Genomic DNA, 72,089 nt, shown 5'->3' on the forward strand with positions numbered 1-72,089 from the left:
AGTCTGCCAGTTACTAACACATTACACCTAAGTCTTCCCAGTTTTCAGTTTTTCCCCTCTATAAACTGAGATAAAATCACGTCCACTTCAGAATGAACAATATGCTGTATTATAATATATATCATATGCAATATTTTCTTTTACTTCTTTCTAGAAACAAAGTTCATGTTTACTTTCACTTACTGCCTAACAAAGCAAATATTCAAATATAAACGTGATTCTCCAAATTACTATTGGCAACAATTACCAACACTAGTTCACTAATGAAAAACTAGTGTCTCAAGTGTGTGATGTGTGTATGCGCTGGTGTTTAAATCCTAGTACTTTCACATTCTAGGCCACATTCTCAGCCCTTCAGGGTTTCCCTGATGATGATCTTGGATAACTTACAAAGCTTCTGGGATGTCACTTTCCTTGTCTGGGTTTATTATTCTGACACCTTGGTTCACAAAGACCAAGAAGTTTGCTTCCTGAGACATCATGAGGAACCTTTGATTTCTAAATTGGATGTAGAGGATACCAGCAGTAACTCCCCGTATTTCCATCAAGATATATGATCAGTGCCTGCATTTATATAGTTGAATCCAGGAAATTAACTCATATAGTTTTCTTAACAAGTAAATGAATTGGCATAAAGAGAATGCTTAGCTAAGTGTCTGGCACTCTGGAATCACTATGTAAACGTGGTGAGCAGTAATATCAAGTTAGAAAAATTCAAGATCGAATACAAATTCATCTGCATGTCTGTGAGCCAGACAAGAGAGATTACCACAGTCTCACTGTCTAGGGAGGTTGTAGCGTGGAAGTATCTCCTGGAGGTGATGGAGCCTGGCCTTTTATTGTACAGCATGTGAGATCAATATGATGATATGAGGAACAGATCCTCCAACCACCTCAAGCCAACTTCATGGTCACAGTACCCTCCAAAAAACCCAGAAGCCTCAACCAGCTTCCCCCTCCAGCTTCCTGATTTCATCCAGGAGTGGAGACAGTCTCATCTTACTTCTCTGTGGCATTAGAATTACATCTGTCACCAAGCATCCCACAAGGCAAGAGTCTGGAAACAAGCTTCCTGTCTCTCTCCATTTTCCACAACTAGTAAGGGCCTGCTGTTGGATAAATTTGAAAACATCAAGTGTCCTCTCTTTCCTTTGTCCAAATAAAATTGTAACTAAACTCATCTCTTAGAATGATAGTAAGGGAAATAGAATTTTACATAATGAACTGGGTTATCCCCATCATATGGAACAGCCCATGATGCTTTTCTGGAACTATCTGGGTTAAAAATTTGAGAAAAAAAAATCTCATCTGCCAAACTGTGCTAAGTAAAAGCACTGTGATACTCACCCACCTGTGTTGAGTCAGTCAACCTTTTTCCTTGATTGCATCTTTCTGCTTGTCCCGCCTATACTATACTTCCTGCCTGGCTACCGGCCAATCAGCATTTTTATTTATCAATCCATCAGAGCAACACATTCACAGCATACAGAGTGACATCCCCAGCAGCAGTACTCACCCGCCTGTGTTGAGTCAGTCAACCCTTTTGCTTGATTGCGTCTCTGCTTCCTCTCCATTTAGTGTGAGGACCATTGCTGAGAGCCCCCTACAAGACATTTCTCTCCAGAAGCCCAAATGATCACATCTCAAATCTGACCACATTGGCAGCCGGCCTGATCTACTTCAGAGGCTTCTTACTGAATTTATCATAGAAGTCCATTATTTAGCCTGGCAGTGGTGGCACACACCTTTAGTCCCAGTACTTGGGCAGAAGCAGGTGGATCTCTGTGAGTACGAGGCCAGCCTGGTCTACAGAGCAAGTTCCAGGACAGGCTCCAAAGCTTCACAGAGAAACCCTGTCTCAAAAAAACAACAACAACAAAATCCATTATTCTTGACCTTCTATACAAGACCTTCAAGCATGTTAGTACTAGAAAAAGTAGGGAAGAAAATGAATTTTGGTTGGATGAGTTCAACAATCATTTGAAAATGTACAGACTTGTCTGTATTAACATAGGAGAGTTAAACATAAAAAAGTGTATCTTCTAGAGTCTTAATATGTTCACTGGTCTCATTGTCATTATTATGCTCATCATTGTTACTGTTGTCAAAATGAAAAATTGCTGTGGGATGGTCTGTATGTCAAATTGCTCTGATTGGTCAATAAATAAAACACTGATTGGCCAGTGGCCAGGCAGGAAGTAGGTGGGACAAGGAGAGAGGAGAATTCTGGGAAGCAGAAGGCGGAGGCAGAGAGACACTGCAGTCACCACCAGGACAAGCAGCATGTAAAGACGCCGGTAAGCCACCAGCCACGTGGCAAGGTATAGATTTATAAAAATGGGTTAATTTAAGATAAAAGAACAGTTAGCAAGAAGCCTGCCATGGCCATACAGTTTGTATGCAATATAAGTCTCTGTGTTTACTTGGTTGGGTCTGAGCAGCTGTGGGACTGGCGGGTGACAAAGATTTGTCCTGACTGTGGGCAAGACAGGAAAACTCTAGCTACAAAAATAATGTTTAAAATTTTCATAATTTCTGCAATGTAAATGGGTCCAATTTCCATTGTGGAGACATTGTTATATGCATTGACAAAAAATGAATGTTACCCTTACACTTCTTTGTATGAGAAATTTAGTCAGAAGAAAGGCTTCTACCTATTCCACAAAACCTGGGGCCTCTGAAGTTTCACTAGTAGCTGAACATGAATGAGGGATTGTTCCTCAATAATCCTGACTCTTGGCCACACCCACAGCTGCTGGAGCTCTTTACTCACACCACTCCATAGGGTCTTACTACATAGATAGTCTGCATCTCTTTGCATAAAAGTGATGATATTGCCAGGCGCTGGTGGCACACTCCTTTAATCCCAGCACTCTGGAGGCAGAGGCAGGCAGATCTTTGTGAGTTTGAGGCCAGTCTGTTCTCCAAAGCGAGTTCCAGGAAAGGTGCAAAGCTACACAGAGAAACCCTGTCTTGGAAAAGAAAAAAAAAGTGATGATATTCTGTCTAAAAGAACGGAAGTAGATTCCAAGTTTGGGTGATGGAATGCCAAATGTACATACAGGAGATGGGGGAAGAAATGTGATGAAAAGGTGGAGTGGAGGGGGTGGTAATGGAAGGAATTGGGAGCAAATATATTCAAAGTATGTTATATGGAATTCTCAAAAAATTAATAAAAATATTGCTTTAAAAAGAACAAGTAGCCCAGGCAGTGGTGGTTCACACCTTTAATCCCAGCATTTAGAAGGCATGCAGGAGTTCAGGCCAGCCTTGTCTACAGAATGAGTTCCAGGACAGCCAGCGCTACATAGAGAAACCCTGTCTCAAAACACCAAAACAAACAAACAAAAAGCAGATTATGTTGACACTCTCTTCAGAAATCAGAATATGCATTTTTAATCTTTATGATTATCTTTTTTAAAAGAAAAAACACTAACCCGGAGAGTAGCATTGTTAGAAGCAAGAATATTATTTTACAGTATAGTAGCTCTGAATATGATAGTATTAGGGGATTTGTCTTTGCCTTTCAAGAGGCATTATACTAGCTTGAATGCTACAAAAACTTTTGACAGGGTTGGGGATTTCGCTCAGTGGTAGAGCGCTTGCCTAGCAAGCACAAGGCCCTGGGTTCGGTCCTCAGCTCCAAAAAAATAACAAACAAAACAAAACAAAACAAAAAACCTTTTGACTATAGTAATACAAAATACATTTGTACGGCAAGCCAAGCCAGAGATCACTTAGGAAGTTGCCTCTTTTAAATGAGTGTGAACCTCTAGCAGAGAGCTCATCTGTGCCAGCTGTTCGGGTACCACCATTTGGTTGTTCCATGGGACTTCTGTCTCAGAGTTACTGTGTGTTGTGCTCTTGCTGCAGGGTGCTGCTCGTCTCAGTACCCACCAGCTCACCCTCTTACCTTTTACAAGTCTTCACATAGACATCACTGTCTCACAAAGGTCGTCTTGACTGACCTTCTACACTCTACATCTCTGCTCCCGCGACTTAGACAGTTATTCTCCATCGCTCTTAACCCCTTCAAGTGTACTGTTTCATTATTTGTTCCAGTAAGTATTCAGGAGACATGTACTGCATTAACTGACAAATTAAAAGTGGGGGTGCTGGTGACATTTGTTTCACTGGAGTGGATGACATTTATTTTACTGCATCATGGTGACAGCTTCTCACTCCAGTGCATAGCTACTGCAGTGTGAGGCTGGAACCAAGAATATGAAACAGTGCCTTCCTGACTTCAGCTTTCCAAAGGCTGCAGAGGGAGCCTCACCCTTTCTTTGGTGGATAGGTTCTCAGTTGCTATACTAAGAATTTACCCAGGAAACCCAACCTACCTGTGCTGTGGGATGTTCTGTATGTCCTGTGGGAGCCCTTCTTGGGTTCTTTGTGGCATTACCCAGCAGGTCCGCATAGAGGATGATTAGGACCATGGGCCTGAGTGCAGGTGTCTGAGATGGTCTGCACTTGGCTGTGCTGGGGGATGGTCTGTATGTCAAGTTGTTCTGATTGATCAATAAATAAAACCTGATCGGCTGTGGCTAGGCAGGAAGGATAGGCGGGACTAACAGAGAGGAGAAATAAAAGGACAGGAAGGCAGAAGGACTGACTGCCAGATGCCGCCATGACCAGCAGCATGTGAAGATGCCGGTGGGCCACCAGCCACGTGGCAAGGTATAGATTTATGGAAATGGACTAATTTAAGCTATAAGCACAGTTAGCAAGAAGCCTGCCACGGCCATACAGTTTGTAAGCAATATAAGTCTCTGTGTTTACTTGGTTGGGTCTGAGCGGCTGTGGGACTGGCGGGTGACAAAGATTTGTCCTGACTGTGGGCAAGGCGGAAAACTCTAGCAACATGCCTGTTCCATTTCTTCTCATGAACAACCATCATCCTCTTAGGGCATCCAAATGCTTCCGATCATCTCTACAACTGGGCCTTGACAAAAACAGCACTGTATACTCACCTTACAAGAAAATTGGGCATCAGTAATGTTCAATGATAATGGCATATCAAACTCAACTTTCTATGATCCCAAAAGCAAAATTCTAACATATTACAGAAGAGGTGGGGGAATAACCACATGAAAAAGATGCTCAGAAGCAAGGTGAGTGGGTAGCATCTCAGGGTTTCTGGGTCAACATCCTTCACATGTTCAGCCATCCTTTTGATTCCTGTGAATTTTGAGTTTTTATGGAGGTTTCATTACAAAAGCAGGTTGACTGTATTATCGGTCCTCGTGTTCAATATAACCTGCAGTCTCTCTTTTCTTTCTATGGGTTAAGAGACAGAACTGAAAGCTCTGATCATTCTTTAATCTTTTGAAACCTGTCCTCACCTTAAGGCTACCTAGTAGCTTCTAGCTTCAAGTCATTTCATTAGCATGCATCCAAATGCTCCTTACTCTGAAGATGGCAAGGATGTTAGGAGCCGTGTGTCAGAAAAGGAGAACAAAATTCAAGTCTGGATTTCACAGTCTCACAGAACATTTCTGAAATCCTTCTCTGCCACCTTACTATCATTGTTTGTTTTTAATTTCCTCAACCCAAGAAATCTCTCTTTTTAAGCCCTCAGAAGCATGGAGTTTGGGAACTGATGTGTGTTACAGGCAGCCTTCTTTCTGGAATACTTTGCACCTGTGGCTGATGCTGTTATATGTTGTTTGTAATCTAGGAAATAAAGTTTGCCTGAAGATCAGAGGACAGAGCTTTCCATAGAATTAGCCATAGAGTTCAGGCAGTGGTGGCATACACCTTTAATACTAGCACTTGGGAGGCAGAGACAGAGATCCGTCTAGATTTCTGTGAGTTCAAGCCCACCCTGGGCTATATGAGATTAATCTAGTTTAAAAGAGAAACAGAGCCAGGCAGTGGTGGCACCTTTAATTCCAGCACATGGGATCACACACGTTTAATCCCAGCACTAGGAAGGTTGAGGCAGGAAGTGATATGGCTGCTAAAGTGTGCTGTAGGGTATTTCTGTATGCTGTGAATATGTGTTGCTCTGATTGGTTGACAAATAAAGCTGTTTGGCCAATGGTGAAACAGAATAAGGTTAGGCGGTACATTCCAACTGGAGAGAGAGGAGGAGGAAAGGGGAGGCAGAAGAGACGCTGCAAGTTGCTGCCAGGAAAAGCAAGACATGAAAGTAAGACATGAAGCCACAAAGCCATGTGGCAACCTATAGATAAATAGAAATGGGTTAAGTTATAAGAGCTAGCTAGCAAGAAGCTTGAGCCATAGGCCATCCAGTTTGTAAATAATATAAGCCTCTGTGTGTTTACTTGGGACTAAGCAGCTTCAGGATGCAAGTGAAAGAGATTTGTCCCAACCGCAGGCAGGGCAGGACACAGGAAACCTTCTGACTGCAAAGGTGCCTCCCACAATGAAGGAAAATGGTGTTCCTCAACAGTCGAGTGTTCTACATACCAGATCGTATATAATGTTTAGGGAATTTTTGAGAAATGTCGCATTGAGAAATTCAAATTAAGTCACAAGAACTAGGATGCTTCGTTCTAAAATACCTGCTGTCGGTTGTGCTCATCTTTTAGCCGAGCTTGTTCTCCTTTTCAGAGTACTCAGCTGCTAACCTGTGTGACTTGGGACAATCAGAGGCTGTGAATCAGTCTGTTGGCTTCCCACCTTTTGCACAATCTGTTAAAGCAGCTCAACTCCTTCTGTGTTTAGTGGGGTTTTGTGGATTTGTTTTCGGCTTTTTAAATTTAAATTTTTTTTTTTGAGAAAATACCATCTCAGAAAAAACGTCATAGGCAAAAAAAAAAAAAATTTCCATTATTTAAAAAAAATTATATATATACAACTGGCAGGCAATTTCCTTCTCTGAAGAAAGCAAAGAAAATTCTACTTTATAAACCTAGAAATATCAGAGGAGTCAGAAGATGAATGGAGCAATTATACTGGCTAGTAATGTTCTAAAGTTAGCAATACAAAATTATCAAATAATGCTAGGTTCGTTCAATTTCACTTTCATCACACCAAAGTTTTCTGCCTAAGGAATTTTTCCATTCTCAAATATTGATCCAAAACAACACAGAAGGCATGACCAGCCCCAGTAAAGTTATAAATTGGATAATGAGAAATTGTCTAAACATTACTAAGAGTTTCTTCCTTTGCCCTCAATCAACATTAAACTGCTCTCCGGTCAAATGGAAAGCAGACTAACAACACAGAGAATGTCTCCTTTTAAAAGGCAGCTTCATATCACTTGAGGTTCTTTTGGACTAAGGGGACAAGCTGAAAAAGAAAGAATAAAATCTTCACTAATAGTAATAGGGGTTATATTTTAAAGGTATTTTTACAGCACAAAACACTGTTACATAAAATGTTACCCACAAATACATTAGATAGTAAGTATAAATAAACAGCATCATTCCCAGAAAGTACCAGGCAGGTTGGGGAAAAAGAATTTTGGTGTGTGAAGGTTGAAAACCAGCCCTTCTCTGTATGTACAAAGTCAGGCATACATGAGGGAGAAATGGAGTCTCAAGAGCGCTCACAGAAGAGTTCAGATTATATATTTTTAGACTAATCATTGAATTTCATAACCTGACACATTTCTGTACGTTTGATGGTTCAAAAACCACTTGTCAAATAGCTTGACACCTGATATCCACTGAATGCAGATATAGAGTGCAGTTATTTTTTTCTTTTTCTTGTCTAAATGGTAAAATGCTGTCTCAAATTAGGAGTCCTTTCTGCCAGCCATGAAGCAAAAAGCCAATACTCTAAGGATGATAGATCTGAAAGATGCGAGGGCATACGAGACTTTCAAGTTATTAATGAGCCTCCTCCAGATAGCTTGTTGCATGAGATTATTAAATACCTTGATCCTTATTTCTGAAACTATTTGTGTCATTTATTCTTTAAAAAAAAAAACTAACTCGTATATACCTAAATGGAAGAGTTTATATTTTTCAAGGTCCTCCCAAATAGCCAAGCGTGGTATGAAAGATCCTTCACTACATTACCCGCAGGGAAAACACCCTGGCTTGCTGACAGCTGCAATCCTTGACTTCACAGAACATTCGTCTTGCACAGGCAGTGTCAGCTCATACTTGCCTGTATAACACCTGCTTTGTTTATTGTTTGTAGACAGTTCTCCGGGAGACAGCTTCCTACCTGGGGGAATATTTTGGTGCGCCCCTTCCGATAAACTCACCATACCTTTTATTTAATGATTACTAATTACCTGGGTCAGACATTGTTAAACTCATGTACCCAACCCACTCCCCCACCCCCTGCAAAAAAAAAATAATAATAACACTGCTATCCTGGGTTGCACAAATAACCATTTCTGGGGTTGGGGATTTAGCTCAGTGGTAGAGCGCTTGCCTAGCAAGCGCAAGGCCCTGGGTTCGGTCCTCAGCTCTGCAAAAAAAAAAGAAAAACCCAAAAAAACAAATAGTCAATTCCAAATTTTCCCCTAATGAGCCATCTTGTTTCTTGATTCTTCCTTCAGGTATTGTGACCATCTGTGCCAGGTACCTGTTTATTACCCTTGAGCTGCCTGTCCACCTTGATCTTGCTCAGTGACAGAAGAGTCTGAAATAACAATGTTTTTTTTTTTTTTTCCCTCAGCAGCGGGTGGGATGGAAGAGAGATGGATGTGCCAAAGAGGAAGAGACCAAGTTCTCTGTATGGTTTTGCTGAGGCAACTCTTGACAAGCAGCCAGCAGAACGTCCAGGGGTATTCATGCTCTTGGGAGTTTTGCTAGCCTCACCACAGTCTCCTGGACACCACAGAAGGGAACTTTGAGTTCTACCCACCTCTCACAGGGATTCCCAGCGAGTGCACTAGTACCCCGGCATCTTACACCAGTCTCCACTTTCTTTTATCTGCAGCACCTGCTGACAGTGTGTAAACCATGCTCTACGCTGTTGCTGGGCTGCAAATCTCATGGTTGGCCTCCTTCTCGATTTTCCTTCCCCCATGACTAAGTAGGCTCAGCTGTTGTAAACAGGCATTCACCACATCTACTATTCTTGTACTCTGCAGTATTGTCTTTACTTAATAATTAATCCCTTCTTATTATCAAATCATTACTTACTATTCAGTAGTGGGCTGACTAGATTTATGTCAACTTGTCACAAACTACAGTCATCTGAGAGGAGGAAACTTCAATTGAGAAAATGCCTTCAAAAGGCAGGGTTGTGAGCCAGCCTGTAGAACATTTTCTAAGTTAGTGATTGATGTGGGAGGGCCCAGCCCATTGTAAGCAGTGCCATCCCTGGGCGACTGGTCCTGGGTTCTATAAGAAAGCAGGCTGAGCAAGCCATAGGGAGCAAGCCAGTAAGCAGCACCCCTCCATGGCCTCTGCATCAGCTCCTGTCTCCAGTTCCTTCCCTGTTTGAGTTCCCTGTTCTGAAGTCCTTCAGTGATGAACAGCAATGTGGAAGTGTAAGTCAAATAAACCTTTCCCTCCTCAACTTGCTTTTAAGGTCATGGTGTTTGGTTGTAGGAATAGAAACCCTAACTACACTGCTGCTAGGCTTTGAATCTGAAGGTCAGCCTCCTCCTAAGACAAGAGTTATCTTTGTTCAGTTAATTATTTGTTCCTTGTAATTCCTGTATTGAAAATAGGTTCTTTTCTCATGCAATACATCCTGATTACAGTTTCTCCTCCCTCTCCTCCTCCCAATTCCTCCGTCTCCCCTCCCATCCTGATCCACTCCCTCTCCTGTCTCTCATTAGAAAAGAGCATAAGATAAGATAAAAAGAAAACCCATCCCATTGAAGTAGAACAAAGCAAACCAACAGAAGGAAAAGAGCCTAAAGAAGGTACGAGAATCAAGCCCTCTTGTTCACGCACCTAGGAATCCCATAAAAACACTGAACGGGAAGCCATAATATAAATACCGAGGACCTTGTGCCGACCCACTCAGGCCCTGTTCTTACTGCTTCAGTCTCCCGGAATTCATACGAGATTTCATTTAAGACAGTGTGGTAGTGTGCCTGTAATCCTGGCTACACAGCAAGACCCTGCCTGAAACGAGATTCCATTCTGATTGCCTCCTAACTACACCCAGAGTGGCCCATCATCTTTAGGTAGTTCATAGGAATATTGCATATGGTATCTATATGTTGCATGCATGCCAGGAGCTGATTAAGTTCTGAAATGAGTTAGCCTATCAGTTATAATGTCAAACATTAAAAGGTCAAACTGCTAAGCCTGGTAACTCGTGTGTTTAATTTAACCAAAATGTATTATTTTGAAAGGGTCCAAGAATCATGGGACTTGGTAACATTGAATTTCCATTGTACTAACCTTCTTTAAGTCAATTAACATTTTGTAACCATGATTCTATGGTAAAATTTTGAACATTATCCCAGGGAATAAATTACACATTTAAAACTCTGATTGTTTGTAAGGTTTCCTGAGGCTATCCCTCAGTGTCAGAGTGCAGCCAATCTACACCGTGAGATCAAGGCCAGTCTGGCTACCTAGTAAAACTTGTCAAAAAAACAAAAAACAAAACAAAAAAAAAATGCTAAAACTTCAATGTTTAATACTTAGAAAATGCTTGAGTAATAAACTAAATGATTTCCTACAACTTAAACGTTTGAATTATTTTTCTCTTAGTTCTATGAGCAGCAAACCCAAATGTAGTCAAACTACATTTTAACATGCTTTTGACTTACACAACTGAGCGCTGGAATATTTTGGATTGTTAAGCTTTGTGTTATTGTTTCTCAAGGATATAAAAATATATCTGATAAGAAGTTAGGTTCCAGAATATATTAAAAACTAATGCAAGGCAACAGTTCTAAAAATCCCAATTTAAAATGGGCACAGCAGGCTAGAATAATGTTAGGAGACTGCTCTCCCGGGGAATTCGAGTTCCATTCCCAGAACTCCAGAGAATCCAATGCCCTCTTCTAGCCTCTTCAGGCACCCACATACAGAGACACATCCACATAAAATAAAATGTAAATAAACAGTATCTTTAAAATGGACAAGGGACTTGAAGAGGCAGCACTTTCTTAAAAGATACACAATGAACAACATACGCAGAAAAAGACCAAAGTCATTTAGTAACTACAGAAATAAATATTAAAATCACAATGAGATAATTTCCTATCTACTTACATGAATATACTAAAAAGTGGAAAAATAACAAATGTTGGTGGAGATGTAAAAAAAAAAAAAAAAAACCTAGACTGCTGCTACCCTGCTGGTGGATGTCAAACGTTCAGCTGCTGTGGAAGAGAGTTTGGCTGTTTCACAGTAAATTAGGCATAGAATTATCGTGACTCAACAGTTGTACTCCTAGGCGGACATCCCCTCAAAACTGAAAACAAGTACTCCAACCAAAACTTGTGCATCTGGACAGGGTGGGAGAGCTGGCCTGGTGGTGTGGGTGCAGGAGGGCTAGAGGATTGACCAACTCAGCTACCACCCAGGCCCAGATCTAGGGCTTTGTGCTGGCCCACCCCAACACCTAACCCATTTATGAGCTGCTGGAGCCCACCAAGGGGCTGGTCCTGTAGAATCAAAGCTGCAGGATCTCCATGACTCAGGGCAACAGCAGGCTATCTAAAAGTCCTGGGGAGGGTCCAGTATAGATGGTGTAGCAGAAGCCAGAGGCCTCGAAGCAGACCCATGACTCATCTCAACGAACATTAACAAATAAAGTCAGTTGGACAAAAGGCTATATGACACACCATGACACATTGAAGCTTCCATGGCAAGAATTTTATTTTATTTGTTCTGTTTTCTTTGTGGTGGGGGAGGTGACAAGGGTGGAGGGCAAACATGGAAGGGCTGGGAAATGAATGGGATTGGGGTGCATGATGTGACATTCACAAAGGATCAATAAAAAAGTTCACCACATAAACACCAGAAAGTGAAAACACCTGAATGGCCAGCATAACATAAACAAAATGTGGTAGACCTATACAGTGAAGTACTATTTTGCCATGAAAAGAAATTAAATGCAGATGCATGCTTTAATGGGGATGAAACTGGAAAACACAGTGCTAATTGGAAGAGCCAGGTGCAAAAACCAACATGCTGTGTGGTTATTTTTATACGACCTGTTAGCTTCTATGACAAAATGCTTGAGAAACCAACTTAAAGAAGGAAAGTTGGGGGTCTTGGGCAGGAGAGGGGCTCATTCTTTCAGAGAGCTTAGTCCATGCTCACCTATGCTGACTGGTTGTAGGCCTGTAGCATCATAGGAGTAAGCAGAAGGGGAAAACTGCCTCACAGAGGCTAGGAAGGAAAGAGAGAAAGGAAGAGGGAAAAGGACATGGATGGAGAGAGACAGAGAGAGAGAGACTTGCATGTATAACAATGGCCCTCTTCCCTGGTCTTTTAAGCTATGAATACATTAATGTATTATTCATTAACAAGGTCAGCGCTCATGACCCAATCATCTTCCCAAAGCCTTAGTGACTAGCACAGCTCTGGGGACCAACCTTTAACACATAAGCTTCTGAGCCGCTGTTGACGTCAGCGTCTGGAATGATCCCACAAACTCCGGTTTTAGACACTTGCTCTCAAGCTGGTGGGGCCATGCTGAGAACCCCTGAAACCTTGCGATGGCAGAGTCTAGCTGGTAGAAGCCGGTCATTGAGGAGGGGCTTTGAAAACAATCCCTGGCCTTTGGCTATTTCAGCATTCTTGGCTTCTTTATCTTGTGAAGTAAACAGCTGCCCCAGGTCAGACACTCCCTCCTCCACCCCCTCCTCCACCCCCTCTTCCACCCCTTCCTCCACCCCCTCCTCCATCATGACGTCTGGCCCAAGAGCCTGGGGCCAGGCAGCTGTCTGACCCAAGAGCCTGAGGCCAAGCAGCTATGGGCTGAAATCTCTGAAAATATGAGCGGGGAAACAAGTCTTTTTCTCTTAAGTCTTCCTCTCTTTCTGTCATGTGTTTTTGACACCACAGTGCAAAGGTCATTAATAAAATAAATTTAATCCAAACAATACCATCTGAAGTACACAGACAAGGCAAGTCCATGGCTAATTAATTTCTAGAGGTTACAGAAAGGGGGAATAAGGAGGGATTTGCTAAGGGGCAGAGGGTCCCTTAGGAGATAATAAAATTAACCTGAAACTAGACAATAGTGACTGTTGCAAAACTTTGTAAGTGTAGTAAATGGCATTCAATTATATAATTTTATATAACCAGTGTGATTAATTATTACATGTAATGCATCACAATAAAAAGATTATTTAAAACACTGAAGATAGCCCAGCGGTGGTGGCTCATGCCTTTAATCCCAGCACTCAGGAGGCAGAGGCAGGAGGATCTCTGTGAGTTCAAGGCCAGCCTGGGCTACAGAGTGAGTTCCAGGACAGGCTCCAAAGCTACACAGAGAAAAAAAGCACAGAAGATAGTGTCATTTTATGGTAATTATTAAAAGACGCTTCATGAATAAATGCATGGTTACCAAAGGCATAAAAAGTGTTCAAGTTCACTTCAAGATGAACAAATGAAGACTTCCATTGAATTTCTCAGCTCCCTAACTGCTGACAATCTGACCCACATTATCCACTAACACTCACTTGCTAATCAATGAATGAACAATGGCATTCAGAAGTTGCAAAACACAGGAGAACATGTCTTAACTGATAGATTTCTACAAACATCCATTAGATTCTACCACAGATGATGGTCTTTTGATATTGAGAAAATAGACAGGGCTCATCATATATTAATATATGCTAACAAAAGGATGTATGTATAAGTGATAAATCCTATTTTCAGTTCCTACAATGTTGGTGAACATCAGAGGCGAGCATCTCACGGAATTGGATGGTTCCAAATGATTTGTAGTGAATGTTTTTATTCCACTACTTAAAATTCTATCATTGGTTGAACTAACATCTTAACATAAGCGAGAGTAATTAATTCCATACTGTATGAGTATAGGAAGCAAGTGAAGTCCTAAGTCAATGTGTATTGTTGACATGAACACAGCCATGTCAAGGACCTCCTCTAACAAGACCGCACTTCTTCAACAAAGCCTAATACTGCCACTCCCTATGAGCTCATGGTATTATGGGGGCCAATTATATTCAAACTACCACATACCCAAATCTAGTATGAGCAATCACAATAATACTCATATTTGTAACTTATCAAACTCAATGTGCCAAATGCCCTGCTAAATGTTTCATATACATTATCACATCTAATAAGTACCACAGCACCAACTGGGTGGATAAAATTCGCCTAATTTTATAGATGTTAAAACTTAGCCCTATAGAGGTTGAACAACTTGAAAACCAGCAGCTACCAAGTGGAAGATGGTAATGAAATCTCAGGTCTACATGACTCCAAACCATGCCTTCAAAAATAGGATCTATATAGCAGAAGACTTGGAATTGCCTGGGAACTGTTTATAAAGTATATATATTCTTAGGCCTACCCAAACTCTCCAAGTTGAAATAACATTTCAAGACAAGTGGTAAACCAATTAAAATTAGAAACTGTGACTGTCGTGCACCCTGCATGAGTATACCAGAGCCCACCAATAATAAACAGACACTTTCTTCAGGCAACAAGTTCAGTGTTGCAACACAGGGAAAATCTTTATGCCAATACTAATTGTTTATACATTTTTGCTTTTTTACTTTATTTATTTTTTTATGTATATAGTGTTCTGTCTGCATGTATGTCTACACACCATAAGAGGACATCAGATTTCATTATAGATGGTGTGAGCCACCATGTGGTTGCTGGGAATTGAACTCAGAACCTCTGGAAGAGCAGCCAGTGCTCTTAACTCTGAGCCATCTCTCCAACCCAAGTTTATGTTATTTGCAATGATTTCCAATTAACATGGAAGTTGCAGAAATTAATGTTTTTGTCCCATCAAGGAACAAGAACCAGTTACTATGTATGGCTCCCGTGCAGTCTAAGAAGTGTCTTTAGGAGTTTGTCTTATCACTCCGTTTTTCTCCTTTATCAAAAATTAGCAGCTTCTGTCTTTCATTATGCCCCTCTCATCACACACCTTCATTTCTTTTGCAATAAAAGTAATATATTCTTGATATCATTTTCTCAACTGGTAATGACTTAATACATTTTTTTAATTTGCAATTTTTTTAGCATTGTCAGGACTTTGATAGTTACATTGTTGTAAGAGCTCTACCTCAGCTCTATTTCCCTGTTTGTCAATAATTTTCCTAAATCATTTTGCAAGATGAAAGGAACATTGCATACCATACCAAAACAACTACATGCCAGGAAAAATACTGCCCATCTTATTTTATTAAATTTATCAAAACAGTCACTGCCAAATATTCCTAGGGAAATAGCTGTAATGTTATTGGTACCAAAATGTAAGTATGATAAAATTTTCAGACAAATGTCTTCATGATCTACATAGGCTCTAATCCAGATTTTGTCTCTGAGCTTCCCTGGGCTCCTCTTTCATTCTTCCTAATCTCACCAACATCCTCTCCATCTTTCCAAGGCACACTCCTGAGCCCTGATGATTTTGCTTTGGTGACATACCTACTCGCCTAGGCAGATCCTACACCCAGCCTTGACATGGTGTGTGAAGTCTGTTTCTAAGTGTTGACTCAAATCCTTCCTTTCCCATAAGGTCAGTGCAATTATGAATTAAACTTAACAATGTAAGGCATAAGACAGTTGCAGCCGGTCGGTGGTGGCGCACGCCTTTAATCCCAGCACTCGGGAGGCAGAGGCAGGCGGATCGCTGTGAGTTCGAGGCCAGCCTGGTCTACAGAGCGAGATCCAGAAAAGGAACAAAGCTACACAGAGACACCCTGTCTCAAAAAACCAAAAAAAAAAAAAAAAAAAAAAAAAACCAACAACAAAAAAAGACAGTTGCAGCATCCAGTTTCTCTGATAGTTATTGTATCAAATCACACCAGTCATTACTGAGTAGTCAGAAATGAAAAATAGATTATTTTCAAATGAAAAGTGAAATCTGTCCTGCCAATGGTTTGTTAAACAAATTCCCTAAAGTTGACAGATGCACCTTCATCGGGTGTTTCCAAACAGAAGTGACACTATCAGCAGCTAACTCAGGCAGTAAAAAATTTAATTGGCATTTGAGTACCAAGAAATGATTGAGTGTATTGAGCCAGAGCATCTGTTCAGAAGAATCGAATGTAGTTATAGGGAACATCCAAGAACATATACGAGAACCCGTGAATGGGAAACCAGGGTTAGGCTGAGAACTCCGTGTAAAAGTCGTCTACTCTCAAAAAAACTCTCCCAGAGCCTTGCTGGCACGTTTTGTTGCAAACCTAGGACTGCCTATAAACAGGCTGGCTAAACCAAGTAGTCCGTACTTTCCCGGCAACTAGCTGAAGATTTTGGTTTCCTTCTTTCGTCCCTACAAAGTCACTAAGACAACCATTTTGCCGGGCCCACAGAAACACCGACCAACAGCGACGACACGCTTCAACTCAAGCCAAGGGTTAAAAGCTAAACCCAAATAGTTACAGCGCGGCCCAAACGTTGCGCGTGCACGACGCGCGGGCTCCGCCGCGGAGCAGAGCCCGGGCTGGGCACCTTTGCGCCTGCTCCACGGCCGGAGGGCGGGTGGTCCGAAGACGAGGAAGCGGCCAGCGCGCCTGCGCCGCCCCTTCTGCGGCTCCGGCGGGCTGCGCAGGCGCAGGAGGCCGCTTTTGACCGTAAACATCCTGCCGATTTGAACCAAGGATTTGGGCGGCCGGAAGAGCCGCGCCGTAACGGCAGCCATCTTGTTTGTTTGAGTGAATCGGAAAGGAGGCGGCGGCCGTGGCGGTGGCGGGAGCGGCTCCGAGGCGACACCGCACAAGGGCTCCCCCTTTCCCCGCCCCCTCCCCCGACCCTTTTCCCCCTCCCCGGGCCACCCACCCCTCCCAGCTTCCCCGCGGAGATACAGGTAAGCGGCCGGGCCGACCCCCTCCGTGGGCTCCGGCTCCCTCCCCCCTGCTCTTCCCCGCCGTGCTGCTGCTGCGGCGGCGGCTGCGGCTGCGGCTGCTGTCCGGGCGCGGGCCCCGCGGCCGGGAGAGGCGATCGGCACCGCGCTCCCTCCGCGTGCTGCCAGCCCCGGTGCAGCACCCAGCCGCCCCGTGCGCGCCGGGTCGGTCCCCCCCCCCCCCCGGGCCCGCCCTCGCCTGGGGTCCTCGCTGCCCGGGCCGTGCTCCCCCACCTGCCGAGTTACGAATGGTTCCGCTCCCTTCCGCGGCTCCCCCCAAAGCCCCCCTCGGCTGTGCAAGGGGGTCCGACCGTAGAAACCCCGGGGCTGCTGCGGGGAGAGGAGGGAGGTTTGAACGAGCCCGCTCTCGGGATCCGGCCGCCCCCTCGGGGGAAAATGGCTGTCCGCAAAGACGCGGGACTCGGTCAGGGCGGGGAGCCCGCCAGGGAGGATCCTGGGCGGTCGCGGTGCACGGGGTGTGGGGTCCGAGGTCCGGGTCGCGCCAGGCATTTGGTGGCCGCAGGGCCCAGCGGGGCTCGCCAGCCAGTGTGCTGTCTCCCCGACGCGATTTCTTTTGAATATTTGCTTTTTTCTTTTTTTATGTTCGGAAATCCCAAAAGTTGGACAGGCTGTTTTAAAACACGACAGAGTAATATTGCTTTCTGGGACATGAGTGTAACTGGTTTTCCCCTTAACTTTGCTAAACTTTTTTTTTTTTTTTTTTTTTTTTAATGATTAAGAATCGAGTATTGTGGAGACGCTCTGATGCTGGGTGCCTTTTTCGTGGCAGAGGAAGGCTTTTGAGAATGCTCTGCCAGGGATAGTGTAAGGTGACACTATCGAGGTGATCAGCTAGACCAAGCTGCCTTCAAATTTAAGAGGGAAACGCTGTAGAAGATTTCTTCGGGCTCTCCGATTTGTTAGGCTGTGTTCAGCGTTCTAAGGGTTTATGGAAGTGGCTTCTGCATGTCGGCTTCTCTTTACAAGAGAAAGTTAATATTTACTCCCGTTAAACTGTGTGGGATAAGCGTTGTTCCCCCACCCCCACCACCCAGGGGTGCAAAATCCTATTAAAAATCAAATGCCAGCGGACTGAGAGGCGACAGAGTTTTGTAAACAGACCGAAGCCGCTTTTTTAAATTGTAAATACCTTTGATGTTGGAAGCCACCTTTTTTTGAGAAGGCATTGGTGAGGGCGCGCGCCCTGTCCGGTGTTTGAATTACTTTGGGGTTTGTACTTGCGAAGTTACAGGGGTGTTGAAGAAGTGGACTCAGTGCTTTCTGTATTAGACACAAGTAAGTTGGGAATTTCTTTTCTGACCTAGCAAATCGTGCAGGGTCTGAGAAGTATTTTACACTCGAATAGTTGGAGAAACTTTTAATTCTTGAGAAATACATTGTGTTTTTCGTTTTGTCTTATAGGTGCTAACGGGTCAAGTTGTTTTTTGAGACCACTGTTTGCGTCTGCTTGGCACTACATGTGCTGTTCCATTTAATTTTCATTGTACCTGATGAATATTATATCCACTGTGAAGTTGAAAAAGCTAAAAGTCGGGCGTTTTGTTGTTACTGCTGTTGTTGTTACATTTTGTCAGTTGTTGAGAGAGCTGGGGGAATCTGATTATGTAGCTAGCCTTGAAGATCCTCCTGCCTCAGACTCAGCAGTCCTGGGATTACTGACACCAAGCCAAGGCTAAACATTAGACATGAAATGATTTCTTATCCATTACAAATAACTAAGGAAGGAAGGAGTTAAATTTCAAGCTAGAACTGACTAACCAAAGGAGAATTGAATAGTAATGTGCAGATTAGACACATCCTTTTTTTCCTTTAAAAACAAAAAACAAACAAAAAAACAAAAGCCTTCCATGCCACTAGCTGATGGCTCCGTTTTTAGTTAGGTATTCCCTTTCGAGTTATGTATTGATGTCTTCCAGAGTTAGCAAAATACCCAGCTATCATCTGTAGGTGTTTTTATAATAGGAAAAGTGAACTACATAACGGTTAGAAAGTATAACTTGCTAACTAATGCAAATCAGGATTATGTCTGACTCCTAGTGTGGTAGTTTCTATTCTGGAAAGGTAATGTAGGTATGCCCAAGTTTTTTAAAAAACCACATTCATAGCCGGGCAGTGGTGGCACAAGCCTTTAATCCCAGCACTCGGGAGGCAGAGGCAGGCGGATCTCTGAGTTCGAGGCCAGCCTGGTCTACAAAGCGAGTTCCAGGAAAGGCGCAAAGCTACACAGAGAAACCCTGTCTCGGGGGGAAAAAAAAAATTCATGAATACACGCAAAATAGTACAAAAGTGCAGCCCACTCTCCAGAGGTAACTTGTCACCAGTTCCATAGGTGCTCCACAGATACGTTGTGCTTGTGCAGATGCTCGCTCCTAAGTATATACACTGGACCCTACATGTTCATCGGCTCCCTATAGGTGGATTAAAAGTGCTGTACATCTTTTGTTGCCTTTCTATCTACTGTGGTGATTTTGTTTGTTTGTTAAACCAGTGGAAGGTCTGTGAGAACCCTTTATCGAGTCGACCCATACAGTAGGTTTTTTTCAAACATTCGGATCATGATTAGATCATTTTTGATTAGTAAAATATTGCTTACTTAAGCTAAACACCTTGTTTTCCTAGACAAAAAGCTGTTGTCCAGTTAACATCCTAAAACAGTTAACTTTGCACGTATCGACAAACCAGAGCCTCCTTTGACTGGGTGGAAATGGTCTGGAACCAAGCCTGCAAGAGCTCTGAGTTATGCAGGTGTTCATGTCAATTTGAGAGGGCCCTTAGTATCTGTAGGAAGTTGGCTCCAGGACACACTGTGCCTCAGAGATTACAGCTTTCTCCCGTACCAAGGGGGAGAAATTCTGGGGATGCTTAAGTTCTCTGATACACCATAATGTTTAGGGAATAATGAAAAGGATAAAAGGTGTACATGTTCAGTACAGGCAAATTTTTAAAAAATATTTCCCATTGCAGTTGGCTGAATCTAAGAATATGGAACTTTTAGATGAGAAGGGGCAACTGAGGCAACTCTATGTACATAGACCACATCCATTAAGTCGTAGAGACCCCCTCCACCAGTATTCTGAGTTTGGCCTGGACCTCTTCCTATTAGTACCAAGCTGACATTGCGTAAGGCTGCTTTGCATTCTGTTGTATAGATGTGTTTGTTTTCAAGTCACTTATTAATGGTCAGGTTGATTCTTTCTGGTGTTTTGATAAATTAGATAATAATGAGTAAGTTATGCTGACGACAACAAAAATTACACTTCCATCAAGCACTTAGAAGATATACTTACCCTGTGTACTCTATTCCTCTGTAAGATGGGCTGGTGTTTACAGTCATTAGGAAATTTGTCAAAACATTTGGTGCTTCGTAAGACCTTCCCAAATTGCTCTTCAAAGAGGTTGTATTAGTTTATTCATCACTTTCCTAATAGGTGAGTGAAATACTGTTGATGATGGACATGTAGCAGAAATGTGAGCTTCAATTTGACTTTTCTTCTTTGGGATAAATAGAACTGCTTTATTTTTGCATTAGCGAGTATGTTCTAAATAAGTGTCATAAGTTGCTGCTTTAGAAAAAGTTGATTCAAGTCATTGCTTTGACAGGCTCTGCTCTCTGGCTTCAATGTAAGAGGCCTTTTATAAAGGATCAACACAACTTAGAATCTCAAATCTCTACAGGGTAAACAACCATTTTTTAAAGTTAAAAGGTTTGGCCGGGCGGTGGTGGCGCACGCCTTTAATCCCAGCACTCGGGAGGCAGAGGCAGGTGGATCTCTGTGAGTTCGAGGCCAGCCTGGTCTCCAAAGCGAGTTCCAGGGAAGGCGCAAAGCTACACAGAGAAACCCTGCCTCGAAAAACCAAAAAAAAAAAAAAAAAAAAAAAAAAAGTTAAAAGGTTTGTATTACTAAGGGTAAAGAGTAATGATCCTTTGGATTTTTCTTTATTCAGATAGTGGCCATCATGGAGTGGCCACTGTCGTTCTGGCTTCCCTTGGTTGAATGCTCTCCTGTTACTAATTGTTTCCCAGATTAATTTTAGTGTCCTCTGCTTTACTTACCATCTCCCACCCATGCCAGAATCTATTTAGGAGTCTGCCATCGCATAGCTGGAATGCTTTAGGCACAGCCCTGACAGCAGCTGAAGGGCTGCCGTAAACTCCTGACACCTGCTGAAACTTGCTGGTGGTTTTACTTCCTAGACTCTCAAGAATTTTTTAGATTTCTTAATTAAGAGATCAGTTGGTATAGCCTATTTTCTTATTAAGTATTTATTTAGTAACGCATGTGGCCTACATTGTTGTAGCAAGTTTTTCTCTTATTTGGAACACAATGTTTTGGGGTTTTCATGTAGAACAGTTACTGAATTTCTAAGAAAACATGGCTATATTGAGTTTCTATAAATTCTCTAGGGTTGCTAGGTTGGTTTTTCTTGGCAACGTTTCTCTGTGTGTCAGCCTTGGCTGTTTTGAAACTGACTCTGTAGACCAGGCTGGCCTCAAACTCACAAGAGATCCTCCTGCCTCTACCTCCCAGGTTCTGGGATCAAAGGCATGCGCCACCTAGGGATAGTTAAGGTTTTGCTGTAACAAACTTTCTAATGTTTGAAAACTCAGATTTGCAAATGAAAGGCTCCCTTTAATTATGGTAAGCATACTGTTTACATAAAATACTAAGTGGCAAACGTAACTCTTGAAGTATTATTTAATACAGCGCATAGCATTTGATCTGAATATTTTCTGTTATAGTATTCTGTAGTTCTCAACCTGATGTTTGGTTGAAAGATTAAGTGTTAAGTGTTGAAAAGGGGAGCTGGGGCAAACCTGGCTGTTTCTGTCTTGCTACCACACTGCCATCCCACAAGTAATACATAATTTTCCCTTTTCTCTTTCGCCCCTCCAAATCCTCCCATGTGCCCCACCTTGTTCTCTTTTAAATTCACAGACTCTTTGTTTGTGGAGGTGCGTGCGTGCGTGCGTGCGTGCGTGCGTGCGTGCGTGCGTGCGTGCGTGCGTGTTCCTGTGTGTGTATGTTCCTAAATATAAAAATAAAACCTGCCCACTCTGTATAATGTTACTTGTATGTGTGCGTTCAGGGCTGGCCATTTACTCTACTCTTCCTTGGAGAAGACTTTTCTCCTGATCTCAGCCTTCCTTAGCTGCCTCTAGTTCTTTTTGTGTAGGATTCATAAGCTTTCCTCTTTCCATATTAGCTTGTCTGTTGGTGGTGGTCTTATTCAGGTCATGTTTTGGCAGCCATCTTGGTGAGTCTTCATGGGTGTGGCCTCGGACATTTTCTAGTAAACACAGTCTCACAGCAAACTTCGATTCCTCTGGCTTTTAAAATCTCTCCTTTCCTCAATGATCTCGGAGCCTTAGGTGTAAGAGTTGTGTTGTAGATGTATCACTTGGGACTGGACTCCACTATTTGGTATTTTGATGGGTTGTGGCTTTCTGTTCATGGTTTTTGTTGCAAAGAGAGTTTCCTTGACGAGGGGTGAGAACTGCGTTTCTCTGTGGGTCCGAGGGCAGTTATTCAGACTGTCGTGGAGTTGTGCTGGCTTAGTAAAAGGATGGTTGCAGATTCTCCTCCAAGATCCATGACTTCACCAGCCCCTGGGACTGACTAGGTCTCCAGGACCAGGTATGATTCCCTCTTAAGTCCAAGCAGAGAGCTGTTGGTTACTGCCGAGATGTGTGTGCCACTCCTGCGCCCTTGGAGATATTGTTCCATGCCGGTCGTCATTGTGGTTCATGGGTATCATAGCTAGGGAGGACTGTTAGTTGCTCTTCTTTGGAGGCTTTCAGGTGAGGTCTAGCTTGGAGGCTTTGGGCCAGCCTTCAGAGTGTGTGGTGTCCTTAGCAATGAGGAATCACCTGGGGCAACCAAGGGCAGTAGCCATAATCTGTAATGTTTGAGGGGAGTCTCTTGGACAGCCCTGACCAACAGTTCAGAACAGGGGGGCTTCTCCTGCCTGTGGTGGAGTTTTGGTTAGGTGGTCTTCCGCTCTTGGAGAAAGCATTGTCAGCCCAGAAGTGAAATTTTCATTTAAATTATACATGTATATTTTTATAACAACTTATGTATGCATGTAATTTTAGGTAGATAATACTATGATTCCTTATGACTTTCAGACATCCTTAGTGTTATTTTACCCTCCTGTATTTATCTCCCTCCCTCCTCCCTAGTTAAACCCCCTCCCCCATTTTTTCCATTTCCCCCTTCAGATCACTTACACTCCGCTATTCTCCTCTCTCACGCCCCCCACTTAACTTTCCTGGTTTCTGCAGTTACTCCAGGTTAATATCTGAAGATTTGGAGCTAGGAGCCTCATGAGAGAGAACAGTTGTCTTTCTGGTCTGGGTTACCTCACTCATTATGATCTTTGCTAGTTCTACCCATTTACCTGAAAATTTCATTTTTCTTTACCACAAATATTTTTGGCATACATGGAAATCTAGCTATGATACCTTTAAAACAGTTTCTTTTCATCAATAGAAAGAATGGGCATGTTGTCAGTTAAGATGTAAGCAAATTTTCATTTTAAAATTTACCATTCCCTTTTATGTGGAAATATGAAATTATAATTACTCTTCTTGTTTTTTTTTTAAGCTACTATAAAATGTTTACATATTCTCCAGCTTTTGATGTTGCCCTTGTTTTTACTTAAGCCCTTGTGGTAAGGAGGGTACATTGGTTAGCTCATGAGGCTTTAATTTGTATTTTCCTAGTGGCTTAGAATTACTAAAGATCTTCTTCTGTTCCTGTTTCTAATTGGGATGTCCTTTGCTATGAAATTTCCTTTTTGTTCACTTTCTAATTGTATTTTCTTTTCTTACTTTTAGTCATGATGGTTTCTTTACATGTTCTAGATTCAAGTTCTAGCCAGATAATGGGGTTTATTACTTTTCTCTGTTTGAGTTCCCAGCAGTCTTAAATTAAGAAAGATTTTAATTTAATGAAGGCCAGTTTACAGTGTACATTATTGATAGTGTAGTATTGTGTCTAAAAGTACTTGTCCCGTACCATTGGTACCATTTTCGAAAAGTGCTCTAGTACACATTTAAGGCTGTGATCTAATTTTTTAAGAGATTTTCATTCAGCTTAAATTTGTTTCTTAGACAGTAATTTGGGGTTAAGATGACCAGATGGAGTGATTTCAAACTAAACTCCCAGACTTCTGCTGTCGGTAGGTTTTGCTGAACGTGCTCCTTAGTGTTCTTTGACTCTAGAGCAGGCAGCTTGGTGAGTGCACAGTGGCTCATCCCAGTGTTGAGGTGGATAGAACCTAATGTTCTGAACAGTGAGTGTGTGGCTGGTGAGGGTCACATTCAGCTGTGCTGCTTTTGCAGTTGGTTTCTGTTCTGTTTAGGTCTGTAGACTCAGTCACTCCAGCCCTGCTTGTTGCAGAATTTATCATTCCCTTGTTGACTTGCTTCGGCGTCTTTGTGAAAAATCAATTGGAGGTCCACACATGTCTGTTTCTGGGTTCTCTGTTTGGTGTCTTTCTGCCAGTACCATGATGTTGACTTACAGCTGTGGACTTACTCTTCCTGTTTTCCTGTCCAGTTTGGAAGTTGTGTTAGTGTTTCTAGCTGCTTTGTCACTCTATATTAATTTTAGAATAATCTTGTCTGTGGTTTTAAAACATGCACTGTTATGATCGATCGTTGCATGAAACTATATGTACTCTTACTGTACTGCCTAGCAACTACACTTGAGAACGTTGGTTGTAGAGAAAAGTTTGGTTGACAGTAAGTGTGCATACAATATGTGCATCAGCTTTATCAGCAGTAGCTCCAACATAATAAATAGCCCAGTGTTCTTCTGGGTGAGTGGCTAAGTAGATTGTAGTTTATTTCCTCTCACAGAATGTTCCTCAACAATAAAGGAAAATACACTATTGATAAATGGTAAGGTGAATGGATCTCAGCGACATTGTGCTAATAAATCTGAGAGAAAGCCCGTTCTGTGTGAATTAAGTAATTGTGTTGTTTGTATAAAAATAACCGCAATAAGATATGTAGAGTGTTACTTGACAGGGTTTTTAGGAGGCAGGGTAGGCGGAATAGTTGTGTGTCGTGTTTGTAGTAAGAAGTACACAGCTATGCTTGCAGCACCGTGGCACAGAGATATCCCTTAGGCCAGTGTCACTGCCTGGGTTCGGAAGACACCACTATTAACAGCTATTTGTGAATCTGTACCATTTCGAAATTAAGAAGTCAAAACTACGCTGGGCGGTGGTGGAGCACATGTTTAATCCCAGCACTCGGGAGGCAGAGGCAGGCAGATCTTTGTGAGTTCGAGGCCAGCCTGGGCTACCAAGTGAGTTCCAGGAAAAGGCACAAAGCTACACAGAGAAACCCTGTCTCGAAAAAAAAAAAAAAAATCAAAACTAGGGACTGGGAATATGGCTTAGTAGCTAAGGGTGCTTGTTTCTCTTGGAGAGGACCCAAGTTCAGTTCCCAGCACCCACATGGTAGCTCACATCCCTAACCCCAGTTCCAGGGAATCTGATACCATCTTCCACTTCTGACTTCCACAGGCACCAGACATACGAATGTTGTGGATTCATTCAGGCAAAACACCCATATACAACAAAATAAATTTAAAAAAAGTTGACCTTGAACAGAAGGGTTTTTGTTTGTTTTTTTAAGATGTATTTATATATACAGTGTTCTGTCTGCAGGCCAGAAGAGGGCACCAGATCTCATTACAGATGGTTGTGAGCCACCATGTGGTTGCTGGAAATTGAACTCAGGACCTTTGGAAGAACAGCCAGTGCTCTTAACCTCTGAGCCATCTCTCCAGCCCCCAGAAGGGCTTTTGTTTTTTTAAGCCAAAACTAGTCATATTTTATTAAAGATATACTTTTATTTCTTAAAAGTAGGCCTCTGGTCAGGCAGTGGTGTCTCTCTCTCTCTCTCTCTCTCTCTCTCTCTCTCTCTCTCTCTCTCTCTCTCACACACACACACACACACACACACACACACACACACACACCACTCCCCACCAAAAAAAAAAGCCTCTGGCATTGCAGAAATTCATTTGACCAAGGAGGGAGTTTAACATCTTCTGTGAAGGGGGAAGTTAAATAACATAAAAGCAAAAGTTTAGATAGTCAAACAAAAAATGTAAAAATTAGATATGATGGCTGGCACTTCCTCAGTTTTGCTTAGAAGGACTGAAGGGCTCTGCGCAGCGGGTACTTGTGGCTGCCTGTGCCGGCGGCTTTCTTAGACTTGGTCGTTTGTGTTTGGTTGGTTGGTTGTTTTCCTTTGCGATACTGGGGATTGAGCCCAAGGCCTCATATATGCTAGGCTTAGACGTTTTTCTTTCTTTACGTCTAGATACTAGCCAATAAGCAGAACTGTGTCTATTATCAGCTATTAGATTAGAAGTAGGATTAATACTCGGTTGGATTTAGAATAAGATTTTTGATGACAGTCTTTACAATAGCAAGTCATAAAAGTGATTTGACCCTTTTCCCTGAACATCTTCATATGGAGATGCGTCTTGCCCTCAAATTAAAATATAGGATTCTTTTATAAAACATTTACTGTACTTTGCGGATTTGTGTGCCCATACTCCATCCAGTGTAGGAAACGAGAGTTTTCATTTCTTACGTCTTAATAAATATTTCATCCTCACATGAAACTTTATAACTTTTTTCTCTCCTCAGGTTTCTTGCTGTTTCATAGCAAACAAGAAACATGTTCTACGCACACTTTGTCCTCAGTAAAAGAGGGCCTCTGGCCAAAATATGGCTGGCGGCCCATTGGGACAAGAAGCTAACCAAAGCCCATGTGTTTGAGTGCAACTTAGAGAGCAGTGTGGAAAGCATCATCTCGCCGAAGGTAGGTGTGATGCTAGTGACTTCATCCACTTTGTTGATTCGTGTGTGAAATGGAGCTTGTGGAACAACTGCGAATGTATATTCGAAGCCAGGGAAGCCTGCAGGTTCATTCCTTGTTAAATCTCTGATCCTATCCTAAAATTGTCCTTAATCTGCCGCCGGTAGCGTCTCTTCTGGAACTCTGGGTGAAGGCTATTGAGGGGCTGGGCCCCAATAGCTTTCTTTAAGGAAGATAGTTGATGGACTAATTAATAAACTCTCAATATTATGCAGTAGGCTTCCAGTTGTACTAGTTTACACAGCTGGTCCAGTCATATGGGAATGTGGTAGGTTTTCTTTCTTTCTTTTTTTTTTTTAATGTACTCATTGTGATAAGTAAAACTGGATTGTGTGCTTTTCTTTAGCATCCATAAATATTGAGAGTACTTCATCTTAAAGGATGGTTTTGTTTTGTTTTTTGGTTTTTTGAGACGGGGTTTCTCTGTAGCTTTGGAGCCTGTCCTAGACTAGCTTTGTAGACCAGGCTGGCCTCGAACTCACAGAGATTCACCTGCCTCTACCTCCCGAGTGCTGGGATTACAGGCGTGCGCCACCACCGCCGAGCCCAGGGATGCTTTTTATAGTACATATAGATAGAGTGCTTTGTACACATGGAAATGCTGAGACTGATAGGTGAGTGTGTTACCAAACATGGAGGCAGTTTGGTAGTAAAGTAAAAGATGACTGTGGGACAGCACCGATTACTCACTCAGAAAGTTAAGTCACTGTAGGTAGGCTTTGTATTTGCCTATATATATAGAGTACGGTGTGGAGCTATTTTGACATGGTCAGCTGACCTGGAATATGGTTTGCCTTATTGAGCATTTCGTATGAGGAAATGGTTTACTTCCTGAGGTTGTGTCAGACTTGGGGCTCTGTCCGGAACTGCAGGCTTCCATGAATTCCTTACTCTCCTTTAAGAGAGCCAGACCAGGGACCTTTGCGTGAACATACAGTCTCTGCTCTTCATACTTAATCATTTTTATATCCTGTTGCTTGAAAGCATGTCTTGCTTCGTTTTACCCACTCTAACCAAACTAGTTCAAAAAGAAAGCCCTTTGTCCAAGGAAGTTACACACTTTGGGAGTTGCTCTTTCCAGACAAGGAAGAGATCATGTGACGTCTTTCTTAGGTAGCGGTACCATCTGTAATTGAAAATCTCTTAGACCACATACACATAGATTGTTTTTCCATTAGTTAGGGGTGGGATAGTAATTGGAAATTACTTTTTGTGTCCTAGATTTCATAAGATTTGTTACAATTTGACATGTGTAAAAATTTACACTGGCAAATTTGTTGTTTTTGTTTTAAAACACATAAGATAACCATAAATACAGAGACTAGATTGCAAATAGAGTCCTAGAAAAATGCAATGTGCACATCTAACTTACATACTTTAAGTCACAATGCATATAATTTAATTTTAGGCATATGTTTTAACAACATTTTTTTAAGCCTGCTTTTGCTTTTATTGGAGGCTCAGGTGGCACATGACAGTTCATAAAATGGCTTCAGAGGTGTTGGGAGGAGGTAGAGGGGAAACAAAAAATAAATGGGCGGGGGGGGGGGGGACAAATCAGGAGGGGGTGAAGAGCAGGCTGGTTCCTTCTCAGCCTGACTTAGGGGAGGGAGTGGATGCCTCTGAACAGTGAGGATGGATCCCTTCCTTCAACCCTTGGGAGGGAGAGGGAAAAAAGAGAAAAAAGCCAAAGGCTGTTGCTTTGGCCCTCCTGAATCTCAAGGGAAAAGCCAATGTTTTGATGTCATGAATTATGGGATAACAACATATTTTTACCATAGAACTTGGGAAGCTTAAGTTTATGGTATGATTTGGAAAAACCATCTGGGAAACTCTGAGTTTATATTTACATTCTCTAAATTATTTTTTCTTATAGCCAGGAGAATTTTGAATACTTGTGTTTAGGTCATTAATAGTATGTTTATTTGGGTCATTATTGTGTCTTCTAATCTAGTAATAGAAAGTAATGAACTGTGGCTTAACAAAGGAAATATATTAAAGGGAGGTTCTAGGCAGATCTGATTGGCTCAGGAGCTCAGAGACATCCCAGAGCCTCAGTGTCCTGCTCATTGACTCCTGTCCGTGTCTCTCTTTTCACAGCAGGAAAGGGAGAAGGACAAAGACAGGCTGTTATTCTCAGTCTTTCTCAGAAATTCCCTGGCAGACTTCACCCTCATTTCTCAGTTGACTGGAGTGTATAATAAGCATGCCTGGCCAATAACAAGTCGGAGCAGACAGCGATGAAATAATCATTGTATGGCTGAGAACGTTTGCTTCTGTAACAAAATCAGAGTTCACATTCTCCTGGGTGAAGTCCATGGGAAGATTTGCTTCCTGCTTCATGGCTGCCATTATGTCTAAGTGAATTCACGAATTCCTGCTGTTTAGTCTACGTTAAGGGAGCTACTCAAAGAACTGATAGGTTAGGGCAGTAAATGGTAAGGTGCAGCTGTTTATTAGCCAACTTTAAATCATACGGGGTGTAAGGAAAACCGAAAAGTCTCTGTAAATAAAGTACACTTACCTCTAATGTTTAAGGAACGTTGAATTTCATATCTCACTCAGGTGAAGATGGCACTCCGGACATCAGGACACCTCCTCCTGGGAGTTGTCCGAATCTACCACAGGAAAGCCAAGTACCTCCTCGCAGACTGTAACGAAGCATTTATTAAGATAAAGATGGCTTTCCGGCCAGGTAGGGTGCCTTTCTTTCTTGAACCTGTGGGGTTTCCCAGACCTTGAATGGAAACTGCTAAACACGTGTTCTAGTTAGGGGTCTTTTGTGTTCATAGCGACATAAGGAACCCTTCAAAGGGAAGCAAAAGCGACTGGAATACACCAGCAGAGTCATCAGAGCTGAGATGTTGAAAACTAGGAGATAAGTGATGAATTTTAAAAGATGACTGAGAAAGGGCAACTGTGGGCTTTGGTTTGGTTTTTTTCCTGAACAGTTTTGATGTACTTTTAATTAAAATCAAATGCACTTTTAATCCTGAGACATTTTATTTAATGTTCTTTGTTGTGGTGGTGTTGCTGTTGTTTTGTTTGGGGTAAGATTTGGTTCTAGAATTGGATTCTACCAACCAAAGTAAATAGTACCTATGAAGAGTATTCTTCTGAATTCACAGTCTATAATTTTGACTGATGAGATGTTACTCTGTTTAAAAAATGATCTGAGTGAGTATGGGCTGGAGATAGCTGAGCTTGCCTGCAAGCAGACATGGAGGGCCTGAGATCACTCCCCAGTGCCCGTGGGAAAGCTGAGGATGGCGGCACCCGCCTCTAATCCTATACTGGGGAGTGTCATCCCTGGGACTCTGACCAGCTAGCCTTGCAGAAACCTGTGAGCTGTGTGTGGAGGGAGAGATCCTGTCTCAATAGTAATAAGTAAGAAGAATTTGAATGTATGGATGGTGCTCTATATATAACAGTTTGTATTAAGGCTGTATTCTAACACATCTTTTTTTTTTTTAATTTAATTTTATTTTACAATATCATTCAGTTCTACATATCAGCCATGGGTTCCCCTATTCTCCCCCCTCCCACTCTCTCCCCTTACCCCCAGCCCACCCCCCATTCCCACCTCCTCCAGGGCAAATCCTCCCCCGAGGACTGCCATCAACTGGTAGACTCAGTCGAGGCAGGTCCAGTCCCTTCCTCCCAGACTGAGCCAACTAACACATCTATTTTAACACATGACAGTAGACTACATAGTATTCTTTTTTTTTTTTTTTTGTCTAATAAAGTGTGCTTATTATAAATAGCATACTAAATAGTGTCATTTTTTTTCCTTGATATTTGTCACTTTATTTTTGGCTTTTCGAGACAGGGTTTCTCTGTGTAGCCCATGGCTGGCCTAGAACTCACAGAGATCCACCTGCCTCTCCCTTCCAAATGGTGGGATTAAAGTTGTACACTACCACCACCCAGCTTGTCATTTTATTTTTAAATATTTTTATCATGGAAATTTTTTTTTTTTTTTTTTTTTTTTTTTTTTTTTTTTTTTTTTTTTTTTTTGGTTTTTCGAGGCAGGGTTTCTCTGTATAGCTTTGCGCCTTTCCTGGAACTCACTTGGTAGCCCAGGCTGGCCTCGAACTCACAGAGATCCGCCTGCCTCTGCCTCCCGAGTGCTGGGATTAAAGGCGTGCGCCACCACCGCCCGGCTTATCATGGAAATTTTTGAGCATGGCTAAAATTGTGTGTTATTTTTCCTAAAATACCAACTACTGAGCTAGGGAGATGACTTAGTTCTTAGTTTTCTTGCCCTTTAAACATGAAGGGCATGAGTTTAGTACCCACGTTATAAGAAGACAAAACACGGGGTTGAGTGGCATCTGAAATTCCAGTTTTGGGGAAGAACGGGATCCCCGGAACTTCTTTACATCTGGTCCAGCATTAGGCTGAACTTCAAGATTAATGAGAGACCCTGCCTCAAGAAAGAAGTCCCCTAACCCAGACCTCTGGCTTCCACACTGCACACAAGGAAAACATGATTACATTAAGATAACGTATATTTATTACACCCCTTTGCAACCATTCATATTGCCACTCATAAGTTTCCTGGTAAAAGTAGAAAACTAACAGTGTTTGTTTATTGACATGCCCTCAGCTTAGTGTCAGTGCCTGGACTATTTCTGTAGGACAAGTGGTGTGGCTCGTGGTAATGAGACAGCAGAAAAGCAAGCGTGACTTTGCATGTCTACCAGCTTTCTTGACTATAACCTCAGGAACTTACTGTCCTGTTCCCTCTGACCCACATGTAATCTGTGTTCAGCAAGGCCTTCAAGCTTGATGATCTCTTTTCCAGGTGTTGTCGATCTACCTGAGGAAAATCGGGAAGCAGCTTACAATGCCATTACTCTACCTGAAGAATTTCATGATTTTGATCAGCCACTGCCAGACTTAGAGTATGTCTCTCTGTGTCTCCTCCTAAGTCCCCTCCTCTTCCTAATTCCTCACCTTTTAAAATGTTAGCGGATTGCTGACTTCCAGTTGTATTTGATGCTTTAGTGTTTGATACTGAGTTACGAGCCAATTAAAGCAAATATACTTACTTAAGAGTGTATTGTTCTTAATTATAAGATGCACAGTTTAGGCAAAGTTCTCTGGGTAATTGTGTGTTTGTCAACATCTAACATAGCTACAATTTGAGAATCCTGATGGACTTAGGCAAAGCTTATGTGTTTTTGGTTTGGTTTGGTTTTTCGAGACAGGGTTTCTCTGTGTAGGTTTGCACCTTACCTGGAACTTGCTCTGTAATCCAGGTTGGCCTCAAACTTACAGAGATCCACCTGCCTCTGCCTCCCAGTCGTGAGTGCTGGGATTAAAGGCGCGTGTCACCATGCCCAGTACAAGAAATACTAGTGATTCTTAATCTATCCAGTCAGCATTGAAATGTCCCCGTTGTCTCAGCACCTTCCCTCTAGGTTTTAGATGTAGATGTTTTTCTTTTTGGTTTGAGGCTACATGAAGTCTGCAGACTGCATTTGGTAGATATGTCTAATAAACATCGGTCCTTTAGGGTTCCAGCTTCGTATCTATTTTTTTTCCTTTGTCATTTATTCATCATTTGTTTTCTAAATTTGCCGTGGTGTTCTCATCAATGATTAACATGTACTTTTAAATTATACAAGAGGTGGTTATTTGTTAGTAGATAAACACATTTCAGAAACACAAGGAAGTTTAGAGTTCATACAGTTCCCCTAAGGTTCAGGACTGATACTTAACGTAATTCATCATTTTTAAGTTTTTGCTCTACAGTAAATACCTCATTGCCTTAGGTAGTGATTTTAATATATTTTGCTAACCTATCATTAATGACTAAATTTTTAAATACAAATTAACGTTCAAATCATATTTGGATTATATTGAGATTTGTTGACTAAAGCATTAGACTTCTCAGAGTTGATAGGGTATATAGAGAAAATTGGGATACTTTGTGAAACTTGATAATGTGTATTTGAACTTTTTTTAAAGTGACATCGATGTCGCCCAGCAGTTCAGCCTGAACCAGAGCAGAGTGGAAGAGATAACCATGAGAGAAGAAGTTGGGAACATTAGTATCCTACAGGAAAATGATTTCGGTAATTGCTAGTCGTTAGTTCGATTTTAATTATATTGTTACATTGCCAGGAGTTACAAAGGATAGTGGGCTTAAACTTATTTCCCTGTGGACAGAAAACCTTACTGTCTCTAACTCGTGTCCATCAACAACTTGCCTTTCTACTGCGTGTGAGGCACCATGTCCATCGATGTAGCAGAGTTGGGGGTTGGCTACTCTTGTTCCCCATGCAGTGAGAGAGCCTGTACTCCAAGTGTGGAACGTCCAAGCGCTATAGTGATGCTCACTTTGGAACAGTTAATGCATTACTGTGCTCATTACTCAAAGGCTTAGGTGGTCAGATTGGCAGGAAGTCACGTCCTTTGCTGGATGGCAGCACTTCACATCAAAGGTGACGTCGGTGTTAGTTGTGCATGTTCAGTTTACCTTCTACAAGTCCTGATAACCTAAATTTAGATGCAAGTCTGAATTTTATAGACATTCCCCAGGGGTACAGCGTTTAAACCAGATATTTTAATATTTACCACTAAATAAGACTTCAGTAAGCAATGTAACACCACAACTGTAATAAACCATCAGCTTTTTAACAGCAGCATTTCTGGCTTTTCTCAACTAATGGCGTATTTGGTGTGTGTAGGTGACTTTGGGATGGATGACCGTGAAATAATGAGAGAAGGCAGTGCTTTTGAGGATGACGACATGCTGGTCAGCACCAGTGCTTCTAACCTCCTCTTGGAGCCCGAGCAGAGCACCAGCAATCTCAACGAGAAAATCAACCATCTAGAATATGAAGACCAGTACAAAGATGATAATTTTGGAGAAGGAAATGATGGTGGTATATTAGGTGGGCTGCGGTTTCTTTCTTTGGTTCTGTTTCAGAATAATCACCAACTCTGAGTCCTAAGCAGCTATCTAGAGACAAATGGGTAAACTGGGATTAGTTGTCTCATAAAGCTTTCTAGAAAACTAGCCAGAAAATATTTAGCTTTGTATATATGCTTTTGTCCCCAGAGTTCTGAAGTCCACTGGTTGATCAAGCTATTGTGTTGTTTGATATCTAATAAGTAGATAGTTTGTGGATATATGAACTAGAAATAAAGGTGGTGGACAGGCCGGGTGGTGGTGGCACACACCTTTAATCCCAGCACTCAGGAGGCAGAGCCAGGTGGATCTCTGTGAGTTCGAGGCCAGCATGGTCTACAGAGCAACAAGATCCAGGACAGGCACCAAAACTACTCAGAGAAACCCTGTCTCAAAAAAAAAGTGGTGGACAGAAATTTTTTCAAATACTAAGTGTTTTGTGCCTTTATAAACTATCTTGAGAGAAACAGATACAAATTGAATACAGTTTAAATTTAATCCCCTTAAGCCTAGTAGTTTTTTCCCTGGATTAGTTATTGTGGTTTCAGCATTTCTCAGATTTTAACAGTTTTCTATTTTTCTTCTATTCTATTTCAGATGACAAACTTATAAGTAATAATGATGGTGGCATCTTTGACGATCCCCCTGCCTTGTCTGAGGCAGGGGTCATGTTGCCAGAGCAGCCTGCACACGATGATATGGATGAAGATGACAACGTGTCCAGTGAGCATTTTATGTTTCAGGATTCTTGGGGTGGTGGCGAAGCAACAAAAGACACGTCACAAAGCAGATGCTAGCACACGTCTTCCTCTTAGTGAATTGTGAATGCCCTTGACTGGCTTGGTTAGGACTGGTGGCTAGTTCTTGTGTTTTCAGTGTTGGTAACTGTTCTAGTCTGCTCTTTGTACATGGAGTTGAGCTCTGCAAGGGCTGCCTGGAAAACACTCACGTGGTTTTCTTAAAACCCATGGGGTTTTGTTACACTTCCTAAACAGGATTCCCTTTTCCATTTGTAGGGTGTGCATGTTAAACCTAAGTCTTTCATGACCATGTTGCTTTTACAGTGGGCGGGCCTGATAGCCCTGATTCAGTGGATCCTGTTGAACCAATGCCAACTATGACTGACCAGACAACACTTGTCCCAAATGAGGAAGAGGCTTTTGCATTGGAGCCCATTGATATAACTGGTGAGTGAATCCTTGAGATTCCACAGTGTGTAGAACGGAAGGTCCTAGGTGCTGTCTTCCTCTGCTGCATCTTGCATGTTGGTCTGTCTCGGTCTTCACTCTGTCCAGTATATTTGATGTCTTGTGGTAGACCTGTACAGTGAGCTGCAAGGTGTGAGATTACAGAACAGCTTTTTTTGTTACTGTGTATTTTAGTCCTTGGGGGGTTCTCACATACTAACTATCATCAGTAATTTTGGGTCACTGAGATGGCTCAGTTGGGTAAAGAGGCTTGCACCAGGCCTGAGGACCTGAGTTCATTGAATCCCCGTGACCTGCATGGTCAATAGAGAACCGGCACCCCCAGATTGTCCTCTGACCTGCACGTGTCTTGTGCTCCTGCACACAAACACACACCAAGAAAAGACCAAATACCGTTATTAAAAAGTGTGTTTCTAGTAAGAATGTGATGACTGGGTTTTCTGTGGAGAATAATCTAGTAATTGAGAATGATATTTCACTTTGGGGGAAGAGAGGCAACTCTAGGTGGAGGACAGGTGTGGAGAGGCCCACAACATAGCATCTTTTTGTTTTTCTCAACTTGAGTGCTTTGTTATAAAACACGGGCAATAAAGTGTGACTGAGATCGAATTTCATTCCAGAAGTTTCTGTGAAGAGGCAGGTAATACACTGCCTTCTTTCCAAAGTGGTGTGGACTAGACACCAATAGGTGAGGGGGGTCATGATGGTGTTTCCAGGCCCTCTGGCTGGCCTTGGGCTTCTTCCCCTTTGTCGGTCAGCTCTATATTGCTGCAGTTTTTGAATCATAACTTACGCAACAAAAGCCAAATAAATACAGCCCAAAAAGGTACTAAACCATTTCTTGGCACCTCTGACTACTCTGTAGACACTGAACATTTTAGAGCTGTTATAAGTAGTTGGCCTGTTTCAAACAAAATAAAAATTAAGCAATCTGAAGTTAGGTTTCTTCTCATAGTCACATTTAAAAATGTTAGACCTAGCAGCGGGCGATGGTGGCGCACGCCTTTAATCTTAGCACTTGGGAGACAGAGGCAGGCGGATCTATTGAGTTCAAGGCCAGCCTGGTCTATAGAGAGTGATTCCAGGACAGCCAAGGTGCACAGAAACCCAGTCTGGAGGGGGAAAAAAAGGACTAGGCATGCTGACATATATCTTTAATCCCAGCACCAGGGAGGCAAAAGCAGGTAGGTGGATCTCTCTGAATTTGAGACTAGACTGGTCTATATATCGCTTCCCTGCCAGTCAAGGCTATATAGTGAGACCTGGTCTCCAAAACAAAAAAAGAAAAGAATGTCAGAAGTTGCCCAGTATATACCAAATGGTCAGCCCTGAAAACATGCGTACATACAAGTAGCATTATCTGGACTGAGCAGACTATATTTATGTGTACATGCACACGTATGTTCAGTAACAATTAAAAAGGGGTCATGAATTTAAAAGAAAGGGGGGAACACATGGGGAGGGTGGAAAGGGAAATAGTATAATTATATTCTCAGAAAGCAAAGACTGTTTAAAAAATAAGCATGATTTCAAAAAAAAAGAATGTTAGAACTTAGGACTTTGGTTCACGTCGGACAGGTGTGGTATGTGGGCTGTTCAGAGTAAAATTATATGGGCTTCAAGGTTTTGACTCTGAGATTATTTTAGATAATCTTAGATATATCAATTAAGACTCTTAGATATATCAGTTAAGACATACTGTCTTCATGAGGACATGCTCCTAGGATCTGTGTCTAGAAAGGCAGAAGATAATGACCAGGGCAGGATGAGGGGGAGAATGGGCCAGGCTGGCCTCTCAGGAAAATGACTTTACATTCTTTTGTTCTAGTCAAAGAAACAAAAGCCAAGAGGAAGAGGAAACTGATTGTTGACAGTGTCAAAGAATTGGATAGTAAGACAATTAGAGCCCAACTTAGTGATTATTCGGATATTGTGACAACATTGGACCTGGCCCCGCCCACCAAGAAGCTGATGATGTGGAAAGAGACCGGGGGAGTGGAAAAGCTTTTCTCCTTGCCAGCCCAGCCTTTGTGGAATAACAGACTACTGAAGGTAGTGCCTCTGGCGGGGCGGCTTCTCTTGTGTGCAGTTGACTTCTAAACCTGTACTTTACCTTCTGACCAGATACTTCTCTTTCTTCCCTTACATCACCGTGTGCTGAGTTCAGCCCTGCCCGAGTGTTTCTGGGAAGGGTTCTTCCAGGTGCAGAATGCCATTATTAATAACAATGCATTCTCCTCAGCTCCCTGTGCTAAGTTGTGCTTAGTATACACTGTGTTTCAGATCGGCATGCTTTAGTTTTGTGGAAACTATGCCCCCCCTCCAAGAAAAATACCCAAACACATACTAATTAGAAGTTTTTATTTCATTAACCCATACTACTGGAGAATAAGTTTTTGTGGTGTCTGTTGGCTTGAAATGGTGCTGCTAGGCTCTGACTCTTGAAAGCTGAAATGTAGAGAAACAGTTGATTTTTCTCTGCAGTACTCTAAAGCAGCGAGGGTATGATGGGCTGGCTGTTCTTTATTACACAGTTGTCAAGAAGGCGGCCTGTAAAAAACGTTGACTCTCTGGAAGGAGGTATTTCTTCAGCACACAGCCACTGGTAATACACCCATGTTTGTGTAACTAGCTCCACACCCGTGCTCACATGTGCATCCCTGATTAAACTCACTGTGCTTGGCTCACTTTCAAAGACACTTGGAGTAGAAGGACTAGATTATGTACATGTGTTAAAATACCATAGTAAACCCATTTTCTTATAATGAATGTAGGCTACTAAAAATCTCAAAAAAATTAGTCTTTGATTCAATAGATTTGTTATTTCTAGGCAAGAATTTAAAATTTGGAGGAAAAACTTTGGCTAATACGCTTATTACATTGCTGTTTAAACTGTGAGGTGCTCTTCATTCATGAAATAGTTCCATATTTTACGTGCTTGTTAATAAGTAAGACTATATTATGTGGTAATTTGTAAAATTTCCCATAGTAGTTAAGCTATGTGAAGACAAGCACAATATAAAACTGCAGTTTTGTGACAGAGTATTCAATTTATCAATGAAAATAACTGCAGGTAAATATAAAACCTTGAAGCTTAATAATAGACACAGTTATTTTCAACTTTCTGAAATGACTGCAATTATAATTTTAACACTTATATTTCAAATAATTTTAAGATGGAATGAAGTGTGAGAATGGTAAGTAAAAATACTAAAATGTGCATATATTGATTACTGGTTATAAACTGTTAAAACATTCCTTAATGAAAATAGAAAATACAAAAGTTAGTCAGTCTTTAATTAGTGTGATTTTATAGTTGATAATGTTGCTTATTTTTGATAGCTCTTCACACGCTGTCTTACACCACTTGTACCAGAAGACCTTAGGAAAAGGAGGAAAGGAGGAGAAGCTGATAATTTGGATGAGTTCCTCAAGGAGTTTGAGAATCCAGAGGTTCCTAGAGAGGAACAGCAGCAACAGCAGCAGCAGCAACAACAACAGCAGCAGCAGCAGCGTGATGTCATCGGTCAGTTCTGCTGAGAGGCTTCCCAGATGAAGCGTGAAATGCCGTCAAGTTCACCTCTGTGCTGTCAAAGCAGCCATGGTGTAGCATGAAGGGGTGTGCTTGTTTGGGGTCATGGAGATACATGTATCTCCTCACCTTCCAGAAACTCGGCTTCGGGAAGCTGTAGGGCTTTGATAATTAAAGGGGTTGTCTGCAGAGGACTGGGAAGTGAACCACATTTAAGACTTCTCCCCAGCTGTTAGACTTGCATTGTTACAGACTGAGTAATCCTGGTGCGGTGCTCACTGGATTTTAAAAGCACATTGGGTTTTTTTGTTGTTGTTGTTGTTGTTTTTGGTTTTTCGAGACAGGGTTTCTCTGTGTAGCTTTGCACTTTTCCTGGATCTCACTTGGTAACCCAGGCTGGCCTTGAACTCACAGAGATTCGCCTGGCTCTGCCTCCCGAGTGCTGGGATTAAAGGCGTGCGCCACCACCGCCCGGCCAAGCACATTGTTTGAATGCTGTTGAAAGCCAAATTCTTTTCTTGTGATAATTGCAGATGAGCCCATTTTGGAGGAGCCAAGCCGCCTCCAGGAGTCAGTGATGGAGACCAGCAGAACAAACCTAGATGAATCTGCCATGCCCCCACCGCCCACTCAGGGAGTTAAGCGAAAAGCTGAACAGATTGACCCAGAGCCTGTGATACCTGTAAGTAAAGGAAACATTGGGGGATGGTCATGCAGTTAGTTCCAAGTGGCATTTTTAGGAGTCTTTGATTTAGGAGTGTCTTGGTTTAGGCAAAGAATGGCAAGGAATGGATCCAGAAGACTAGCAATAGAATTTAGGAGCACAGTATTTTTATCGTATGTGGGAAAGGATGTTAATGAACTTAGCAGAGATGTCTTGATTCTTTGTGAATAGTCTTGCTTCAGAATGGTTCAAAATAACCTTAGTCAGTGTGAGGTCAGTGGGGTCTAAACCTGTACTGGTTTATTTGAAAATTCTACATGTCTCCAATACTGGGCAAGTTTTAAAATAATTGGTATATTCTTCAGTGAAAAACAGTGGCTAAGTGGCTGCTTCATTCAGTACTTCCCCGTTTGAAGTCTGTGGGATAAATCAGGAAAGCAGGCCTTTAGTAACATTGGGCTGTTCCAGCCCTCATCATAAACTGCTGACAGACAGCACAGCTTGTTGCTAGCCTTGAGAACTTTCTCTGTGCCCTGTGGTGGAAAGGACTTGTCAGTAACAGCCCTTTTCTCCTTGAGCACAGAAGCTTGAACAGGTCACAGATCAGTGACTTCTGTCCTGGTAGTTTCTTAAAGACTTTTTTTAATGTTCTCAGATATTTATATTAACCTCAAAATGAAATAGCACAGGTGCCCTTTTCCATGTTACCTGCTGCTGAGTCCAGAGCTCTTTCTGAAAGCACAGGATGGATAGTAAGTTACTGTAAAGTAGTTGACCTGATCCTGCGTTTTAAAGACTACCATTAAAACCTAGATCTTGAATCACCGCCTTTTATCATTTAAGCCTCAGCGGGTAGAGCAGATGGAAATACCACCAGTAGAGCTTCCTCCGGAAGAGCCTCCAAATATCTGTCAGCTGATACCAGAGTTAGAGCTTCTGCCAGAGAAGGAGAAGGAGAAAGAGAAAGAAAAGGAAGAGGAAGAAGAGGAGGAGGTACGAAAACCGAAGATCTACAATGAGGAAATTCCATTCCCAGTTTAAGCCAAGCTAATTAATGTTGGGCATCAGAGTGATGAAAACCGATAGAATCAAAATTGAACTAAATTCTTAGGGCCATGAATCACTGAGTACATCACATTTTATGCTGTGTTGTAATTCCCATGTTCCCCTCAAGAGGAAAGATGGGACTGCCCTTGCAGATTGTTGTTAGATTTCTGAATTGCTTCTGGTTGCTTTTCATTATCTTATGGTCAATATTCAATTCTTACTACTATTAAAGCCAGCCTCTGGTCTAACCTTCCACCTGTGGCCCAGAAATCAAATAGCCAGACATACTTCATTTGCCTGAGCTATGTGTAATTGAAAGAAACATTGTACTTAATGTGGTTTGAGTCCTGGCACAAGGTTCTTAACCATGGCCTGTACTAGGTAGACCACATCCATGTAGACCAATACAGAGATATTATATTCAAATGTTTGCTTGCAAGTACTTGTCTTTGTGATCAGGAAGATAAATTTCGAAGTTCGTAGTAGATGGCAAATGATTTTGAAGCAGCAGGATTACAGTTTTCTGTAGATGAGTCGGACAATGTTAACCAAAAGCTTTCCAGGTACAGAGAAATGCTGCTCTCATTTGAGCAGAGCCGTTTTTTCAACTTGTGGTGTTCATTTATTCAGGATGAAGATGCGTCAGGGGGTGACCAGGATCAAGAAGAAAGGAGGTGGAACAAAAGGACTCAGCAGATGCTTCATGGCCTTCAGGTATGCCGGCACAGTCGCCAGGGAGTCCTCTCCCAGGCAGCAGCCCTACTAGCTGGAGCCTCGAGGAGGCACACCTTTGCAAGTGTCATTGGGGGGTGCACTGTGTTCAGGCATGAATTGTAGAGCCGGGAGTAAACCTAGGAAGCATCTAGGGTACTTAGCCAGGGTTATCCTGAAAAGCAGATCTGTGATGCAGTGATGGAGAGAACTCCTGTGTGCATTTGTGTTTTCTTATTTCCATTGAGCACGTTAGTGTGCTAAGTCATAGAGTGTCAGTTAGCAGGCCAGACACAGATGAGGCTTGAGCAAAATGAAATTCCTAGCAAGTCTTTGAAGGTTCCCTACAGTGGATTTGAAGGAATGGGGACTTAGAGTTTGGGGGGTTGAAGTGGGACTGATTTGATTTTCTGTTTTCGCTGTAAATTCACTAAGTGCTTATTTTTGCTGTCTCACATCTATATTGAAGCAACTTTGCTTACTTCTTGAACTTAATTTTTTTTTTTTTTTTTTTTTTGGTCTTTAGATATGTTGTAATATGTTATGGCCCTTTACCTTATTGAATAACATGAGAATCACTCGTGTGTAACTCAGTATGAATGTCCAGTTCCAGCCCCAACCAAATGTAGTTTACTTTTACTAAAACAAAAATTGTATCATCCAATTGCTCCTTTATTGTGTGAGTTCCTTGAATTCATCTGTTTTGCTTTGTTTTATTTCAGCGAGCTCTTGCTAAAACTGGGGCTGAGTCTATCAGTTTGCTTGAGCTGTGTCGAAACACAAACAGAAAGCAGGCTGCAGCGAAGTTCTACAGCTTTTTGGTTCTTAAAAAGCAGCAAGCCATCGAGCTCACACAGGAAGAGCCATACAGTGACATCATTGCAACCCCTGGACCAAGGTTCCATATTATCTGAGGAGCTAGAAGCTTAGAGCTAGTGTTTACTCACTAGTACATACAAATTGCCCCCGTGTGTAGGGCACCAAAACCCTTTAAGAAAGTTTTTAGATTTCTGTTTGTACAAAATCTTTGCCTTTTCTTTCTTCATTTTTCCCCCCAGTGTTTGTAATTTGTCCACCATCTTTTAAGGGAAACTGCTTATTTGGGTTGGGTTTGTATTCCTGGAGAAAACATTACCCCAAGAACCCAGAAGATTCATAACAGTTCAAAGAACAGATGTGTGCAATATTGGTGCATGTAATAATATGGAGTAACAGTCAAAAGTCCCCATTTTTATGTTAGGTTTCCATTACTGTGTTGGAAGGAAAACCTGCCTAGGAAAATGCCTGACACTTTAAGAGCTATGGTTTGAGTCCCTTGACAGGAAGAGAAAATGTCTTCCCATCAGTGACACCAGCAGTCTGGTTAACCACTGTACCTAGGGATAGCACATGAAGCATCGCAGTTGTCTTCTTGATCATGTTTTAAAGTAATTCCATAATGAGCAAGAATTTGTGAATTGTGTTGTGACTGATCCTCTTGGACTGTTCTGAAATCATTCCGTGTGAGTCTTAGGAACTCTGACATTAGTGCAGCTCAGAAGGATGAGATGAGAGACTTCTACAGTGGCGTGACTCCAGAGCTGCTGATCACTTTCTCAAAGATGCTTGAGTATGTTTGCTTGAGTAATGAGATCATGAAAAGAGAAACTTCCCCCTGCCTGCTGAAGGGCAGACTCTTGAGAAACTACACCAGATTGACTTTGCTCTAAGCAAACAGTGCTGTAAAAACTAATGGCTTCTCTGATATTTATTATAATGTTAGTACTGATCTCTTTCCAATGCTGCACACTCCTGTATTTGAAACTTATTTTAATAGCTTTGCAACTGTAATCCTGTATCAGTTTCCTATAATTTAAATGGAGAACATCCAGATAAAGGCTTTATTATTAACAGATCCAGATAGCACCAGAAATTATGTGACTATATGAAAATCAAAATATGTCTTCACTTTGTAGGGCAAATTATGTTGAAAGTTCTAGCTTAAGTGTTGGCACTTTTATGGGGGGGAAATCAATTTTAAAACTACGACTTCCGTGTATACCCAGTAATTTAAAATTATGTGAAATATTTTAAATTTGTGAACTCGTAATTACTATTTTAATGATTCAGTTTCTTGAGTAATTGTATAAAATTGCTCTTGCAGTTTTATTTTCAATACAACGTGCCTGTAAACCATGGATATCCCCTTTGTAAAAAGACATTGTAGATAATCGAATGCTTGATTATAGAAAGGTCATTAGTTTCTTGTTACACATTTTGTTAGTCTGGTTTTTGTCGCTTATTGGGTTTAATATTGTTCTTGAAAATAGTTGATGCTATGTTATGTATAACTTTTCTAATAAAAATTGTGTTTCAAGCTGTACATTTTGGAGTATATTCAGTTGGTGGAGAAATGTTGACTGAAAAAGTTAACACGGCCAAATATTTAATTTGCCTTACCTAGAATAATCTGTGCTAATTAGGTGAGTTTTTTTTTTTAAGTTCAGTAGCCACATGAATAATAGTGACCATTATCTGACAACTTGTGTTGAAAGGCTGCGCTGTCTTAAGGTCATTCTAAACCTAGACAAGGTGTTTGGAGTCCACACACACAACAAGTTACTCTGCCTTCCTAGAGTTTACATCCTGACGGGAGGCAAGTAATGGTACGCTTAAGTCACAGGTCCAGAATAGTAGGGTGGGCTGCAGTGTTAGAGCAGGGAGGGCCGAATAAGCCTCTTGGAGAAGGTGAGTGTCCAAGTGTAGAGAAAGAGACCAATGGAGCTGGAACTGTAAAGGTGGAGCAGAAGCTGGGAAGTTCAGATTGTCTGTGGTTACACTTTACCTTGCTGTCCACTTCGGTCACACCCAGTGAACCTGAAAACAGACTGGCTAGGTGGGCCTGCACCCTGCAAAGTGTTCCTCTGGCCTCTCGTTTCCTATCCAATGATAACTGAATAAATAGAAGAAGCTATAAAGCTTGTGGGTCTGCTGCACAATCTTGGGAGTAATATTGATGCTTCTGAAAGATGTTTTTACAGTGTAATAATTGAGAGTAATCCCTGGCATCATGCCACCATAGCCTGAATTTGAGAATGTGGCAACGAGAGACTTGATACTTGCAGTTAAAGTGGACCAGGATTTGAAACTTCACTGTGTGTGCCTTTTGGCATTAGTGTGTTCTTGGTTTTCTCAATTACAAAATTCAGGCTTGAACTCTTGAAATAAAGACTAGTGAAGTCTCTTAAACTAGGTATTCAATAAATGATAGCTTATGTGAAAATGTTTAAAACAAGGAACTCATGTTTTGAAATAGGCTGTCTTCAGGATGCTGGTAATGGTTAAGGAGACTGGGAAGACTCAAGTTACTACTGGGAATCCCTCCTTTGAGCATCTTGTCCTCCCTGTCTGCAGTGTGAACTGCTTACGTGAGCAGTAAAGGCTGCTTGCCTTTCAGATTTCAGCAGAGGGTCAATTCCTCAGGGGAGATGGTGCTAATCCACACCCTGTGCCGCACTAGGTCAGGCTTCCTGGTTGAATGCTCTTTAAGCCCCCAAAAAACAAGTGACATAAATAATTGGCAGTACTTGAAGCAGTTAGTTTTAAGATCTTTTCAAAATCTTCCCACCAGTTTGACTGTAATGCTAAATATATGTGAACTATCCCAAGCTCTCAGAATTCTCAGGGTTGGTCCTTTAGTCGGCTGGGATAGAATCCTGGCCCAAAGACAGGTTGACCATTCACACTGTGTAGAAATACATTAAGGGGCCAGGTGGTGATGGCTTCTCCAAAAACGTCTCTTGAAACTAGTTAGTTTTGTTTTTGAGGCTAACGTATGAAAGCTCTTGATAGAAATGTCAGACTTGGCCTGGATTTAAAGCCTGGCTCTATCTGTCACTGATCAGGCCCTGGGTGAACATCATCTCTCCAAACCTTTTTCTTCATCAATAAATTTCTATAGCAAGACATGCTCTATGGGATTTGTGGATGCCAATAGACATAACTACCTACAAAGCATTGGGAAGTACCAGCTACATTCCACTACTCCTTTTCTTGTTCATTCAACTTACAATGTCAAAAGTAAATGTTGTTCAAGTCCTATATGAATAATTTATTAAACTTGGTCTCCTCTAAAAACTGGAATCCATGTTCCTGACATTTATGAAGCAGTCCCTGGACATGATGGCCCCCAGGGCTTCACTAGGGACAGCCACACTAGACTAGCTCTTCACAAGCCACCTTCTGTATAGTCAACCAACCAGCAAGACAGAATAGGTAACTTTAAACCGGGGGGGGGGGGGGGGGGGGGGCAGGAAGCCTGGGAGTGTTATGGGGTAGAGGATGCTGTTTCCACACATGAATGGATTTTGTAATAAAATCAAGAATTCTGGTATATTCACCATATTAACTGCTTTTCTGTCGGGAGCCCGTTTAAAATCCAGCCATTTTCAAGCATGGTTACAATTGGCTGTGGACATCCATCTGTGTAGTAGAACACCAAAACTTCATCCAATCTAGTGGCATCGGTGAATCTCTATAACTCGCCCCCACTCCACTCCCTGGTAACTTCTGTGAGATCCACTTGATTTCCAAAGAAATCCTTCCATTGATTTAGACCTGCTCTATTGTACTTAGTCCCTTCCAGGTGCGTTGGTACTGCCAGATGGTAGCATTTCATCTCTTGTTACGACAGTGTCCCTTCCTCCATCGGTGGACAGTTAGGTTGATTCCTAATTTTTGCTATTGTGAATTGAAACATTATTTTCAAGAACACATTGCCTGGCAGCATCTGCTCCTCCCTTTTGTGTTTTCCACTGCCCTTTCCTGTTGTTCTAAGTACATAGAATGTGGATGTTATTGTAGAACTTGTCCTTGAGCACACAATAGCCATTACCTTGAAGTCTGCATGAACCCTCTCAAAGTCAGACTTGGTGACATTCCCTCGTGAAAGCCAGGGGTGCATGAGGCGGCCTACAAGGTCCCTCTTCTCCCTGGAGATACGTGAACAGTTAATACTTGCTGGGACAGAAACTCAGTATTATGGCTTCCTGCAAGTGGCCTGTGCTCCTGCAAGCAATCCCAATTAACCTGATGCACCAAGCTAGACCCAGGTGGAATTGTTTTTGGATCTCTTGGTTTCCTATCAGATCTCAGGAAAAGTACAGCAGTGAGGCAGGCAGTGCTCATGTTGGCAGTAGGGCAGGAGTAGGGTGGGGGTCCAAAGAAGGAAAAGCTACTGAAATTTCATTTGTGAGTGCGGACAAGCCTTACTACATTTGGAAGGTTATCAAGAGAAGCCCAGGAAAAATGTGAGAGAAGGGGACCCTTATTACTATCACAAAATACCAGACAGAAGCTAGAGTGGAAAGGTTTGTTTTGTCATGTTTGGAGAGGCTCTAGCCCGTCGTGGTGGGCTAGGCTCAGCATCTAGAGCTGCTTGTACAGAACAGGAGGCAGCCTGCCTCAATGAGAAGTGAGTATAAGCTTCTGCCAGCCAGTCTCTTGTTTTTCAAAGATCGACAGCACCCCCCTCCCCAACAAACCTCACCAACCAGCAGGGGAGCAAGTGTATACACACAGGAGCCTGTGAGGGACACTTCAATTTCAAAACAGGGCACCTTCATCTGTTGGTAGAAATGTCAGTCTAGCCCCTATGCAAATGGCCTAAGTTCCACAGAAACCTGAAAATTGAACTTCAATATGATTCACGTATTCCACTACTGGAGGAACTGAAGTCAGTGTATTAAAACATGCCTGCAACAGCACATATATTCATAATAGCCAAAGATGGGAACAGTGTGCTAAGTGTCCATTGGCAGATAAATGGATAAAAGAGAAATATAGTCTGTGTATGTGATGGAATACTGAGCCACATAAAGGGTGAAATCTGGGGCTGGAGAGACTGCTTGGGGATTAGGAGTACAGGCACTCTTCCAAAGGACCAGGGTTCAATTCCCAGCACCCACAGGTCAGCTCACAACTTTCTGTAACTCCCATTCCAGAAGATCTGACACCTTCACACCAATGCACATAAAGTTAAACTATGTTTTTAAAAGGTGAAATCCTGTCACGTGAAGCAATGTGGGTGGACCCGAATGACATAAATTGGCACATACCTGAATGAGATCAACCCAGTCAATATTTAAACATGGAGTGGGAAGGGGGTTCATGAGCCCCCACCAATAACTGAAAAACAATGGGCAGTTGATGGCTCCTGGGGGAAGGAGAATCGGTTTTATTAAATGGTGTGGCTCCTGGTAGGTAGACCACCTTCCGGTGGATGGCTCCATACCCAGGACAGCACAAATTGGGATCAATGGGACATTAAGAAAGAACAGTGGGTATGAAGTTGGGGGCATATAAGAAGGTGGGGGAGGATTTGGGAGGAGTTGGGGACTGTATGCACATGATCAAAATATGTTGTATGAACTTTTCAAGATAGAAAAGTCAGACACAGGGAAACAAATGCATGTTCCCATATGTGGAAGCCCTAAGGTTGATCTCTAGAGAACCTCAGGTGTTGCAAGGTCTGGGGAAATCGGGATGGAGGAAGGCTTTGAGAGAGGATGGTTTCTGAGTACAGGAATGCATTTGGGTAGGAGGAATAATGCCTAACGTTCTGTAACACAGTGTGTTAACTATAGTTTACAGTAATTAGTGGGATATTTGAAATAAATAGAAAACAGGATCCTGAATGTTCTCAATTAAAATGCTGAGTCTTGAGGTGACATGCCAGTTACTCTGATCATTATGTGCTGTGTGCCTACACTACAATGTCATGCCATAATCAAGTTTATTTTTGGCAAATAAAGTGAACACTCCCAATTTTTAAACATGATTTATGATCACAATCAATGCCATGTAAGCCATACAGCTGCAGACAGACGTTATACCTTAGGTCTCACGATGTGTGTTTGTTTTGTTTGTGAGAGCGTTTCCAGGCTGACCTTAAACTCTGGGTCTTCCTGCTGCAGTCTCCCAAAGCGCTAGGCTTTCAGGAATGTGTACCATCGGACTCAGTGGCTTTGATGAGTAGTCTGGGAAAATAATTTTAACTAAAGCAAGACTGCCTGGCCTTTTTCCTCTGTCAGCTCCAAATGGCACAGAATGGCTGCCTTCAATTCTCCCATGGCCTTTATTTCATTCTCCAGAAGCAAAGGAAGAGTGGGTGGCCTGACCTTATTTATGCCAAAAGTTTATATAATGAGGGTATTTTTAATGAGCCTACCAAAGGCTGGACTTCAACAGTCATACATGCATATCGTGTATTTGCCTTTTTATTAAACACACACACACACACACACACACACACACACACACACACACACACACACACACACACACACACCATGATCCTGTTAACTATTTATTATACAAACATTCTCAACCTAGGAGAAAGCACGGCTTGGATGTAAACCTAGAGAGAAAAATCTCATCTCAAATCTCCAAAGCCAAACAGTGGAAAGCAGTGGATCTTGTGGTCCTAAGGGTTGGTCCAGGATGGTACTGAGCACTCCTGTGATACTGAGGCAGGCAGTTCCTAGGTGAGATTGCCATCTCAAGAGCCTGGCCAACTGGTGGGAGCTCCGGCTGGGAGGATGTGTCCTGTGATGAGCTCTTAGTGATGCTCAGGGCCTAATACATTCTCATTTGGCCAACAGCTGTTGCGTGGTAATTCCCATACAATTCTAAGATGTAATGAGGCTTGCCATGATGAGTAACTGGTACCGTGTTATTTCCAGAAGGCATATGGTCAAAGGGGTTGTCGTGTTCCTTTCTGGTTGTTCCAGCTGCTGACAGTGCAACATGGGTATGATCATGAGTAAGTGTGCCAAAGGGTAGATAGTCACAGTGATGGGAAAACAGCATTTCAGCCCTTCAAGTGAGACTGGAGTAAGGTGTGTTCTGTGTTGGCTCTCCCTGTAACTAGAAACCATGGTGGACATCTTAGCTTCTTAAGTCTTGCTCTCTTAGGACACTTACTAGCCCTGTGGAAATTAGCATAACACAAGGAAAGCACCCACTAGTGGTGTGTAACCCATGGGAGCCACAGCCTGTTAGCTGCTCCACGACCACAGATCCTGAAAGCTTCCTTTGAACAAGGTATAACCAGTGCCGGAAGTACCAATAGGGACAAAGCAGAGCCTCCTTCAACATTTTCAGTAGGTACAAAAGAATCAGCTTCTCCGTGGAAGCAAGTCCTCCTCTATCCCCATCCCCCAATCTTTATTTCTGTGGTATTTTATTTGTACCTGTTTGATGAAATTTATCATTTACCTCTTCATTAGTAGACTAGGAGGTTTTTGATTGTGTGTGTGTGTGTGTGTGTGTGTGAGAGAGAGAGAGAGAGAGAGAGAGAGAGAGAGAGAGAGAGAAGGGGGAGGGAGGGAGAGAGACAGAGAGCACTCTGAACTACCTGGCCCTGAGTGTGACTAAGTTGAGCATGATGACTTTTTTTACTGGATGCAACAGACAGTTGGCAAAGGATGAGAACAAGTCCGATGAAACCCAACAACCACCAATACTGGTACTGATGGTTTTGAGAACAGATTAGAAACTCTTACAGGTTTGAAAGTATCATTATCTTGTCTTAGTAAGCAGAGGGAGAAATATTTATCTACAAACCCCTATCTCCTAATAGTCAAAAATTGGATCCATGGAGTGTTAGCTCCCCCAACCATTCGAAGACCACCAAACAGACATCTGCCTCATCCACCAAAGCAGGAGACAGTGACCCCTACAGGGCTTGTAAGACTGTTATGACAAATGGCCAAAGGCACATATCCAGTTTGGGAGAGCCAGGCAATTAAAATAGGTGGGAAAATTAAAGTAGGTGGGAAAGTAGGGGAGAATCCTCGATTTGGGATTCTAAATCCCCACACTCATTACTAGAATGATGATGTTTGCTCTCCAGGAAATAACAGTGTCATTTTCTTCTTGCTGTTTGGACAGTAATAGCATCTCGTATGTACAAAGTTTCTTTCCAACCTCAAGCCACCTCAAATTTATTGAGATTGACCCTGCTAAAATCACAGATTATTGGAGTCACTCAATTATAGAAGCTGCATATAAAATGTTTCACCAAGACCCATATTCTTGTGAGCACTAATTGGGGAATGCACACACTTACAAGGTTTGCAATCTGGAAAGCTCCACAAACGTCGTTACAATAGCAAGGAGGCAGCTTCTCCAGGAAGAATGCCTTGTCAGAATGGCAATGCTACGCCTTCGTGTGAAAGTCGGTTTCAGCAAGGTAAGACGACATAGTGAAGGTTGTTTTCCCCCACCGGTGAGGGGCAGGGCAGCTATTGTAAATGTAAGACATGTAAACGATTTCAGCATTTAAGGCCTTTCTCTTCATCAACCTTAGTGTCCAAGAACAGGTGAATGGGTGAAGTCAAAGTGGTCCATATACACAATGAAGTGCCATCCTGCCATTTGTAACCACGTGGATAGCCCTTAAGGGCATTCTGTAAGTAAAACAAGTCAGACACATACTTTTATTATCTTACATCCTCGGTTCTTTCAAACTGCACACATTTTAACTGGTAGAGCATCCTACAACTTGACTTTCTTCCCCTCTCCCCTGGTTTTCCGGGATGATACATGAATCCCATAGCCAGTGACTGCTACCCACACAACACTGTGAAGTCTCTAGTTTCAGGGATTCCACGTATGTTAGTGTAGATGTAATTCTAAATGGTCTTATTAAATAAGAAACACAGAGCCAAATAAAGAGTTAAAAGCCCAGAGATTGAGCAGTAGCCAAGAGCTAAGACCACCTTATCTTACCATTTGCTGCCATTCTTTCCCTGAGAGAGAGACCTTCTTCCTCTATCCTATCTTTTTATTGCCTTCTGTTCTGCCTTCTCATTGGCTCTAAACCCAACCACATGATTTCCTTGTCACTGCCTGTTTTTACAGACCTCCAGGTATCTATGGTTGGTACTGGGATTAAAGGCATGTGTCTCCATGCTGACTGTGTCCTTGAACACACAGAGACTTTGCCTGTCATGTGATCGGAATAAGGGTGTGTGCTCCCACTACCAGACTTCTGCTTAATGGCTTGCTCTTAGCTCTGATCCCCAGGCAACTTTATTTATTAATATACAATTAAAATCACATTTCAGCACAAATAAAATATCACCATACGTTAGTCATTCTTTGACAGCTATTTGGGTTTCTAATCCCTAATCAAAAGAATCCCAAAATCCTCTGCTCATACTCATTCAGCCTCCCTGAATTCAACAATTCGCCACACCTGGATAAGATGACAGCTAAGCCTTCACTTGTGTGACTGTCACCTGCTGGTTGAGGGAATCATTCATGTGTCTGATTTATGAATGGCCACTTTTAATGTTTCAGAATTCTGCCTTGCATTGTTTATTATTATTTCAATGGCCAAAGAAAATACATTCTTTTTTAAAATATGTATTTATTTCTTTATTTTTATTTATTTATTTGTTTTTTTTCGAGACAGGGTTTCTCTGCGTAGCTTTGTGCCTTTCCTGGAGCTCACTTGGTAGTCCAGGCTGGCCTCGAACTCACAGAGATCCGCCTGGCTCTGCCACCCGAGTGCTGGGATTAAAGGCATGCACTACCACCGCCCAGCCTATCTATGTTCATGTACATCATTCTCTCTCTCTCTCTCTCTCTCTCTCTCTCTCTCTCTCTCTCTCTCTCTCTCCCTCTCTCTCTCTCTCTCTCTCTCTCTCTGTGTGTGTGTGTGTGTGTGTGTGTGTGTGTGTGTGTGTGTGTATGTGTAAGGCTTAGTGTTCTGCTTGCACATATATCTGTGTAAAGGTCTTGGATCCCCTGGACTGGCAGACTGTTGTGAGCTGCCATGTGGGTGCTGGGAATTGAACCCAAGTCTTCTGGAAGAGCAGTCAGTGCTCTTAACCACTGATCCATCTCTCCAGCCCCCAAGATATATTCTTGAAGTCTATACTCAGTACAACAGGAAACCATTTTATAGTGAGGATTCAGAGAAAGGGATTACTGTAGACATTTTAAAAATAATCTGATAGTTTTAAACAAAAGCTATTGGGTAAATTTCTCAACTGTAATTCTCAATGTAGTCTTCACATCATAATTCAGGATCCCACCAGAGGAAGAGACTACTTCCTGCATGGTTTTGCAGGAAGACAGTTTTTAAAGATAGTTTGCATTCTACAGTACCCACATGTCACTTTTGTCCCCTTATCATTCTTTCCTGTGGAGATCCACTGCTCTCCAGAACCTGGCTACAATATGGTGAGGTATGGTGCCAGGTCTTTGCCCTTACCACCTCACCATGTGACTCAGATCTGCCTGATATTCAGAGTCGGGCCCACATGACCAGTGACACTAACTAGTTGTCTTCCCTGGCAGTAATCTATAGAGCAAGGTACAGTCTGTATAGACAGGCAGTGACGAGGAAGTCATGTGGTTGGGTTTAGAGCCAATGAGAAGGCAGAACAGAAAGGCAATAAAAAGACAGGACACAAGAAGAAGGTCTCTCTCTCAGGGGAAGGACGTGAGTGGTATGATAAGGTGGTCTTAGCTCTTGGCTACTGCTCAATCTCTGGGCTTTTTACTCTTTATTTGGCTCTGTGTTTCTTATTTAATAAGACTGTTTAGAATTACATCTACAGGACAGAGAGGCTGTCTTCTGGAAGATGGAAATCTGGAATAAAAACACTAGAGCCCCGTTTCTCAGGACACAGAGACATCTTGCTTAAAGAATGAAGCAAATGGGCTGGATGGGGAAAAAACAGCCCATGTTGAAATGACTGATATGAGAGACTTGTTGACAACCATGCTGGTTGTCAATCCAAGTTTTGAGTCCTTTTATTAATGGACGGACCAAGAAGAGGCTCACACCTGTGAACAGTCTCTTGGTACCCAAGCTCAGGGATACAGCATTTCAAAAGATAAATCTATAATTACATCAAGGCTAGGGGATACATTAGTGAGGGATTTGGGGTGGACTAGTAATGCCTTTTTCCTTTATAAAGCTTGGTGGCATTTTACAGACACCACATAATTTGTTTGGACCGTCAAGATCGTAGACAGCCCCAGAAGCATTGCCAAGGGGAATGTAGCTGTTAGGAGTGGGAGTCGGGTAGAAGACTGAGAAGTGACCAGGCAGTCACAAAACCAATTTAGGACAGGATGGCATTACCTTAGTCATTTCATTGTGTATGATTCATATTGATGATCAACTTGATAGGGAATAGAATTATCTAGAAGAAAAGCCTCTGGGTACGTACACAAGAAGATGTTCTAGATTAGGTTAATTGGAGGAAGCTCCATCCTAAATGCAGAAGGAAACCCTCCATGTGCTAGTGTCCTAGACTGAATAAGAAATGTAAGGAGAGCACCAGCATCCGTCACTTTACGCTTGCTGACTGTGGATGCAATATTGCCAGCCCCCTTACCCTACTGCTACCATGACTTCCCCACTCTGACGGACCGGACCATTTCAAACTGTAAGCCAAATAAACCTTTCTTTGCTTAAGCTGCTTTCACTGGGTATTTTGTTGCAGCAACAAGAGAAGTAATTAATATACCAAGATGTAGGGGCACTGAATCCTGGAGCTAGTTTATGACCATCCTCCATCAGCTTCTTCCATTCTGTTTTACCCTGCATTCTAGCTTGTTTTCATGTCAACTTGACATGAATTAGAGTCATGTCAGAAGACGGAACCTCGGTTGAGAAAACACCCCTCTAGGATGGGACTATAGGCAAGTCTTAGGGTATTTTCTTAATTAGTGATTGATGTGGGAAGGTCCAGCCCACTGTAGGGGTGCCATCCCTGGGCTGGTAGTCCTGTATCGTGTAAGAAAGCAGGCCAAGCAAGCCAGTAAGCAGCACTCTTCCCTGTCCTCTGCATCAGGTCCTGCCTCCAGGTTCCTGCCCTGACTGCCTTCACTGATAAGCTGTGACATGGACATATAAGCTAAATAAACTCTTTCCTTCCCAGGCCGCTTTTGGTCACAGTGTTTCACCACAGCAATAGAAACTCTAAGCCACCCTACAATCATTTTCTAGTTAGTCTTTCAACATTTCCCCTTTCCTTAAGGTAACTTGAGTTTCCACCATTCACAACCAAGAGCAGTGATTGATGTAAAACCCTGGGATCGCTATTAAATCAACCCATCTTTGCATTCTACTCCGATCACCATCTTCTGCCGTCGACTCTTGAACACGTTAAAACTTCACTCAAGCAAGGCTGTCATGACGGGGAATGGAGGAAAAAGGGAAAGGGGGCTGAAGAAAATGAATGGGCCATTGGGATAAGGAAACTGACAAGATGAAAAATTACCTCTCAGGATGGCCTGACACAAGAGGAAGCAGACAGATAAATGGGGGGCTTTTGGCAGCTGAGAAAGCAAATGAAAGCGTAAGGAAGATGACAGAATGCTAAGAACAGTATCACCTGAAATGCTCGCAGGAGTAAGAGCTCACGCACGTGCTCTGGGGGTTGTCATCGGTTGCTCTTTGGAAAAATACACTTAAGACGGTCATGAAAATGAAGGGAAAGCGTGATGAGCAAGTCACTGCACTGCACATTAAGATGAAAAATGGGTTGTAGAGAGAATTACTTCTTGATTAAAGCACAGCCCTGTGGCTTCCAAATTTTGGTATTCCATCAAAAATCCATTAAGATAATACAGGCTTATCCTCACCCACAGAAGCTCTCCTGACTAAAGTTTGCTCAAAGGATCACCTTATAAAGTGTAATCTAGAGTACTTGTGCTACAGCATCCCGGTCCCCGAGTCGTGTAAACTGAATTCCTTTTTAGCTGCCTGTCTTATGTTCTAACATCACCTTCAATGTCTTTCTCTCCAACATTAAAAAAAAAAAAAAAAAAAAAAAAAAAGATTGTCAGTGTCTCCCAGTTTCCCGGTCACCCAACTTTCATTCACTAGTCAAGACTACCCCAGGTTTTTACTTTCAAACACAGCACTTTTGTTCCTACCCTGAAGCTATTTCAAACTCTGAAGAACAAACAAATGTAGGCACTCGAGACTCATCTGTTTTCACGCACTCTTCTAGCATCTGGGTGGCTTATGCTTGAGAGATAAAGGGCTCTTGGGGGTCTTGAGGGAGCATGATTTTGTTGGTTGACAAGAATCTCTGACCAGATATAGTTCAGGATCTCTGATCATAACTTCTGGAATTCTTTGAGCCAGCATGCAAATCATATATGTTTCGCATATAGCATTTCATATATATGAAAATTCTTTGAAAAGTTACTCCAAGGTGGATGTGTTGGTGACGGTCTGCAAACCCCGAACTTGGCATGCTAAACTGGGAGGACTGGATGTTTGAAGTCAACCAGGAATAGACAGCAAGATCTTGTACTAAGAAGTAACTCGGGGCTGGTGAGATAGCTCAGTGCTTCAAGCTTGATGAACCTGAGTTCACCCCCAGAACCCATATGCTGGAAGGAGAGAATCAACTTCTGCCAAGTCATTCTCTGACAGGTGCCTTTCACAAAGAATAGACACACAAAAATAAGTACTCAAAAGTATAATATTGTCTGTAGGTTGCTATATACTCCTTCCTTGTCCACTTAGCCTAGCGTGTCCCTGTGTTATGCAGAAGTATTTCTTGTCTGTGACCGACTAGATTCATGGCACAGTCACCCTACTTATCCCATCCTCAAGAACTAAATCCTAATACTGTAGAGGTATATCTGGTCATTAGGAGCTTGTTTTTAAAAAAAAAAAAAAAAAAACGCCATTTCAGAAGAAGAAAGAATGTTCTATGAAATTGAGTCTGAATTGGGAAAGCAAAATCTTAGATGTCAGAAGCCATTTTCAAGCCCTGACATTTGTCACCCATCTCTCTCTGCACCTTTTCCAGGTGGAGAAGCTAGAGGCAGAGAGTGGGAGTAGCACTCCCATGTGAATGGTCCCCAGGTCTGTTCTCCTCCACTTAGGACTGCTGTAATAGAATCCCGGAAGCTGGGTCATTCATGAAGGACTGACTTTTATTTCCCATATTTCTGGTTGCTACACAGCCCAAGATCAAGACACTGGAGAGTTTCACCTCTGGTTCTTTGTTGCTATGTCCTCTAGAGGAGAGGAAATCTGTGTCCTTACATGATGAAGCTGTAAGGATCAAACTCATCAACAAAAGCTCTTGGAGAGCAGATGGGTCCATCCACCGGTGCACTTCTCATGATGTAAACACCTCCTGCATTGGCTACTTTCCCCCTAGCTGTGAGAAAATGAAAATGCCTGAAAAGGTAACTAAAGGAAGGAATGGTTTGTTTTGGTTTGTAGTTTGGGAAACAGTCTATCGTGGTAGGAAGGCATGATATCAGGAACACTGGGCAGCTGGTCGTATTGCACCCATGGTCACCAAGCTCGGACAGATGAATGCTGACACTCAGCTCATTTCTTCTTTTTACTTTTTTTTTTTTCAGTTTGAGAACCCCAATCCATGAGACACCACCCTCACCTTCAGGGTGGGATTTTCCTCCTCAGTTAAACTTCTTTGGAAATACCTCAAATATAAGCCCAGAGTTGCATCTCCCAGGTGGTTGTAAATGCAGTCAAGTGAGAATGAGTGCTAGCCATCACGTCTCCCTTAGCTATCACCCCGAACACTGTTATACTGGGATTTCCCCGCATGTGAATGCTGGAGCACACGTTCAGAGCGTTGCGTGGGCTCTTTCAGCATGAACAAGATACAGTTTTATGAATTTGTTAAGGATCAGGAATCGGCACTGTGATCATCTCCAGCTGCTTTCTTTCCTCACTTCATAGGGCCAGCACAGTGAATTCATGAGATTCCACACGTAACACACTCTAAAAGGGTTGTTTCCACCTGACTGGCTCTCAGTAACAGTCAACTTCTGGCTTACTTTGGTTCCCTCACAAAGGGTTGTTGAAGGAGGCTCACTGGAAAGTAGAGTTTGCTTCCCCAAGAGGAATCCCAAACGATGATCCACAAGCGTTAAACCACTGGCTTGGTGATCTGAGAAAACCAGAGGTGTTTTCAAATGACCGATGACTCCTGAGCACTTCAGTCACTTGAGTTGGAGGAAATCCTAGAGACCCGTGCATTCTCACAGTTTCCAAAGTGATTATTACTACGTAGGTTTTCAAATAACTGACATTATTAGGAATCACAAACTCAGAGTTTTACAGGTTCCAGGAAAATCAAGCTAAAAATAAACAGAGTCCCTTAGTTCTAGAGCATGCAACCCCATTGCTGGAGACACCCTACACCTTGGTTGCTAGACAGAAGGTAAACTGGAACTGATCTGGAAACTTCTTCCCTGGTTGCTGGCTTTCAAACTGCCTGAAGTTGCTATGCAGACAGCTGGGAGAGAAAAGGTATCAACAGTTTTACCCATGCAAATGACAAACAGGCTGAGAAAGAAATCAGGGAAACAACACCTTTCACAATAGCCACAAATAATAAAAAATACCTTGGGGTAACTCTAACCAAGCAAGTGAAAGACTCATATGACAAAAACTTCAAGTCTTTGAAGAAGGAAATTGAAGAAGATATCAGAAGATGGAAAGATCTCCCATGCTCATGGGTTGATAGGATTAACATAATTAAAATGCTCATCTTACCAAAAGCAATCTACAGATTCAACATAATCCCCATCAAAATTCCAACAATTCTTTTCAGACCTTGAAAGGAGAATACTCAACTTCATATGGAAAAAAAATAAAAACCCAGGATAGCCAAAAACAATCCTGTACAATAAAATAACACCTAGAGCTATCACCATCCCCAATTTCAAGCTGTATTCAAAGCTATAGTAATAAAAATTCCATGGTATTGGCATAAAAACAGACAGTTTGATTAAGGGAATCAAATCAAAGACCCAGACATAAATCCACATACCTATGGACATCCGATTTTTTATAAAACAGCCAGAAATACACAATGGAAAAAAGAAAGCATCTTCAACAAATGGTCCTGGCATAACTGAATGTCAGCATGTAGAAGATTGTAAATAGATCCAAATAGGACCCTGCACAAAACTCAAGTCCAAGTGCATCAAAGATCTCAACATAAAACCAGATACACTGAACCTGATAGAAGACAAAGTAGGAATAGCCTTGAACATACTGGCACAGGAGACAACTTCCTGAACAGAACACCAATAGCACAGACACTGAGATCAACAATTAATAAATGGGATCGCATATGACTGAAAAGCTTCTGTAAAGCAAAGGACACCGTTAATAGGACAAAATAGCACTCTACATAATGGGAAAGGATTTTCACTAACTCCACATCTGACAGAGAGTTAATGTCTAAAATATATAAAGAACTCAAGAAACTAGACATCAACAAACCAAATAATACAATTTTAAAATGGGGTATAGATCTAAACAATTCTCAACAGAGGAATCTCAAACAGCTGAGAAACACTTAAAGAAATGTTCAGTCCTTAGCTCTCACAGAAATATAAATCAAAACTACTTTGAGATTCCATCTTATACCTGTCACAATTGCTAAGTTCAAAAACACAAGTGACAGCTCATGCTGGCAAGGATGTGGATCAAGAGGAACACTCCTTCATTGCTGGTGGAAGTGGAAACTTGTACAGCTACTCTGGACATCAATATGGCAGTTCCTCATAAAACTGGGAATTGCTCATGGGCATATACCCAAAAGACTCCATCCTACCACAAAGACACTTGCTCAACCATGTTCACTGCAGCTTTATTCATAATAGCCAGAAACTGGAAACAACCTAGATGTCTCTCAACCAAAGAATAGATAACAAAAATGTGGTACATTTACACAACAGAGTATTATGGTGATATTTTATTTGTGCTTTAATAAATAAAGCTTGCCTGGAGATCAGAGGGAAACAGCCAGCCATTATAAGTTAACAAAGAAGTCAGGCAGCAGCACACACACCCTGAATCCTTTCACTTAGCAGGCAGGATCTCTGTGTGTTCAAGGCCACACTGGAAACAGAGCCAGGTGTGGTGGCACATGCCTTAATTTCAACACTAGTTAACCATGGAGGTCTGGAGGTCTGTACAGACAGACAGAAAGTGACAGAGCTGTGTAGGAAGAGAAAGTGATGTAGCTGGACAGAGAGCAAATCAGATGGCAGAACAGCAAGGCATATGTGCGTGGGTAGACAGGAAGTAACTCTCATTTGGAAGCTGCAGAGTTTTTGAGGTGAGGTTGGCTGGTGGCTTTCCCTATTTCCCTGATCTCTCTAAGGCTTTCACCCCTTTATTTGGCTCCATGTTTTTTATTTAAGACCATTAGAAATTCATCTACAGAGTATTACTCAGCTTTTAAAAACAATGACATCATGAAATTTGAAGGCAAATGGAAGGAACTAGAAAAGATCATCCTGAGTGAGGTAACCTAGACCCAGAAAGACAAACATGTGGTATGTACCAACTTATAAGTGGATAATAGCTATATTATAATAAAGTAAAAGATAATGACAGTAGTCAAGGATAATCACAGGCCATGAGATGCTAAGGAACATAAGGCTCAAGGGAAGCTCATGGGTCTCCCTGGGAAGGGAAACTAGAATAGATTTTTCAGTTGATGGGCAGGGAAGATGGGAATGGGAACAAGAGGGATCAGGTGGGTGTGTGGTGGGAGGGAACACTGGGAGAGACAACTGGAGTGGGGGAGGGCCATATGGGGGCAATGTAGAAAGCTAGTGCAGTGGAAGCTCCCTGGAATCTACAAGAGTGACCCATCGAAGTCTCCTAGTAATGGGTGATACAGAGCCAAACTGTCCATCTTCTCTAACCAGGCAAGGCTCCTAACAGTGGAGCTGGGACATCAACCCAGCCACAAAACCTGAGACCAGCATTCTGTCCTGCCTGCAAGATGTGCTAGAGTAACAGTGGCACAGGACTTGTGGAAGTGGCCAGTCAATGACTGGTCCAACTTGTGGCCCATGCCACAAGAGGGAGCCAATCCCTGACCCCATCTGGATGGCCAGGAACCAGAGGCCGGACAGCTCAGAGACCCAGGATAGAGGCAAACACAACTGGGGAAAAAAAACCATCAATGAAATGGTTCCTAATGATATTCTGCTATACTCACAGATCCGTGCCTAGCCCAAGTGTTATCAGAGGACTGACATTCAACAACTAACTGGTGCAGATGCAGAGACCCACAGCCAAACACTAGGCAGAACCACGGCAATCCCACAGAAGATGAGGAAGAAGGATTGTAGGAGCCAGAGGGGTCGAGAACACCATGAGAACACGGCCCACAGAATCAATGAAACAGGGCGAATAGGTGCTGACAGAGACTGAAGCAACAAACATGGACCTGTATGGGTCTGAGCTAAGTTCTCTGCATATACCTATGGTCTGTGGTTGGCGCTCTTGTGGGACTCCTAATAGTAGGGGTAGGGAGTATCTCTGACTATTTTGCCTGCTTGAGACCCTTTTCCTCCTGCTGGGTTATCTCGTCCAGCTTTGATGTGAGGATTTGTGTCCAGTTTTATTGTAACCTGTTAGCCATGTTCAGTGTATATCCCTGGGAGACTTGCTCTATTTTTTTTTAAAGGGAAATGGAGGAGTGGATTTGGGGGATAAAGGATTTGTGTTTGTGGCTGGGGGCGTGGGGGGGGGACTGGAAAGAGTGGAGGGAGGGAAAATCGTGGTTTGGATGTAATGTATAAGAGAAGAATAAAGGGGAAAAAATAGTCTTACCTAGCTGTGAACACTGCAATAATAAAACCAACTTTCCAAGTAAAGAGGTCTCCATCTGTGTAATCATAGCGTAATGGTTATGAGGGTAACCAGCCATCCTCTTAGTGGATTTGGGACCTGCTCCACAGAAGGGAACCCATATTGGTACTGTGGACCTCATCAAGAACCTATGCCTAGGGCTGGAGAGATGGCTCAGTGCTTAAGAGCACTGGCTGTTCTTCCAGAGGTCCTGAGTTCAATTCCCAGCAACCACATGGTGGCTCACAATCATCTATAGTGGGATCTGATGCCCCATTCTGGCATGCAGGTATATATACAGAGCACTCACATACATAAAACATAAATAAAAATAAATATAAAAAGAAAGAACCTATACCTAGGGAAGTCATAGGTCCAAGGGAGAGACTTGCTATTTAACTAAACTGACTGAGCGCCAAACTCCCTTCTAAATATCTGTTTACACTTGTGTGTGTGTGTGTGTGTGTGTGCGCACATGAGCACACTTCAGCTGTCACTCCTTGAACACTGTCCACATCATTTTCTTTGAAATGAGATAGTGTCTGTCATTGTCTTGAAACTTGCCAAACAGGCTAGACTAGCTGGCCAGCCAGCCCCAGGGTTTTTACCTATCTCTTCCACCCCAGTACAGTAAAGTATTTTAGTGACTGAGTTTTCCCCCTAGCCTGAAATTTCCAAATATCTGGAAACTGATTTTTATCTGAAAGAAACGAGCCTTATATGCAGAACACACACACAGAAATAGACTGAGATGTCTTCGGTGTGTTAACACATTCACCTCATCCTACAGCGGGAAGCCTGGGCAGTAGAACTAACACTGTCTCTGGAGGCAGGAGTACCAGAGTGACTCCCAGCTTGTGGCTCAAAACTATTGAGTGTAGACAGATTTTTAAATATCCATTTATTTATTAGTGGTGTGTTAGTGTGTGTGTGTGTGTGTGTGTGTATATAAAACTTAGGTGAGGAGGGGTTGATTTTGCTTAAAATTCCAGATTACTGTCAGTCTCTAGGGGAAAGTCAGGATAGGAACTTCAAACAGCTAGCTATATCACGTCCACGGTCAAGAGCAGAGAGAAACAAGTGCATGGATTCTCACTTGTTTGCTTGCTGCTCAGCTGCACTTGTGTACACTTTTATACAATTTGGGATGCCTGCCTAGGGAATGTGCCACCCACAGTGGGCTGGGTCTTCCCACATCAATTAACTTAATGAAGACAGTCCCCACGGACATGCCCCCAGGTCAATCCAATATAGTCAGTCTCTCCTTAAGACTTTCTTCCCAGACAATTCTAGGTCTTGTCAAGTTGAGAGTGGAAGCTAACCATCCTTGTGTATCTTAACCCACAGAGTTGTCTTACTTGCCATCAGATATTCCCATATAGCAAATGAGAACAAGAAAACCTGTTGTCTGATGTCCCTTTCAGAATTAAGTAATTACTAAGAAAGCACTTCAGAAACCATAAAATATTGGTCCTTCTTACTACCGTTAAACCAGAAAATAGTGGTGTCTGCAGTAAAATTTTCTCAGCTAACACAAATGGAAAAGTTTTGTCTTTGGTTTCATCTTAGAAAAAGAGTTCTGGGTCAGAGAGTATTGGTGTCAAAGAATGACAAGATCAGAGACTTCAACTCCAAGTGACCTTTGCTTTGGACTTGATTTCCTGTCATTCTGTTCTGTCAAGGGTGAAAACTGATAGCTTGTCTCAGCAGGGATTGGCAAGGCCGGGATGCTGGAGCCTAGCAGCCTCCTGGCTTCATCACCTGCCCCAGCTGGAGAGCATGGGGACAAAGGAGGGGGGGTTGGAAGGCAGAGGCAGAGGTGAGTGAGATGATACAGTCCTTGTGCCCTGAATGTAATGGATTCCAACACAGGGGATGAATGGCGCTGATTAAACGTAAGTAGCCCCAAGCTGGAATGTCAGATTTGAAACAGTTTCCTTCCTGTGGAAAGTCATCGTGGCGTGGTCTCATCAGGAAAGGCAGGCAGTGGAACCTTGCAGAGAAGTATCTGCCCCCAAATCTACTGAGTTCTGCTCCTGATGGAAACCATCATATCACAGCTGCTGGCTGCCTGCAGTTCACTGAGCCGGAAATACTGTGCGGAAGGTCAGGTTCTCTGAGAGTCAGGTTACACCCTCAATCTTCCAGCCAGGGTGGAGCTAGACATGACAAACTATTAACGGCTTTCTGTCTACCAATTCTCTTCTTAGGATGACTCCAACCAGTGTCTATTTTACCCCTCCAGCCATGGAGAGGACTGATTGTCAAAACAGTCCTTATATGTGCACAAGGTTACAGGTACGTGACAGAGAACATGGATTTTGTTGAAATATAGTTAACAGAATGTTTTAAACCCATTTATGACAAAGAATAATGTTTCTTGTTAATATATTTAAATAACAAGATCTGATACCAAGTCAATCTCAGCCATACTTTTGATGTAATCATGAATACCAAACAACAGAAATTATAACTTGCCTACTTACTGTAACTAGAGGGTGAGATGAAAACACGTGTGCTTTCTTCAGGTTGATGAGACCACTGGCACTCTTCTTGACACTCTATGGTTTGTTGTCTGTGTTTATAATGGCAAGGAATGCTGCTTTTCAATGAGAACTTAAAAACAATACCATCCTTTTGCCTTTGAGTGTGGAGAACCCTTAAAAGTCTGACTTCAGATTAAACTCTATTCTAAGGTGGATAGAAACTAATTCACTTGATTCACCTCCAAATAATCCATCAACAAAGGTCCAAGTGATATGACTTTTCCCACCTCTTAATTTGGAAAGCTTAAAAATACATTAATCAGTAGTCAAAGCCTTTGTGAGTAAAATGGATCTGCAAAGAAAGACCTTCAGCATTGCAAGATGGTCGGTCCACCTTGAATCCGTATCTGAATGCTAACTGGTCCATACGTGTGAACCAGAGAGCCTGGGAAAGAAACACATAGAGGAAGCTGTGGCTCGGCGCCAGAAGACTACAGAGATGGGGAGAGTTTATGTTCCATTGCTCATGGTGCTAAGTCTGATAATGAGTGGAGTTTAGGTAAAGACCTCAGAAGGTTATTGCCTCGGTGGTGAGGACAAGGAAAAGATGAAATTTGTTCTGCATCTAATAACAAGGGAAAGACTAGGAGGGAGCCAAGTGTTCCCCAGGAACATAAATACATCAGGTAAGAAAGGCTCAAGCAGTTGGTGGCAGTGCTGCGGGCCTATAATTCCAATATTCCAGGAGCATATTGAGGGGGAGACGTGAAGGGGGGGAGGAAGAAGGGAGGAAGGAAAGGAAAGAAAGCAGGCAGTCAATTCCAAGAATACAGAAAAATGAAACTGTTCAGCATCCAACCTAGTACAGTTGACAGAAGCAAATCCAAAGCTTCCACACTTTCCTAAACAAAAGAACGTATAAGACGTTGCTGAGTCGTGGAAGAAGCAGAGAGCTAGAGAGGTCCCCAGAAATCCACAAAGATACCTCCACAATAGACTATTGGCAATGGTTGAGAGAGTGCCTGAGCTGACCTGCTCTGGTGATCGGATGCCAAACACCCTAACTGTCATGATAGAACTCTCATCCAGTGTCTGATGGAAGCAGATGCAGAGATCCACGGCCAAACCCCAGGTGGAGCTACAGGAGTCCAATCAGCGCGAGAGAGGAAGGATTATAACAGCAAGAGATATTGAGACCAAGATTGGTAAAAGCACAGGGACAAATAGCCAAACTAGTGGAAACATATGAACTATGAACCAATAGCTGAGGAGCCCCCATGGAACTGGACCAGGCCCTCTGGATAAGTGGGACAGTTGATTAGCTTGAACTATTTAGGAGGCCCCCAGGCAGTGGAACCAGGACCTGTCTTTGGTGCATGAGCTGGCTCTTTGGAACCTAGGGCCTATGCTGAGACACTTTGCTCAGCCTTGGTGTAGGGAGGAGGGGACTGGACCTGCCTCAACTGAATGTACCAGGCTGGGCTGACTCCCCAGGGGAGACCTTGCCCTGGAGGAGGTGGGAATGGGGGATGGATTGGGGGGGAGGGCGAGGGCAGGAGGAGGGAGGACAGGGGAATCCGTGGCTGATATGTAAAATTAAATTAATTATAAAATAAAAATATTTATAAAAAAAAGACGTGCTGAGTCCAATGATGCTGATGGCAGAGCTGGTGACGAACAGGAAAGGGTTATTATAACTATCGTCCATGTGTCCAAGAAGACGAGGACTGAACAAGTGAGTGACACGGATACCTTTAAAGATTGAAATCAAACTCTTAGAAGTGAAAAACATAATGATTGAAATGAAAAAAAAATTACCAGATAATATGAGTAGACACGGTCGTAAAAGAGAAAGGCAGCTGGAAGATGTGCTGTTAGAACTCCCGAAATAAACCATAGGGAGGGAACAGCTGGCATGAGTCGGACGGACAGTCAGTGAGCTCTCGGGAAAATGCAGGCAGCTTAATAAATAGAGTCCCTGAACGAAAGAGGCACAGAAACGTTCTATGAAAATAAGGGGGAAAACTTTCCTAAATGTGCTAACACTACAAAGAAGAACAAAAGGGCCCCACTACAATAAACAGGAAAAACTCCACAGTAGATCAATTGTTTAAAACCCCCAGTGAAGAAGGAACCAAGAAGCAAAGATTCATTATGCAGAAGAGAACCAAAGATGAAAACAATCATTTCATTTTCATCAGAAACACAGCAAATTCAACATCTCGAAAGCCAGAAAAGTCATGTTTACTTTAAGAATGCAACTGATTAGCCATAAAGGGATAGAAAGAGGTAGTCTATGAAAACAGTAACCCAAAGAAAACTGGAGTGACTATGTTAATATCTCACAGAGATTTCAGAGCAAAAAAACTGTTGCCAGCAGTATTGCTTCACATAATCACAAAAGTGTTCATTTATCATGACAATACGGAATCCTAATTCATATACCTAATACCAGAATTTCATTATTCTTGAAGGAAACTCAGTAGATCACAAAGCAAAATTGGCAAATCCATAATTAGAGATGTGTATTTTCCTCATCTCTGTCATAAAAAGTAGACAGAAAACCACTGAGGATATGACCAACTTAAACAAGACTGTCAATCAATGTGACCTACATGACACTCGTAGAACTCTACCATTAACAGGAGCAGAATACACATTCTCTGTAAACGTGTACAGAAGAGTCATCAAAATTCACCATAGCCTGGACCACAAAGCAAGATTCAAACAAATTAAGACTTAGAAATGAGTCAACTACCTGATCTGTGATCACAATGGTACTAAACTAAAAGGGAACCAGAAAACTTCAGATCTAAATAACAGACTCTAAATAAACCATGGCTCAACAAAGAAGTCAAAAGGGAGGTCATGGATAAATTTAAATTGGTAAAAATGAAAATATAAACCATTTAATTAATGGAATTTAGAAGGAATGGTCTCACAATGCTGTAACCCTGCCTGAGGATTTAAGTCAGCTTATAATAGCTGGGCAGGGGCCTTACAAGGCTTCACCCTTCCCTGAGGATCAATAAACATTCATGGTTGCTGAGGGGGGACATTTCCTTTAGTGGTGTAGCCATTGGTTAACTTAGTCATGCTCCTATAAATAAGCCCATACCCATATTTCTAAGTAACACATATGCATGCGTTACACACACACACACACACACACACACACACACACACACACACACAAAAGTAAGACAGTTGGAAAGAAGACAGGGATTGATGGGAGCAGAAAGGGACAAGATTATTCTAAAGGATGAATATGTTCAAACTACATTATTATATACATGAATGAAACTGTTATAATGAAGCCCTATATCACATATAGTTCATATGCATAACAAAAAATTAGAAGTCCCAAACCACTTGGCGTTCAGCTAAACAGCACATAGAAGTTCACCAACCTGAGGAAGAGAGGTCTATCAATGCCATCAGCTTTTAGTTAACACACAAGAACCAGAACTCATTAAACACATGATGAGCACCGGAAAGGAAGCAGTGGAGATAACAGCAGAGAGAACTTAAAAGTCACAGAGAAAAAATGGTAAGAAAACTGGAATCCACTCGCCGAAAATATCTTTAACCACAGATGCAAAGATTCTCAACCAAGTTCGTGCAATCGTAATCCAGGATTTTATGTATTTGCTCATTCACTATTCTTAGACAATTTCATACATAAAGAGCATAATTTTGTCACCTCAATCCCCCACTACCCTTTCTCATCCCGCTCCCACTTCTGCTGAACCCCTTCTCCGCCAGACAATTCCCTGTCTTCCTTTCACATCTTTTGTTAGTTTTGGGACTCACCAAGATTATTAGCTTTCTTACATGAACATGGGGAAAGGGTTATTTACTGCAACACGGGAAACTTACCAATGGCTGCATCACTGAAGAAAATGATACCTTTCCCCCAATAACCATTAATTCCTAATACCTCCTAGGGGAGAGATGGGTCCTTCCAAGCCCCACCCAACTCATAATGGAATGTGAGGAGCCCCAACTTGTGAAGATCCTGTGCGGGTAATCACAACTTCAATGAGCTATTGCAGTCATGAACTGAGCAGCTGTGGATGACTACCCTGGGTCTGTACAAGAAGAGGCCCTTCAACAGTCAGGCATGAACGGAGGAGGGGCCTAAGGGACTCTGTCTCTTCACACTGAACTGTTTGCTACTGATAGATTCAGGGAGAGGAGGGACTCATTACCAGTTGGAGAGTTCCAATGCAACTGAAACACAGATGGAGCGGGCTAAACTACATGGGTCACAAAACGAAACTGAAACTCATGGATCTGCGAAGGGAGGTGAGTGGGGGGTGGGGGATGATGATAGAAACAGCAGTGACGTAGAGAGGAGAGAGAAGAATCAGAACACACTATACACAGAGAAAATGGCCAAAGAACGAACTAATTTTTAAAGAAGAGAAAATATTGTCCAAATTGTTGCAGCTAATGTAGAAATACAACTGGGTTTTGTGTGTCAAAACAAAGCAACACAAGATGAAGTATCATTCCTTTCTCATTTTATTCCATTTATCTGCAGTTCAGTATTTTGCACAACACCTCCAAATCCCTTAAAGACTCCTGAGACAACACCCCGTTTGCCAGTGTGCACAGCAGCAAACTCTGGAGAGCACACCTGCCCCCATGAGAAGACTTTCCTTCCGAAGCCTGTCATTTAGTGAACTTTCCATTGACTTGGCAATCACCATCGGTTATAGAATGCACACCATATTTTAATAACATACACATGAAAAATTTTCTTTTTTACTTTTTGAGATCTGTGCTGAGTCCAGGTCAACCAAGGACTTTGAAACTACTAATAGTTCCTTCACGAAATGAGGGACTCTTGGAAAGTCTGAAGTAAGAATTTTGCTGATGGCCTCTAGATGGAAAGACTCCGGGGTGATGGAGGGTTGGTAGATTGGCCCATAACCCATTTTGTCTGTTTTAACATGGAGAGTTTCAAATGCCCAACTGTGCTAGAGTATCACAGCTGACTGATGGGAGCAGAGGTCTTTCTCCAGGAGAAATGTGAGACTGGCAGAGAGGGGAAGGGGTATCAGTAGAGAGAAAATATACCTGTTTTCAGCAGCAAATTGAATACTTGAGAAATTCAGTTTTCACAACTTTAGGAAAAGCTGTCTGTGTCAGACTTTTGGCTGAAAGGGAGGATCCGAAGGACCTGGAGTGGAACAAAGTTCTCAGGCTTCAGCATCTTGGAAAGAGTCTGTGTCAATAACTGACTCCCAAGTCTCAATGTCTCAGCTCGCAATTGGAAAAGACAGTGGGGTTGGTAAATATTTCACACTGTATCAAAAAGCCTGTGATTGTCAAGCACCAGATAAATCTTTTTGAAAACCGGCAGCTCACGGCACATCAGTGGTGTGCAGGAACCTCGGTGAGAAGCGGAATGAAATCCGAGACTTGATGTTTACTGAGAGCCAGCAAGTTGTGAAGGAACTGATGGGGATTTCAGAGAGTAAGCACAGAGGAGAGGGACATCCAAAGTCTGTTCTCTTACAAGTAGCTTTTATGATTCAGTTAAACACAACTAAGGTGATTGCAACTTAAAGTGACCTTTGCCATCTCATGTGTGGCAATGGGCTGCAAACTACTAAATTAGGTCTTTCCTGTCAGGCTTTCTAAAAGCAGTTTTAAAGCCCTGAAGGAAAAGGGGGAAGTACTTGGTAGTAGTTGGCTGAATGTCTAGGAGAGAAAGAAAGGGAGAAGCTTAGTGTCTTTATTAGGGATTCTATTGCTGGGAAGAGACACCATGACCACAACAACTTTTTTTTTTTTTTCCGAGACAGGGTTTCTCTGTGTAGCTTTGCGCCTCTCCTGGGACTCACTTGGTAGTCCAGGCTGGCCTCGAACTTACAGAGATCCGCCTGCCTCTGCCTCCCGAGTGCTGGGATTAAAGGCGTGCGCCACCACCGCCCGGCCACAACAACTCTTACAAAAGAAAACATTTAATTGGGGCTGGCTTACAGTTTCAGAGGTTTAGTGTATTATCATCATGACAAAAAAACATTGCAGCATGCAGGCAGACATGGTGCTGGAGAAGGAACTAGAAGTTCCCCACCATGATCTGTAGGCAGTAGCAGGAAACTGTGTCCCACACTGGGAGTAGCTTGAACATAGGAGACCTCAAAGCCTGCCCCAAGAGTGACACACCTACTTCAACAAGGCCACACCTCCTAGTAGTGCCACTCCCTATGGACCAACCACTCAAACACGTAAGTCTATGGGGGCCATACCTATTCAAACTACCGCATTTTGTCTACCTATTAAATGATGCAACCCTCTCCTAGGTTGTGTTTTACCATCATATGCGGTACTTGACTAGGCTCTAACATCCAGAGGGCCGAGGAGGCTCATGATGCCATAATAATGAGATCCGTTCCAGCCATGCCCCGCTGGAAACATCTGGCAACTTTACCTCCTGGCTATCCTCACAACAGCTCATATCACCATAGGGACAAGTCAAGTAGTCTTCTTTTGGACCTTTCCTCTGCTGTCCAGCTGTGTGATTGTTGGGGGCACGTTTAGGCCCATCACTCACTATGCATCCTCTTTAACATCAGGATCACTGTACTGCAGGCCCCTATAACTCTGTTGTGAAAAATGGATGAAGAGAACAAATGCAGAGCCATCACCATAGGCCTGGTGGGGAGCCAGGGCTTTTCAGGTAAGCAGCAAACAGACAACCCATCCAAGAAGCATCACAAACCCTTGGAGGGTTTATTCCTGTGAAGACAATCTTGGCAGAGAGATGGTGGTCAATGCACAATTACCTTTTATCAGACAGGCTAGATTTGCAATGAACTAACAAACTAACTTAACTCTCATGATATGACCATGAGGCAGATGTAATTCTTATGGCAGTTTTATGGAGGGCAGGTAGTGAGCAAGCAAGTAGTTCCATTTTTTCATCCTAGGTTACTCCTCAAGCAAGGAACGAAGCTAAGGCGTGTGCCTAAACACTCTGGTTCCAGAGCCTGGGCACATGACCTCAATACTGCCCTGATCTATTAACATGTCATTAAAAATAAAAGGATGCAATATCATTAAGCACATGGATAATGATATATAGCCAAGTGGAGGTATATAAGTACCTACACACATCTGTGCCTATATGTCACAACTGTATTTTCAGCCTAAAAGGACTTGCATGAGTCATCAAACTCTTTGTCTGCACCGTGGTTGTGATGACTTTTGTTTTTTTTAAACAGAGGAACCCAAAAGTTTGCAAAGGACTGCCCAAGGTAATTCCTAGGGTTCTAGTCAGTGATGGTTAATCTTGTGAGTTTGACTATATTGAGAGACAGTTAGGAAAGCTCTGGGGGTGTCTGTGAGGGCATGCTGAAAAATGATTTGTAGACTGGCCTACATAATAATTCGGTCCATTGATGGTTTCCACATTTCAGATAGACTACTGGGAGGTGGTAAAACTATGGAAGGTGGGGACCAGGGGGCCTACCTTTGAAGATTCAGCCTTGGCCTGGCCTCTTCCGCTTCTGCTTCTTGGCTGCCATGAAGTACGAAGCTTCCTCTACCACATGCTCACCCTGACAATGCCAACTGTTTGTCAGCTTTACAGGATCTAGAACCACCTTGGGGACAAATCTCTGGACACAGGACAGTGTGTGAGGAATTACGTAGATTAGGTTAGTTATGGTTGGAAGATCTGCTCTATTGGCCTACATATAAAGGAGTAAGCAAGTGGTGTATCAGTATTCATCGTCCTCTGCTTCCTTGCTGCAGATGCAATGCGGCCAGCTGCCTCAAGCTCTGTCAGCAGGACTTCCCCATGATGGACTGCACCCTTAAGTCCCAGTGTATTTTGTCACAGCAATGAAATAACTAATGTGATATGTTCTGTCTCACCTCGGGCCCAAAGTGAGGATCACATGCTGATAATGGATGCAACTTCCAGAACCACAAGCTAAAACAAACCCATACTCCTTTCAGTTGTTTTCTTGAGCATTGTGTCGCAGCCAAAGAACAGCCAACACACCGCCCATGGTAATATGTCAGCCACAGAAAGGAAATTCAGTCTGAATTTCATCCTTTACAATCCTTCTCATCCAACTCACATTTTGTAGATCCACAGATTTTATTCCTTACCTTTGCATTCATCATTCTTTTCTCCAGTGGCAATACCACTGCTTCTAAATCGAGCTCTTACCATTTTCCTTTGTAGATAACTACATAAGACCACCAACTTTTCTCTGTGACATTGTCTTTGCCCACTTCCTTCCTTGAAAACCCCCCTTTTATCATCTGCCATTGAACATCATTCTTTTTTCCTTTTATTGAAAATAGATTCTTTTTTCATACAATATATCCTGATTACAGTTTCCCCTCCTGCTGTGGATATCGCTCTTTATAAATAAAGCACTGATTGGCCAGTGACCAGGCAGGAAGTATAGGCAGGACAAAGAGAGAGGAGGAATTGAGGAAGGAGGAAAAAAAAAGAGAAAACAGCCTGGAGCCGCCGCCAGGACAAGGAAGATGTAAAGTACCAGTAAGCCACAAGCTACGTGGCAAAGATTAATAGAAATGGGCTAAATACAAGAGTAAGAGCTAGACAATGACAGGCCTGAGCTAATGGCCAAGCAGTTTAAATAATATAAGAGTCTGTGTGTTTATTTTATAAGTGGGACTTGTGGGACTTGGCGGCAGAAGCTGGAGAGAAATTCTCCAGCTACACCCTCCCTCTACTCCTCCCAGTTCCTCCCCAGCTCCCCTCTCCTCTGGATCCACTCCCTTTCTATCTCTCATTAGGAAACAACAGGCTCCTAACAGGTAACAACCAAGCATAGCAAAATAAAGCATACTAAGATAAAACAAAAACCATCATATCAAGGCTGGACAAAGCAACCAAGAAAAGGAAAAGAGCCCCAAGAGCAGGCACACAAATCACACTGCCACTCGTGTACACACTCAGATATATATCTGAAAGCTATACTATACAGACAGAGGACCTGGTGCAGACTCCCCTA

General features: G+C 42.4%; 1 protein-coding gene across 2 annotated transcripts; it reads left to right on the forward strand.

Annotated features, from left to right (window-relative positions):
* Positions 1-16,457: 16,457 nt before the first annotated feature.
* Rad21 (RAD21 cohesin complex component) lies at positions 16,458-43,288 on the forward strand. 2 transcript variants are annotated; one of them, XM_006982398.4, is made up of 14 exons: positions 16,458-16,878; positions 26,611-26,785; positions 29,408-29,537; positions 31,650-31,749; positions 32,819-32,925; positions 33,541-33,747; positions 34,362-34,487; positions 34,829-34,951; positions 36,801-37,024; positions 38,315-38,498; positions 39,038-39,186; positions 40,012-40,161; positions 40,846-40,929; positions 41,649-43,288. In XM_006982398.4, the coding sequence occupies exons 2-14, from the start codon at positions 26,642-26,644 to the stop codon at positions 41,838-41,840; spliced, it is 1,920 nt and encodes a 639-aa protein (XP_006982460.1). In that variant the 5' UTR covers positions 16,458-16,878; positions 26,611-26,641; the 3' UTR covers positions 41,841-43,288. The 2 variants fall into 2 exon arrangements, with proteins under 2 accessions (XP_006982460.1, XP_076411894.1); XM_076555779.1 differs by lacking the exon at positions 16,458-16,878 and adding an exon at positions 17,748-18,210.
* The last annotated feature ends 28,801 nt before the right edge of the window (positions 43,289-72,089 follow it).

This window comes from Peromyscus maniculatus, chromosome 20, assembly GCF_049852395.1.
Source record: "Peromyscus maniculatus bairdii isolate BWxNUB_F1_BW_parent chromosome 20, HU_Pman_BW_mat_3.1, whole genome shotgun sequence".
Lineage (NCBI taxonomy): Eukaryota > Metazoa > Chordata > Mammalia > Rodentia > Cricetidae > Peromyscus > Peromyscus maniculatus.

What these genes read in the sequence shown, in the direction of transcription:
- Rad21 (XM_006982398.4), top strand. Translation starts at nt 26,642, where the DNA reads ATGTTCTACGCACACTTTGTCCTCAGTAAAAGAGGGCCTCTGGCCAAA. An exon ending in CCTACAGGAAAATGATTTCG is followed by an intron (nt 32,926 to 33,540) that starts GTAATTGCTAGT and finishes TGGTGTGTGTAG; the next exon opens with GTGACTTTGGGATGGATGAC. An exon ending in ACCCAGAGCCTGTGATACCT is followed by an intron (nt 39,187 to 40,011) that starts GTAAGTAAAGGA and finishes TTATCATTTAAG; the next exon opens with CCTCAGCGGGTAGAGCAGAT.